At 62.6% G+C, this 68,252-nt stretch overlaps 5 protein-coding genes and 1 long non-coding RNA gene across 32 annotated transcripts in view; 5 read left to right on the top strand and 1 right to left on the bottom strand.

Moving 5' to 3' along the window:
* SYNGAP1 (synaptic Ras GTPase activating protein 1) overlaps window positions 1-21,943 on the top strand; it is a 29,157-nt gene extending 7,214 nt beyond the window's left edge. The window contains 14 exon segments of the mRNA XM_075080200.1: window positions 469-622; window positions 701-799; window positions 2,026-2,580; window positions 3,724-3,868; window positions 4,631-4,775; window positions 4,864-5,100; window positions 8,315-8,516; window positions 9,072-9,247; window positions 9,536-9,577; window positions 10,066-10,897; window positions 11,888-12,061; window positions 12,943-13,154; window positions 16,128-16,215; window positions 21,708-21,943. Of these exon segments, the coding sequence (XP_074936301.1) occupies window positions 469-622; window positions 701-799; window positions 2,026-2,580; window positions 3,724-3,868; window positions 4,631-4,775; window positions 4,864-5,100; window positions 8,315-8,516; window positions 9,072-9,247; window positions 9,536-9,577; window positions 10,066-10,897; window positions 11,888-12,061; window positions 12,943-13,154; window positions 16,128-16,215; window positions 21,708-21,842 (3,196 nt within the window). The 3' untranslated portion in view covers window positions 21,843-21,943.
* A 3,460-nt stretch (window positions 21,944-25,403) lies between these two features.
* On the top strand, window positions 25,404-31,007 carry ZBTB9 (zinc finger and BTB domain containing 9). Its single transcript, XM_075080228.1, has 2 exons — window positions 25,404-25,481; window positions 29,235-31,007. The coding sequence occupies exons 1-2, from the start codon at window positions 25,444-25,446 to the stop codon at window positions 30,985-30,987; spliced, it is 1,791 nt and encodes a 596-aa protein (XP_074936329.1). The 5' UTR covers window positions 25,404-25,443; the 3' UTR covers window positions 30,988-31,007.
* A 2-nt stretch (window positions 31,008-31,009) lies between these two features.
* Window positions 31,010-32,304, top strand: LOC142051013 (uncharacterized). The gene is made up of 2 exons (XR_012658253.1): window positions 31,010-31,230; window positions 31,425-32,304. It is a non-coding gene; the product is annotated as an uncharacterized LOC142051013 (long non-coding RNA).
* A 6,124-nt stretch (window positions 32,305-38,428) lies between these two features.
* Window positions 38,429-50,838, bottom strand: LOC142051011 (coiled-coil alpha-helical rod protein 1-like). Of its 27 annotated transcripts, none has more exons than XM_075080220.1 (15): window positions 50,781-50,837; window positions 48,729-48,766; window positions 47,985-48,045; window positions 47,362-47,614; window positions 46,582-46,665; window positions 45,581-45,718; window positions 44,175-44,285; window positions 43,507-43,592; window positions 42,982-43,094; window positions 42,312-42,375; window positions 41,975-42,042; window positions 40,116-40,201; window positions 39,890-39,932; window positions 39,482-39,601; window positions 38,429-39,394 (listed from the first exon to the last, which is right to left on the bottom strand). In XM_075080220.1, the coding sequence occupies exons 2-14, from the start codon at window positions 48,754-48,756 to the stop codon at window positions 39,516-39,518; spliced, it is 1,221 nt and encodes a 406-aa protein (XP_074936321.1). In that variant the 5' UTR covers window positions 48,757-48,766; window positions 50,781-50,837; the 3' UTR covers window positions 38,429-39,394; window positions 39,482-39,515. The 27 variants fall into 27 exon arrangements, 22 of the variants coding, with proteins under 22 accessions (XP_074936321.1, XP_074936322.1, XP_074936312.1 ...); XM_075080221.1 differs by having other exon boundaries at window positions 38,429-39,372; window positions 50,781-50,836; XR_012658250.1 differs by lacking the exon at window positions 50,781-50,837 and having other exon boundaries at window positions 41,975-42,068; window positions 42,312-42,444; window positions 48,723-49,369.
* Window positions 50,839-57,496: 6,658 nt separating this feature from the next.
* On the top strand, window positions 57,497-64,301 carry LOC142051010 (uncharacterized). The gene is made up of 3 exons (XM_075080201.1): window positions 57,497-57,531; window positions 58,055-58,449; window positions 62,650-64,301. The coding sequence occupies exons 2-3, from the start codon at window positions 58,056-58,058 to the stop codon at window positions 63,111-63,113; spliced, it is 858 nt and encodes a 285-aa protein (XP_074936302.1). The 5' UTR covers window positions 57,497-57,531; window position 58,055; the 3' UTR covers window positions 63,114-64,301.
* Window positions 64,302-65,221: 920 nt separating this feature from the next.
* LOC142051008 (uncharacterized) lies at window positions 65,222-68,083 on the top strand. Its single transcript, XM_075080199.1, has 2 exons — window positions 65,222-65,518; window positions 66,952-68,083. Exons 1-2 carry the CDS (start codon window positions 65,327-65,329, stop codon window positions 67,417-67,419), a joined length of 660 nt encoding a protein of 219 aa, XP_074936300.1. The 5' UTR covers window positions 65,222-65,326; the 3' UTR covers window positions 67,420-68,083.
* Window positions 68,084-68,252: the final 169 nt, after the last annotated feature.

Raw genomic sequence — 68,252 nt, 5'->3', positions numbered from 1 at the left:
GAGGGGGGCTTGGGGGACCCCAGATGCCTGGGTCCCCTCTGGCTTCGGGGTGGGGGTGGGGGCTCCCTGGATGCCTGGTTCCCTCAGGGATGTGACAGTGGGGGTTTTTTGGGGGTGGGTGTGGTGGGTGTCGCTCCTGGGTGCCCCCTCCATGTGTCCACCCCCCTCGCCCACCCCCCCCACCCCGCGCCCCCCTGCCCCTCCCCCCGCCCAGCCCTGACTCTGTCTCTCTCTGTCCGTCCCGACGCCGCGGACGCGTCCCCAGGTCCCGCGCGGATGCCCCAGGTACCCCCCACCCCACCCCCCCTCCCCCCCCCCCAAACCCCTCCCCCCCCCCCCACCGCCACCATCACCCCCCGCTCGCATGCCACCACCCCACCTCGGGCACCTTCCCCACTCCCCCCACCCCCGACCCCCCCCCACCCCGTCCCCCCACCCCGAGCGTCCCCTCCCCCCGTGTCCCCGCAGGGCCCGGCTGATGCAGAGCTTCAAGGAGTCGCATTCCCACGAGTCCCTGCTGAGCCCCAGCAGCGCGGCCGAGGCGCTGGAGCTCAACCTCGACGAAGACTCCATCATCAAGGCCGTCCACAGCAGCATCCTGGGCCAGGAGTTCTGCTTCGAGGTACGGTGAAAGATCACGGCGTCTCGCCGGCGGCGGCCGTCACCGGGGCGGCCGGTCACCGGTGGTCGTCACCCGCAGGTGACCACGGCCTCCGGGACCAAGTGCTTCGCCTGTCGTTCGGCCGCCGAGAGGGACAAGTGGATCGAGAATCTGCAGAGGGCGGTGAAGCCCAACAAGGTGAGGAGGGTGGTGGCGGTGGGGGGGGGGGTCAACTGGTGGGGGTGGTCAGTTGGTATGGATGGGGGTGGTCAATGGGTGGAGATGGTCAGGTGGTATGGATGGGGGTGGTCTGCGGGTGGAGATGGAGGTGGTCAGCTGGTGGGGATGGAGGTGGTCAACTGGCGGGGATGGTCAGGTGGTATGGATGGGTGTGGTCAGCCGGTGGAGATGGTCAGGTGGTATGGATGGGTGTGGTCAGCTGGTGGAGATGGTCGGGTGGTATGGATGGGGGTGGTCAACTGGTGGGGGTGAGGGTGGTGAACTGTTGGGGATGGAGGTGGTCAGCTGGTGGAGATGGTCGGGTGGTATGGATGGGGGTGGTCAGCTGGTGGAGATGGTCGGGTGGTATGGATGGGGGTGGTCAACAGGTGGAGACGGAGGTGGTCAGCTGGTGGGGATGGAGGTGGTCAAGTGGTCGGGATAGGAGTGGTCAACTAGTGGGGATGGGGACAGTCAACTGATGGGGGTGGCCAGCTGGTAGGGGTGGGGATAGTCAACTGGTATGGTCAACTGGTGGAGGTCAGCTGGTATGGATATGGGTGGTCAAATGGTTGAGATGGAGATGGTCAGCTGGTGGGGGTGGGGGTGGTCAACTGGTGGGGATGGAGATCGTCCACTGGTGGGGATGGAGATCGTCCACTGGTGGGGATGGGGATGGTCAGGTCAACTGGTGGGGTGGAGATGGTCAACTGGTGGAGGTGGTCAGCTGGTATGGATGGGGGTGGTCAACTGGTGGAGATAGAGATGGCCAACTGATTGAGATGAAGATGGTCAGCTGGTGGAGGTGGTCAGTTGGTGTGGGTGGGGATGGTCAGGTCAACTGGTGGGGATGGACACGGTCAATTGGTGGAGATGGTCAGCTGGTGGGGATGGGGATGGTCAGCTGGTGGGAGTGGCCAACTGGTGGGGATGGGGATGGTCACCTGGTGCGGCTGTCCCCTGGGGTCACCCTGGCCCTTGGGCTCACACTTCCCTGGGGTTGCTGGTCCTGGTGGCCACTCAGCTGGGGTCACCCCTGTACTGGGGTCACCATCCCCGTCCGTCCCCACCCCCAGCTCTCACTGCTCGTGTCCCTCCCACCGCCCTGGGCGCCGCCGCGCCCCACATCCCAGATGTCCTCCCCCGCCCCGCCCCCCCCCGCGAGCTGTCCCCACGTCCCCCGCTCACCTCCCACCCCTCCTCAGGACAACAGCCGGCGGGTGGACAACGTCCTGAAGCTGTGGGTGATCGAGGCGCGAGACCTTCCCCCCAAGAAACGCTACTACTGCGAGCTGTGCCTGGACGACATGCTCTACGCCCGCACCACCAGCAAGGCGCGCACCGACAACGTCTTCTGGGGAGAACATTTTGAGTTCAACAACCTGCCGGCTGTGCGAACCATCCGCCTACACCTCTACAAGGACACCGACAAGAAACGCAAGAAGGACAAGAGTAATTACGTAGGGATGGTGAGCATCCCCATCGCCAGCGTCACCGGTCGGCACTTCGCCGAGCAGTGGTACCCGCTCAGCCAACCCAGCGGCAGCAAGAGCAAGGCGGGTTGTCCGGCTCTACGCGTCAAAAGCCGCTTCCAGACCATGAGCATCCTCCCCATGGAGCTCTACAAGGAGTTCGCCGAGTACGTCACCAACAATTACCGGATGCTCTGCGCCGTCTTGGAACCCGTGCTCAGCGTCAAGAGCAAGGAGGAGGTGGCCTGCGCCTTGGTGCACATCCTGCAGAGCACCGGCAAGGCTAAGGTGGGGGGCTGGGGGGCAGGGGAAGGGCGCGGGGGGGGGGGGAGGGAGGGAGGGAGGATGGGTGGATGGATGGATGGAAGGAAGGATGGATGGATGGAGGGATGGATGGAGGGATGGAGGGATGGAGGGATGGATGGATGGATGGATGCAGGATGGATGGATGGATGGATGGATGGATGGATGGATGGATGGATGCAGGATGGATGGATGGAAGGAAGGATGGATGGATGGAGGGATGGATGGAGGGATGGAGGGATGGATGGAGGGATGGATGGAGGGATGGAGGGATGGATGGATGGATGGATGGATGGATGGATGGATGGATGGATGGATGGATGGATGCAGGATGGATGGATGGATGGAAGGATGGAAGGAAGGATGGATGGATGGATGGATGGATGGAGGGATGGAGGGATGGAGGGATGGATGGATGGATGGATGGATGGATGGATGCAGGATGGATGGATGGATGGATGGATGGAAGGATGGAAGGAAGGATGGATGGATGGATGGATGAATGGATGGAGGCTGGCTGAAAGATGGATGGATGGATGGATGGATGGATGGATGGATGGATGGAAGGATGGATGGAGGCTGGCTGGAAGATGGATGGATGCAGGATGGATGGATGGATGGAAGGAGGATGGATGGATGGATGCAGGATGGATGGATGGATGGATGGATGCTGGAGTGGTGGAGGAGGGATGGATGGATGGAGGGTGGAAAGGAGGGAGGAAGGCTGGATGGAGCAGGATGGCCAGACAGATGGGAGACAGGTAGAAGATGGAGAATGGATGGAGGGTTGGAGAGGGGGTTGGGTGGAGGATTGGCTGGGTGGAGGACAGACACATGGAGGACGGATGGATGAAGGGAAGGAGGATGGATGGAGAAGGACGGACAGACAGAAGGGGGCAGATGGATGGAGGGCTGGGTGGATGGCGAACAGAGGGAGGAGGGTTGGAGGACAGGTGGAGCATGCCTGGATGGGTGGAGGATGGATGGATGGAGGATGGATGGATGGATGGACGGACAGACAGAAGATGGAGGCAGGACACAAGGATGCACGGAGGGTGGGCTGGGCCAGCGTGGCCGGGCTGCTGGGGCGCAGGCAAGGCATTGGGCTGCCCTGACGGCCGTGGGCAGGACTTCCTGTCGGACATGGCCATGACGGAGGTGGATCGCTTCATGGACCGGGAGCACCTGATCTTCCGGGAAAACACCCTCGCCACGAAAGCCATAGAGGAGTACCTGAAACTCATCGGCCAGAAATACCTCAAGGATGCCATTGGTGAGCTCCACCGGCACCGGGGGGTCCCCGTCATGGCCAGGGGACCCCATCGCGGCCAGGACCCCCGTGGCGTGGCTGTGGGACAGTGGGTGGTCCCCACACGTGGTTGTGTCCCCGTTGGCGTGGCTGTGGGATGGTGGGTGGTGTCCTCACATGGATGTGTCCATGTTGGTATGGCCATGGGATGTTGGGTGGTCCCTTCTTGTGGCCGTGGGACAGTTAGGTGGTCCCCCTCATGGCTGTACCCACATTGTTATGGCCATGGGACGGTTGGGTGGTCCCTTCTCATGGCCATGTCCCCATTAGGGTACAATTGGGTGGTTCCCAGTCCCTGCTCATAGCCAGGCCCTCATGGTCATGGCCATGGGATGTTGGATGGTACCTTCTCGTGGCCGTGGGACAGTTAGGTGGTCCCCCTCATGGCTGTCCCCACATTGTTATGGCCATGGGATGGTTGGGTGGTCCCTTCTCATGGCCATGGCCCCCTTTGGGTACAACTGGGTGGTCTCCAATAGCCAGCTCCTCGTGGGCATGGCCACGGGATGTTGGGTGGTCCCTTCTCATGGCCATGTCCCCACAGAGGTGGCCTGGCTATGGGACAGTTGGGTTGTCCCCAGCCCCGGTTGACTTCCAGGTCCCCATTGGCATGGTCATGAGGTGGTTGGGTGGTCCCTTCTCATGGCCACGTCCCCATCGTGTTGGCCTGGCCTTGGGACAGGGGGGTGGTCCTTGGTGCCCTCTGACGACCCTGTCCCCACGCAGGCGAGTTCATCCGGGCGCTGTACGAGTCGGAGGAGAACTGCGAGGTCGACCCCATGAAGTGCTCGGCCTCCACCTTGGCTGATCACCAGGCCAACCTCCGCATGTGCTGCGAGCTCGCCCTCTGCAAGGTGGTCAACTCGCACTGGTGAGTCCTCGGGGCTGGGGACATCCCCCGGCGTCCCCACCGTGGGTCCCTGACCATGTGCGTGTGTCCCCACCACCACCACACGCAGCGTGTTCCCACGGGAGCTGAAGGAGGTCTTCGCCTCGTGGCGGCTGCGATGCGCCGAGCGGGGCCGCGAGGACATCGCCGACCGGTTGATCAGCGCCTCGCTCTTCCTGCGGTTCCTCTGCCCCGCCGTGATGTCCCCCAGCCTCTTCGGCCTCATGCAGGAGTACCCCGACGAGCAGACCGCCCGCACCCTCACCCTCATCGCCAAGGTCATCCAGAACCTGGCCAACTTCACCAAGTGAGCGCCCGGCCTGGAGGAGGGGGGTGGGGGTGGTGGACGACGGTGGTTGGACGGAGGGATGGTGGGGGCCGGGGAGGAGAACGGGGGGATGGTGGAGGGAAGGCGGATCTGTAGGTGCATGGGCGGATGGAGCTTGGATGGATGGGTGGATTCACGTGAGGGTAGTTGGATGGGTGAGTTGATGGGTGGACAGAAGATGGAAGGATGGAGAGAAAATGGATGAGTTGATGGGTGGAAGATGGAAGGACGGAGAGAAAATGGATGAGTTGATGGGCAGAAGATGGAAGGATGGACAGAAAATGGATGAGTTGATGGGCAGAAGATGGAAGGATGGACAGAAGGTGGAAGGATGAGTTGATGGGCAGAAGATGGAAGAATGGACAGAAGATGGATGGATGGACAGAAAATGGATGAGTTGATGGGCAGAAGATGGAAGGACAGACAGAAGGTAGAAGGATGAGTTGATGGGCAGAAGATGGATAGATGACCAGAAGGCAGGTGGATGATGGGTGGAAGATAGATGAATAAGTTGACATGGACATCCCCGCAAAGGTGATGGAGCAGTTCGTCCTGGAGGGCATCTCCAGGCACGGAGAGGACAAGAAGGTTACCAGAAGTAGCCAACATGGAGTCACCAAGGGGAGACTGGGCTTGACCAACCTGAGAGCCTTCCGTGGTGGCGTGACTGGCTGGGGAGATGAAGGGAGAGCGGTGGGTGTTGTTTACCTCGACTTCAGGAAGGCTTTTGACGCTGTCTCCCATAAGACCCTCACGGACAAGCCAAGGAAGCGTGGGGTGGATGAGAGGACCATGGCGTGACTTGAGAACTGGCCAACAACAGAGCTCAGAGGGTCGTGATCGGTGCATCCCCAGGAGGGAGAAGGTAGGCAGAGGAGCCAGGAGACCCACGTGGATGAGCAAAGAGCTTCTAGAGGAACTCAAGTGGAAGAGGGAGGTTCACAGTACGTGGAAAAAGGGACTGGCCACGTGGGAGGAATACAGGAGCGTTGTCAGGGTGTGCGGAGACGCGACGGGGAAGGCCAAGGCCCACTTGGAATTGAATCTGGTGAGGGATGTCAACAAGAAGGGCTTCTTCAAACGCATCAGCAGTAAAAGGAAGAGTGGGGATGCGGTGAGCCCGCTGCTGAACGAGGTGGGTGCCCTGGTGACGCAGAGCACAGAGAAGGCGGAGTTACTGAATGCCTTCTTCGTCCCAGTCTTAACTGCTCAGGCTGGCCCTCAGGCGTCTCAGCACCCACAGAAAAGAGGACAAATTGCGACAAAGGAAGACTTATTGGCTGGGAAAGACTGGGTCAGAGATCACCTGGGCAAGCTGGACCCTCGCAAATCCATGGGCCCCGATGGGGTGGACCCGCGAGTGCTGAGGGAGCTGGCGGATGTTCTTGCTGAGCCACTCGCCATCATCTCTGAAAGGTTGTGGGGGACAGGAGAGGTGCCCGAGGGCTGGAGGACAGCAAATGTCACTCCAGTCTTCAAAAATGGCAAGAAGGAGGAGCTGGGGAACTGTAGGCTAATCAGCCTCACCTCCATCCCCGGAAAGGTGATGGAGCAGTTCGTCCTGGAGGTCATCTCCAGGCATGGAGAGGACAAGAAGGTTAGAAGTAGTCAACATGGAGTCACCAAGGGGAGATCATGCTTCACCAACCTGAGAGCCTTCTGCGGTGGTGTGACTGGCTGGGTCGACGAAGGGAGAGCAGGGGCTGTTGTTGCCCTCGACTTCAGGAAGGCGTTGGACACCGTCCCCCGTAACGCCCTCACGGACAAGCCGAGGAAGCGTGGGGTGGACGAGAGGAGGGTGACGTGGACAGAGAAGTGGCTCAACAACAGGGCTCAGAGGGTCGGGAGCAGCGGGGCAGGGCCTGGCGGAGCCCGTCCCTCGCGGTGCTCCCCAAGGGGGCTGCGCTGGGGCCAGCCCGGGCCAACAGCGTCACCGGAGCCCGGGGCGATGGGACGGTGAGGCCACGGCCGGGGGGCTGCGGCCGGTTCTGGGCCCCCCCCCTCCCCAGTTCCAGAAGGGCGGGGAGGTGCGGAGCTGGTCGGGGGCTGGAGCATCGCCCGTGGGAGGAGCGGCCGGGAGACCTGGGCTTGTTCAGCCGGGAGCGGAGAAGCCTGAGGGCGGGTCCCAGCAGCGCTCATGTTGTCAGTGTGAAAACCCATATTTATATCCAAATGTCACTGTCCGAAGGGCGGGTGTCGGGAGGGCGGGGCCGGGCTCTCTCCAGCGGCGCCCAACGCCAGGCCAAGGGGCACCGGGCACACGCTGGGACACGGGAGGGTCCAGCTGGACACGAGGACAAACCCCTTCCCTGCGCGGGTGCCAGAGCAGGGGCACAGGCTGCCCAGAGGGGCTGGGGGGGTCCCTTCCCTGGAGACATTCACCCCCCGCCTGGACGCGGCCCTGTGCCCCTGCTCTGGGGGTGCCTGCTCCAGCAGGGGGTGGGACGGGGTGAGCTCCAGAGGGCCCTTCCAACCCCCCCCCATTCCATGACTCTGGGATTCTGTGGATGAGTTGGGAGGAAGACAGGCAGATGGAGATAAGATGGATGGGTGAGTCGATAGGTGATGGGTGCAAGATGGACAGATGAGTTGATGGGTGAGGGGCAGAAGATGGATGGATGAGTTGGTGGGTAGGTGGAAGATGGCTAGACGGACAGAAGATGGATGGATGAGTGGGTGGATGGGCAGAAGATAGGAAATGGATGGGTGAGTTGATGGATAGATGAGTGTAGAAGATGAACAGAAGATGGACGAGTTGATGGATGACGAGTGGAAGATGAGTGAGTTGATGGGTGGGTGAGGTGGTGGATGAAGATGGAGGAACAGATGGATGGAAGCTGGGGGGATGAGTTGACAGGTATAAGATGGATGGATGAGTTGGATGGACAGAAGCTGGACGGAGAAGTTGGTGGGTGGATGAGTTGGGCAGAAGGATGGGTGGATGGATGGAAGGAAGGAAGGAAGATGGGTGGAAGGAAGGAAGATGGATGGATGAGTTGGCGGGTGGATGGATGGATGGAGAACGAATGTGTGGCAGAGCTGGATGAAGGCCAGAAGTGGCTTTATGAAGACACACCTGGAAGCTTGAGGAACAGAAGGTTCAAAGGGTGGCAGACGAGGCCCAGTGGGGTGGGGGGGGGCACAACAGCCAGTCGGGGGCCCAGTGGGGACCCCGCTGAGCACCCGCCCTCAGGTTTGGCAGCAAGGAGGAGTACATGGCCTTCATGAACGAGTTCCTGGAGCTGGAGTGGACCAGCATGCAGCAGTTCCTCTACGAGATCTCCAACCTGGACACCCTCACCAACAGCACCAGCTTCGAGGGCTACATCGACCTGGGCCGCGAGCTCTCCACCCTCCACGCCCTCCTCTGGGAGGTCATGTCCCAGCTCAGCAAGGTACCCCCCGTCTCCTGGGACCCCCAGGGTGGGGGTGGGGTCACCTGGACCCCTGGGTCCTCTCCCAGGTGGTGATCAGAGGCCTGGATGTTCTCCCTGGGGGAGGTTTTGGCATCCTGGACATCTGGGTGCCCCTGGAGGGGCATTTTTGGGGTCCCGTCCACCCCAGTCCCCCAAGGGGAGGTCATTGGGGTCCCAGCCCCACCATGTCTCACCGTAGGAGGTCATTGGGGTCCTGTCTACCCCTGACCCCTATGGGGGGGTCATTGGGGTCCCATCCACCCATATCCCATCAGGGGAGGTCATTGGGGTCCTGTCTACCCCTGACCCCTATGGGGGGGTCATTGGGGTCCCATCCACCCATATCCCACCAGGGAAGGTCACTGGGGTCCCATCCACCCCTGACCTTCACGGGGCGGTCATTGGGGTCCCAGCCCCTTGTGTCACACCATGGGTGGTCATTGGGTCCCATCCACTCATGCGCCTCCAGGAGAGGTTACTGGGGTGCCAGGGGGGTGGTGGGGACACATGGCTGACCCACCCCGCCCCCTTCAGGAGGCCCTGCTGAAGCTGGGCCCACTGCCCCGGCTGCTGACAGACATCAGCGTGGCCCTGCGCAACCCCCACCTGCAGCGGCAGCCGAGCCAGGGGGAGCGGCTGCCCCCCAAGGGGCTGGTGCTGCGGGGACCCTCGGCCGACCTCCAGCCCTACCTCGTCCGCGACCTCAACAGGTGGGGACCCCCGAGAACCCCCCTGTGTCACCCCCACGTCCCCATGGTACCCCCTCATCCCCGTGGTACCCTCTCAACCCCGTGGTACCCCCTCATCCCCGTGGTACTTCCAACCCTGTGGTACCTCCTGATGGTTTCCTACATCCCACCCCCATGTCTCCCCCACTGTATGTCCCCCCCCATGTCACCGTGGTGCCCCCCTGTGTCACCCCGGTGGCCCTCGGTCTCACCTGGGGGCTCCCCCCGGGCCGCGGATCGCTGTGGTCACCCCCTTTTTCACCCCCGCAGCTCCGTTGACCTCCAGTCCTACATGGTGCGGGGCCTCAACAGGTGGGTGATGGGGACGGGATGAGGATGAGGATGGGTGGGATGGGGATGGGGATGGGACTGGTTTGGGGATGGAGATTGGGATGGGATGAGGATGAGGATGGAGACAGGACTGGGATGGAGGTGGAGGTTGGGATGGGATGGGGACACAGATGGGGATGGAGATTGGGATGAGGAGGAGGATGAGGAGGAGGATGAGGATGGGGAGGAGGATAAAGACAGGGACAGAGATGGGGATGGGATGGGAATGAGGATGGGGATGGGACTGGGATGGAGACAGAGACAGGGATGGGGATGGAGATTGGGATGAGGATGGGGATGGGGATGGGACTGGGATGGAGACGGGGGTCGGGATGGGATGGGGATGGAGACCGGGGCGGGGATGGAGATGGGAATGGGATGAAGATGGGGCCGAGGCCAGCGTGGAGTCCAATCTCCAGCATCACCCTGCCGGAGATCCCCCACCCCACCCTGACCCCCACCCCCCGCAGCTCCATGGAGGTGCCCCGCCTGCCCTCCCCGCCGCAGGAGAAGGGGCCGCAGGAGGTGCTGGTGCTGAGCCGTCCCCCCCTGGCCCGCTCCTCCCCCGCCTACTGCACCAGCAGCTCCGACCTGACGGAGCCCGAGGGGGGCCGGGGGGCTCTGGGGGTGGGCAAGAGCGTCTCCATGCTGGACCTTCAAGACGGCCGTGTTGACAGCGTCCCTAGTTTGCCCGCCGAGCTGCTCGCCGCCGGTGGTCCAGCCCCGGGGGGGGCTGGAGGGGGGCTGCGTCCCGGCCGCCTCTCGCAGGGCAGCGCCTCCAGCCTGGCCCCCCCTCGCCTGGGGGTACCCGAGCCAGGGGGGCCGCAGTTGCGGGTCCCCCTCTCCTTCCAGAACCCCCTTTTTCATTTGGCGGCCGACGGACCCTTGCGGGGACCCGAGCCGGGGGGTGAGGGGCCCTTCGCCCCCCCCCTGCACGGGTACAGCAAGAGCGAGGAGCTGGCGGCGCCCCCCCCCAAGCACATCACCCACAGCCACAGCTACAGCGACGAGTTCGCCCGGCCGGGGGGGGACTTCGGCCGGCGGCAGCTCTCCCTGCAGGACACCCTGGCCCCCCCCCAGATCACCATCGGGGCCCCCCCTCCCCCCACCCCTCGGGGGGCTCGGGCGGGGAAAGGTGGGGGGCCAGGGCCGTCGGCCTTGGGGGTGCCCCCCAAACCGCGGCCGGCCAGCGGGAACCTGCTGGCGTCCCCCGAACCGTCTTATGGACCCCCCCGCTCCCGGCAACCCTCCCTGGCCAAGGAGGCGTCGGTGGCCGGGATGAAGCCGCCGGTCACCAAGCAGGTGGGGGGACACGTGGGGGTGGGGGACATGGGGGGGTTGGTGGAGGTGGGGGACAGGGCGGGGACACGGGGCCTATGTGGGGGATGGAGGATATGGGGGACATGGGGCGTGGCGGGGGGCGGAGGGGCATGGTAGGGATGGAGGACGGGGTGGAGACGGAGAACTGGTGGAGATGGAGGATGTCGTAGGATGGAGGATGTGGTGGTAGGAGGATGTGGTGGAGATGGAGGACGTGGTGGAGATGGAGGACGTCGTAGGGCTGGAGGATGTAGAGATGGAGGACGTGGTGGAGATGGAGGACTTGGTGGAGTTGGAGGACATGGTAGGGCTGGAGAATGTGGAGATGGAGGACGTGGTGGAGATGGAGGATGTGGTGGCGATGGAGGACTTGGTGGAGTTGGAGGACATGGTAGGGCTGGAGGACATAGAGATGGAGGATGTGATAGGGCTGGAGGACGTGGTGGAGATGGAGGATGTGGTGGAGATGGAGGACTTGGTGGAGTTGGAGGACATGGTAGGGCTGGAGGACATAGAGATGGAGGATGTGATAGGGCTGAAGGACATGGTGGGGATGGGGGACATGGTAGAGATGGAGGATGTGGTGGAGGTGGAGAATGTGGGTGGAATGGAGATTGTGTTGGAGATGGAGGCTGTTGTAGGGATGGAGGGCATGGGAGGGCTGGAGGACACAGTAGAAGGAGAACGTGGTAGGGCTGGAGAATGTGGTAGGGCTGGAGGGCATGGGAGGGCTGGAGGATATGGGGACGTGGTGGGGACGGAGGACGTGGGGGATATGGGGAGGCATGGTGGGGATGGGGACACAGAGGGCCATGGGTGACGGGACACGGTGGAGATTGAAGGTCATGGCTTGACATGGTGGGGATGAGGGGACATGGGAACACGGGACACAGCAGGGCTGATGTGGGGACAACCTGTGGGGACGAGAGGGACCAAACCTGGCCCTGTGCCCCTCCCCCCCCATCCCCGCAGGCCTCGCAGACGCCATCGACGCTGAACCCGGTGATGCCGGCGGCGGAGCGCACAGTGGCCTGGGTGTCCAACATGCCGCACCTCTCGGCCGACATCGAGAGCTCCCACATCGAGCGCGAGGAGTACAAGCTCAAGGAGTACTCCAAGTCCATGGACGAGAGCCGGCTGGACCGGGTAGGGACCACCGTCGGACCCAGATGTCTAGGGCTGGGGGGGACAGGGGTCCTCGGGACCCAGACCCCAGGAGATGACCCTGATGGAGCCCAGGTCCCACTGTCTCAGGTGTCCAGATCCCAGGAGGTGACCCTGATGGACTCCAGGTCCCAGGGTCTTGGGTGTCTAGGCCCAAGGAGATGACCATGATGGATGCAGCTCCTGGGGACCCAGGTGTCCAGACCCCAGCAGATGACCCTGATGGACCCAGGTGTCCAGACCCCAGGAGATGACCCTGATGAACCCCAGGTCCCAGGGTTTCAGGTGTCCAGGCTCCAGCAGATGACCCTGATGGAGCCCAGGTCCCAGGGTTTCAGGTGTCCAGGTTCCAGCAGATGACCCTGATGGACCCCAGGTCCCAGGGTTTCAGGTGTCCAGGCTCCAGCAGATGACCCTGATGGAGCCCAGGTCCCAGGGTTTCAGGTGTCCAGGCTCCAGCAGATGACCCTGATGGAGCCCAGGTCCCAGGGTTTCAGGTGTCCAGGTTCCAGCAGATGACCCTGATGGACCCCAGGTCCCAGGGTTTCAGGTGTCCAGGCTCCAGCAGATGACCCTGATGGAGCCCAGGTCCCAAGGTTTCAGGTGTCCAGGCTCCAGCAGATGACCCTGATGGACCCAGGTGTCCAGACCCCAGCAGATGACCCTGATGGACCCAGGTGTCCAGGCATCACTATGGTGGGAACCCAGGTGTTTGGGCATCACCATGGCAGACATCCAGGTCTCTGGGTGTCACCACGGTGGGGTCCCAGGTCTCTGGGCGCCACCATCGGGGGAACCGCGGCGTCCGGTCGTGGTGGGGCCGGGGCGATGCCTCCGGCGCCCTGCAGTGTGGGCTGTGGCAGGTGAAGGAGTACGAGGAGGAGATCCACTCGCTGAAGGAGCGGCTGCACATGTCCAACCGCAAGCTGGAGGAGTACGAGCGGCGCCTGGTGTCGCAGGAGGAGCAGACGAGCCGCATCCTGCTGCAGTACCAGCACCGCCTGGAGCAGAGCGAGAAGCGCCTGCGGCAGCAGCAGGCGGAGAAGGACTCCCAGATCAAGAGCATCATCGGCAGGTGAGGGAGGGACCCGGCCCCGGGGACAGCGAGGGGACACCGGGGACGCTGGGGGAGGGGTTAGGGAGGGAGGGGGGATGGAGGGGGGGGGTGAGGGGACTTGGGGGTGGGGGGCCTGGAGGGATGTGGGGACAAGAAGGACATGAGGGGACGTAGTGGGATGTGGGGACACGGAAGGACATGGGGCCATAGAGGGACGTGGAGGACATGGGGACGTGGAAGGACATGGGGCCATAGAGGGACATGGAGGACATGGGGACATGGCAGGACATGGGGACATAGAGGGACATGGCAGGACATAGAGGGACATGGAGGACATGGGGACATGGCAGGACATGGGGCCATAGAGGGACATGGAGGACATGGGGACATGGCAGGACATGGGGACATGGCAGGACATGGGGCCATAGAGGGACATGGAGGACATGGGGACGCGGAGGGACATGGGGACATAGAGGGACATGGGGACATAGAGGGACATGGAGGACATGGGGACATGGCAGGACATGGGGACATGGCAGGACATGGGGCCATAGAGGGACATGGAGGACATGGGGACGCGGCAGGACATGGGGACACGGCAGGACATGGGGCCATAGAGGGACATGGAGGACATGGGGACGCGGAGGGACATGGGGACATAGAGTGACATGGGGACATAGAGGGACATGGAGGACATGGGGATGCGGCAGGACATGGGGACACGGCAGGACATGGGGCCATAGAGGGACATGGAGGACATGGGGACGCGGAGGGACATGGGGACATAGAGGGACATGGGGACATAGAGGGACATGGAGGACATGGGGACATGGCAGGACATGGGGCCATAGAGGGACATGGAGGACATGGGGACGCGGAGGGACATGGGGACATAGAGTGACATGGGGACATAGAGGGACATGGAGGACATGGGGACGCGGCAGGACACGGGGCCATAGAGGGACATGGAGGACATGGGGACATGGCAGGACATGGGGACATAGAGGGACATGGCAGGACATAGAGGGACATGGAGGACATGGGGACATGGCAGGACATGGGGACATGGCAGGACATGGGGCCATAGAGGGACATGGAGGACATGGGGACGCGGAGGGACATGGGGCCATAGAGGGACATGGGGACATAGAGGGACATGGAGGACATGGGGACATGGCAGGACATGGGGACATGGCAGGACATGGGGCCATAGAGGGACATGGAGGACATGGGGACGCGGAGGGACATGGGGACATAGAGGGACATGGGGACATAGAGGGACATGGAGGACATGGGGACATGGCAGGACATGGGGCCATAGAGGGACATGGAGGACATGGGGACGCGGCAGGACATGGGGACACGGCAGGACATGGGGCCATAGAGGGACATGGAGGACATGGGGACGCGGAGGGACATGGGGACATAGAGTGACATGGGGACATAGAGGGACATGGAGGACATGGGGATGCGGCAGGACATGGGGACACGGCAGGACATGGGGCCATAGAGGGACATGGAGGACATGGGGACGCGGAGGGACATGGGGACGCGGAGGGACATGGGGACATAGAGGGACATGGAGGACATGGGGACGCGGCAGGACACGGGGCCATAGAGGGACATGGAGGACATGGGATTGCGGAGGGACATGGGGACATGGCAGGACATGGGGACATAGATGGACATGGGGACACGGAAGGACATGAGGATGCAGAGGAACATGGAGGACATGGGGACATAGTGGGTCATGGGGACAGAAGCACATGGGGACATGGAGGAACACAGAGGACATGGGGCCATAGAGGGACATGGAGGACATAAAAGGACATGGAAGATATGGGGATGGAGAAGGACATGGGGACATGGAGGGACATGGGGACATAAAGGGAGAGGGAGGACCTGGGGACGTGAGGGACTTGGGGACACAGAGGGACATGGAGGATAGAGGGACACAAAGGGGCACGTGGGACATGGGGACGCAGAGGGACATGGGGACACGGGGACACGGGGACGTAGAGGGACATGGGGTACCTGGGCATGGTGGGAGGTGGGGGTGTCCCCAGGGAAGGTGTCCCCATGACCTTCGGGTGTCCCCAAGGCACCCCTGCCAGTGGCAGTTTGTCCCTGTGGAGTGTCCCCATGTCTGTGGGTGTCCCCAGGGGTGTCCGTGTGTCCCTGGGGGGTGTCCCTAGGGGTGTTCCCATGACCCAGGATGTCCCAGGGGTGTCCCTGTGGGTGTCCCCCTGTCCCTGGGTGTCCCCGGGATGTCCTGGGGTGTCCCCAGGGCTGGCCTCGTGACCTGGGGTGTCCCTGGGGGTTGTCTCCATGTCCTGGGGGTGTCCCTGGGGGTCCCTGGGAGTGGCAGCATGTGCCTGAGTAACATCCCAGGGGGTGTCCCCATGACCTGGGGTGTCCCCATGACCCCAGTGAAATCTGGCCCCATGACCCGAGGTGTCCCTAGGGGTGTCAGGGTGTCCCTGGGGGCCATCTTCAGGGGTGTCCCCATGACCTGGGGTGATCCTGGGTCCCTGAGGTGTCCCCAGGGTGTCCCCATGACCCAGGGTGTCCCTAGGGGCATCAGGGTGACCCTGGGGACCATCTTCAGGGGTGTCCTCATCACCTGGGGTGTCTCTGGAGGTGTCCCCTTGACCTGGGGTGTCCTTGGGGGGGTGTCCCCATAAGCTGGGGTTGTCCCTGGGGTGCCCCTAGGGGTGTCCCCATACCCAGGGTGTCCCTAGGGTGTCCCTAGGGGTGTCAGGGTGACCCTGGGGACCATCTTCAGGGGTGTCCCCATGACCTGGAGTGCCCTTGGGAGGGTGTCCCCATAAGCCGGGGTTGTCCCTGGGGCGTCCCCATACCCCCGGTGAAGCCTGGCCCCGGGATGGGGTGTCCCCGTGGGTGGCAGCGGGACCCCGGGGGGTGTCCCCGTGTCCCCGGGGTGCCCCCCCGGGGGTGGCAGCGTGACCCCGGTGAAGCCTGGCCCCGCAGGCTGATGCTGGTGGAGCAGGAGCTGCGCAGGGATCACTTGGGCGCCCACGACCCCCCCGAGGGCCGGCGGCGGCTGCTCGACGCTCAGGTGGAAATTACAATGTCATTGCTCTGCTCCGTGTGACATCGGCCATCCCACGCCGCGCTGGGGGCGGGGCCCGGGGAGGGGAGGGGGCACCCTCTTGGGGGGGGGGGGGGGGGTCACCCATGGGTGGGGGTGTGGGAGGGTATGGGCACCCATGGGTGGGGGTATGGGCGCCCCTTGGGGGGGATATGGGCACCCTAGGGGAGCTATGGGCACTCTGGGGGGGTGGGTATGGGCACCCATGGGGGGTTATTGCACCCCTGGGGGGGGGGGGTGGGCACCCATGGGTTGGGGTGTGGGCGCCCACTGGCGGGGGGGCTGGGCATCCCTGGAGGGGGGGTATGGGTGCCCTGGGGGGGCTTATGGGCATCCATGGCGGGGAGGGGAATGGGGGACCCTTTGGGGGGGTCTATGGGCATCCCTAAGGAGGGGTACGGGCACCCATGGGTGGGATATGGGCACTCTCGGGGGGGGGGGTATGGGCCCCTTAGGCGTGTACTGGGGGGAGGTCTACAGGCACCCCTGGGGGGCTATTGGGAGTACTGGCACCCCTGGGGGGCTATGGGGGGGGGCTATGGGCACCCCTTGGGGGGTTTATTGGCACCTGGGGGGGGCAGTGGCACTGCTGGAGGGGGTTGGTGACCTACTGGGGGGGGTCTGGTGACCTATGGGGGGTGTAGGGGGGACAGGGCCATCCCTAGAGGGGACATGGGGGTGCCTGGCGGGGGAGGGACATGGTGCCCGATGGGGGGGGGGGGGGGAGGTGTGTGTCTATGGTCATGCTTGGGGGGTGGGGGCACAAGGGGACAGAGCCATCCCTAGGTGGGACAAGGGGACCTTGGGGGGAGGGGGGGAACATGGGGAGCCATAGGGGGATGTGAGGGGGAGAGGGCCACCCCTGGGGGGGACATAGGGACCCCAGGGGGGACACAGCCACCCCTGGGGGGGGACAGAGCCACGCCCAGTGGGGACCTGGTGACCCCCAGGGGGACGTGGGGGCGACAGGGCCACCCCAAGGTGGACACGGTCACCCCTGGAGGGGGACAGGGCCACCCCCAGTGGGGACGAGGCCACCTCTGGGGGGGACATGGGGACCCCTCTGGGGGACAGAGCCACCCCTGGGGGGACATTGTCACCCCTGCGGTGGGGTCAAGGCCACCCCTGGGGGGACAAAGTGACCCCCCCCGGGGGAACAGGGCCACTTCTGGGGGGACATGGTCACCCCCAGGGGGGACAGGGCCACCTCTAGGGAGGACACTAGAGGGACATTGGGGGGGTGACAGAACCTCACCCCCCCCTAGTCTAAGGACAGGGCCACCAGCGTGTCCCCAAGGCCACCTTCCCCCTCCCCAAGTGACGGAGACGGTGACGGACCCCCTCCTTGGGTTGGGGTCACACCCAGCCATCTCAGGGCCAACCCCCCTCACCCTCAAAATGCCACCACAGGGACACAACGTGTCCTCAAGTCCCCTCCCCGCGACCCAGACCCCCCCCACCCCGCCGCGGGGACGAGCGTGTCCCCCCGCGGTGGCCCTGACCCCCGTGTCTCTCTTCGTCCTAGCTGTCCGTCAGGTAGCGCGGGCCAGCCCTGCCTTTGTCACGGGACCCTCGGCCTCCGGTGACACGCCAGGTGGGTCCTCCCATCCCCGTCCCCGTCCCCATCCCCCTCCCCATAGGTAGAGCCCAGGGGACATCGGGGAACCCTTGGGGACACGGTGCTGAGGTGTCCCCGTGTCCTTCAGGGTCAAGGGGAACCCTTGGGGACATGGAACAGGGGTGTCCCTGAGACCCTCCTGTGTCCCCATGTCCCTCAGGGACAGTGGGAACCCTTGGGGACATGGATCCGGGTGTCCCCAAGACCCTCCTGTGTCCCCATGTCCCTCAGGGACAGTGGGAACCCTTGGGGACATGGATCTGGGTGTCCCCGAGACCCTCCTGTGTCCCCATGTCCCTCAGGGACAGTGGGAACCCTTGGGGACATGGATCCAGGTGTCCCCAAGACCCTCCTGTGTCCCCATGTCCCCCAGGGACAGTGGGAACCCTTGGGGACATGGATCCGGGTGTCCCCAAGACCCTCCTGTGTCCCCATGTCCCCCAGGGACAGTGGGAACCCTTGGGGACATGGATCCGGGTGTCCCCAAGACCCTCCTGTGTCCCCATGTCCCTCAGGGACAGTGGGAACCCTTGGGGACATGGATCCAGGTGTCCCCAAGACCCTCCTGTGTCCCCATGTCCCCCAGGGACAGTGGGAATCGTTGGGGACATGGATCCAGGTGTCCCCAAAACCCTCCTGTGTCCCCATGTCCCTCAGGGACAGTGGGAACCCTTGGGGACATGGATCCGGGTGTCCCCGAGACCCTCCTGTGTCCCCATGTCCCTCAGGGACAGTGGGAACCCTTGGGGACATGGATCCAGGTGTCCCCAAGACCCTCCTGTGTCCCCATGTCCCTCAGGGACAGTGGGAATCCTTGGGGACATGGATCCAGGTGTCCCCGAGACCCTCCTGTGTCCCCATGTCCCTCAGGGACAGTGGGAACCCTTGGGGACATGGATCCAGGTGTCCCCGAGACCCTCCTGTGTCCCCATGTCCCTCAGGGACAGTGGGAATCCTTGGGGACATGGATCCGGGTGTCCCCAAGACCCTCCTGTGTCCCCATGTCCCTCAGGGACAGTGGGAACCCTTGGGGACATGGATCCGGGTGTCCCCAAGACCCTCCTGTGTCCCCATGTCTCCCAGGGACAGTGGGAACCCTTGGGGACATGGATCCAGGTGTCCCCAAGACCCTCCTGTGTCCCCATGTCCCTCAGGGACAGTGGGAACCCTTGGGGACATGGATCCAGGTGTCCCCAAGACCCTCCTGTGTCCCCATGTCCCCCAGGGACAGTGGGAACCCTTGGGGACATGGATCCAGGTGTCCCCAAGACCCTCCTGTGTCCCCATGTCCCTCAGGGACAGTGGGAACCCTTGGGGACATGGATCCGGGTGTCCCCAAGACCCTCCTGTGTCCCCATGTCTCCCAGGGACAGTGGGAATCCTTGGGGACATGGATCTGGGTGTCCCCAAGACCCTCCTGTGTCCCCATGTCTCCCAGGGACAGTGGGAATCCTTGGGGACATGGATCTGGGTGTCCCCGAGACCCTCCTGTGTCCCCATGTCCCTCAGGGACAGTGGGAACCCTTGGGGACATGGATCCAGGTGTCCCCAAGACCCTCCTGTGTCCCCATGTCCCTCAGGGACAGTGGGAATCCTTGGGGACATGGATCCAGGTGTCCCCAAGACCCTCCTGTGTCCCCATGTCCCTCAGGGACAGTGGGAACCCTTGGGGACATGGATCCGGGTGTCCCCGAGACCTTCCTGTGTCCCCATGTCCCTCAGGGACAGTGGGAACCCTTGGGGACATGGATCCAGGTGTCCCCGAGACCTTCCTGTGTCCCCATGTCCCTCAGGGACAGTGGGAACCCTTGGGGACATGGATCCAGGTGTCCCCGAGACCTTCCTGTGTCCCCATGTCCCTCAGGGACAGTGGGAACCCTTGGGGACATGGATCCGGGTGTCCCCAAGACCCTCCTGTGTCCCCATGTCCCCCAGGGACACTGGGAACCTTTGTGGACATGGATCCAGGTGTCCCCATGTCCCTCCTGTGCCCTGGCAGGACCTTGTCCCCTCCCTGCCACTCCCATCCCGATCCGCCCCAGGGACACGGACTCGGGATGTCCCCGTGTCCCTTCCTGTCCCACATTCCCCCAGCAGCTGGTGACACGGATCCGGGTGTCCCTGTGCCTCCCGTGCCATGACCAGGACATGCCACGGGGACATCCTTGTCCCCTCCTGGTGTCCTTTGTCTCTTGCCCATCTCAGAGGACATGGATCTGGGTGTCCCCATGTCCCCCAGGGACACTGGAACCCCCTGGGGACATGGATCCGGGTGTCCCCATGTCCATCCTGTGTCCCCATGTCCCTCAGGTACACTGGGGATCCTTGGGGACATGGATCTGGGTGTCCTCATGTCCCTTCTGGGTCCCCATGTCCCTCGGGGACACTGGAACCACTTGGGGACATGGATCCAGGTGTCCCCAAGACCCTCCTGTGTCCCCATGTCCCCCAGGGACACTGGGAACCCTTGGGGACATGGATCTGGGTATCCCCAAGACTCTTCTGTGTCCCCCTGGGACACTGGGATCCCTTGGGGACATGGATCCAGGTGCCCCTGTGTCCCTTCTGCACCTCCATGTCCCTCTTGTGTCCCATGTCCCCCTGGGGATATGGATCCTCCTGTGTCCCCATGTCCCTCAGGGACACTGGGAACCCCTTGTGGACATGGATCCAGGTGTCCCCATGTCCCTCCCATGTCCCCATGTCCCTCGGGACTGCTGGGAGCTGTTGGAGACCTAAACTGGGATGTCCCCAAGACCCTCCTGTGTCCCTCGGGGACAGTGGGAACCCTTGGGGACATGGATCCGGGTGTCCCCAAGACCCTCCTGTGTCCCCATGTCCCCCAGGGACAGTGGAAACCCTTGGGGACATGGATCCGGGTGTCCCCAAGACCCTCCTGTGTCCCCATGTCCCCCAGGGACACTGGGAACCTTGTGGCATGGATCCGGGATGTCCCCAAGACCCTCCTGTGTCCCCATGTCCCCCAGGGACACTGGGAACCTTGTGGCATGGATCCGGGATGTCCCCAAGACCCTCCTGTGTCCCCATGTCCCTCAGGGACAGTGGGAACCCTTGGGGACATGGATCCAGGTGTCCCCATGTCCCTCCTGTGTCCCCGTGTCCCTCAGGGACAGTGGGAACCCTTGGGGACATGGATCCAGGTGTCCCCAAGACCCTCCTGTGTCCCCATGTCCCTCAGGGACAGTGGGAACCCTTGGGGACATGGATCCAGGTGTCCCCATGTCCCTCCCATGTCCCCGTGTCCCCATGAGGGACATGGGTCTGGGGTGTCCCCATGTCCCCTTGGGGCCCACCAAGGAGCCCTTGGGTGGGTGACACAGCTCTGGGCTGTCCCTGTTCCCCCTCCCCTGACGTCCCCCATGGAGGGGTGACAACGGTGTCACCGTCCCCTCTGGGGGTGGCTGGGTTTGGGGGGGGTGGGGGGCCACCCACCGTCCCCCAGCGCTGGTGCCCGCCGTCACCCGCCTCGTCTCCATCCTCGTGTCTCGTGTCCGTCCCCATCTCACCTCACCCGGGGGGGCGGGGGGGGGGGGGGGTGACACGCGCGTCCCTGTGCCATGTCCTGTCTTGGGGGGGGGGAGGGGTGGGAAACGGGACATGGGGGGGGGGGGGGAGGACTGGGGGGAGGGGTCCTGCCAGCACCGGAGGGTCCCACCGAGCCACCGCAGGTGAGTCCCGCGCCGCGTCGTGGGGGGGGTGGGGGTGGGGGGGGGTGGTGGAAAAAGGGGGGGGGTGGGGGGGGTGGCTTGGGGGGGGACACTTATTTGGGGGGGGGGAGGGGGGACGGGGGGGGTGAATGAGCCCCCTCGGTGCCTTGCAGGAGAGGCAGCTTTCCGCCGTGGGTGCAGCAGACCCGGGTGTGAGCTGGGCCGGGGGGGTCCCCGCGCGGCCCCCGCCTCCGCCCCCGCCACCCCCCGATCACGGCCAACGGCGAGCTGCGCGGCCCCGCTGCTGAGCACTAGCCCCCGCCCCGGGGGTCACCGGGACCCCCCAACCCCCCCGCCCCGGGGCTGGCGGCGGCCCCCGGCGACCCCCGGGGAAGAAAAAGGCACGGGGTGGGGGGGGGGTGGGGGTGAGGAAGGACACCCCTCCCTCCCTGGCCTCGTGCGACACGGGGAGGCCCTCGTGCGAGGGGAGAGGGGAGGCCTTGTGCGACGGCGCCTCGTGCAAGGGCTTCTCCTCGTGCAAGGGCTTCTCCTCGTGCAAGGGCTCCTCGTGCGAAAGGAGCAGGAAGGCCTCGTGCAAGGGCTCCTCGTGCGACGGGAGCAGGGAGGTGTCGTGCAAGGGCTCCTCATGCAACAGGAGCAAAGAGGCCTTGTGCAAGGGCTCCTCCTCGTGCAACATGAGCAAGAAGGCCTCATGCAAGGGCTCCTCCTCGTGCAACGGCTCCTCGTGCAGCGGCTCCGTGTGCAAGGGCTCCCCGTGCAACAGGAGCAGGGAGGCCTCGTGCAACAGTTCCTTGTGCCACGGCTCCTCGTGCAACAGGAGTGGGGAGGCCTTGTGGAAGGGCTCTTAACGCAACAGCTCCTCGTGCAACAGGAGCAGGGAGGCCTTGTGTGACGGCTCCTTGTGCAACGACTCCTCGTGCAATGGAATCTCAGGCAAGGGGAGCAGGGAGGTTTCGTGCAACAGCTCCTCGTGCACCAGGATTGGGGGAGGCCTCGTGCTACAGCTCCTCGTGTGATGGGAACAAGGAGGCCTCGTACAATGGCTCCTCGTGCACCGGGACAGGGGTGGCCTTGTGCAACGGCTCCTCGTGCATTGGGTCCTTGTGCAATGGGGGTGGGGAGGCCTCGTGCACCGGCTCCTCGTGCAACAGCTCCTCGTGCACCAGGACTGGGGCGACCTTGTGCACCGGGAGCGGGATGGCTTCGTGCACCAGGACTGGGTTGGCCTCGTGCATCGGCTCCTCGTGCACCAGCATCAGGCCAGCCCTTGTGCACTGGGACCGGGGCAGCCTCGTGCATCGACTCCTCGTGCAACGAGACTGGGGCGGGGCAGCGTGGGGTGGGGGGTGGGCCCCTTGTGCATCAGGATCACGGTGGCCTCGTGCAACGGGATTGGGGCGGCCTCGTGCAACGGCTTCTTGTGCTCCAGGACCGGGCATCCCTTGTGCAACACCTCCCTGTGCACCAGGACTGGAGCTCCCCGTGCATCACCTCCCCATGCACCAGGACCAGGCCAGCCCCCCCCCTCCCCCCCCTGCTGACCCCCACCCCCCCCCACTTTCTCCTTGTGCATCACCTTCCTTGCACCAGGACCGGACCTTCCCCTCGTGCATCACCTCCTCGTGCATCACCACACCTCGTGCACCACCACCCCTCGTGCACCAGCCTCCCAGCGCACCAGGCCCGGACCTTCTCCTCGTGCATCACATCACCTCGCACCGGGCGACCCTCGTGCGTCACCTCCTCGTGCACCAGGACCGGACCTTCTCCTCGTGCATCACGTTTCCCCCACCCCCGTGTGCACCAACATCCTCGTGCACCGGGATCAGACCTTCCCTCGTGCATCACCTTCGTGCACCAGCTTCTTTTTCTCGTGCACCAGGACCGGAGCGACCCGTGCAACACCTCCTCGTGCAACAGCACCACCCCCTTTTGCCCCGTGCACGATGCCGGGGATCCCCTGCCCCCCCCCTTTTTATTTTTTCCTCTCTCTTCCTCGTGCATCGTCTCTCGTGCATCGCACCCCGTCACCCCACCCTGTGCACCAGGAGCTGCAGGACCCTCCCCCACCCCCCCAAACCCTGCGCGTCCAGCTCCGTCGTGCAACAGCCTCGCCGGGCACCGCGATCGGGGCGTCACCGTGCACCAGGACTGGGGCGTCACCGTGCACCGTGACCGTCACCGTGCACCAGGATCGGGGTGTCACCGTGCACCAGGATTGGGGTGTCACCGTGCACCGTCACCGTGCGCCGCCATCGGGGTGTCACCGTGCACCAGGACTGGGGTGTCACCGTGCACCACGACCGGGGTGTCACCGTGCACCGTGACTGTCATCGTGCACCGCCATCGGGGTGTCACCGTGCATTGGGGTGGGTGGGGGGGGGTCCCTGTGCACCACCAGCCTCATGCACCAGGACCTGGGGGGGGGTGGGGGGGTCCCTGTGCACCGTCCTCTGCTCCCCCCCGCCCCCCCCCCTTTTGCATCCCGGGCTGGGGTCACCTCGTGCATTGCGTGTGTGTGTCCCCCCACCCGCGGCCCCGCCATGTGCCACCGGCCCCGGGGAGACGGGGAGGGGGGGACACCCCTCAAAATGCATTCGGACCCCCCCCCCCCAAAATGCACTGCGTTCCCCCCTCCCTGTGTACTGGGATTCCCCATTCACCGGGACCCCCCCAATGCACCGGGACCCCCCAAAGCACCACCGCTCCCCCCCCGTGCATTGGGACCCCCATTTACAGGCCCCCCACCCAGTGCACTGGGACACCTCCCCAGTGCACCAGGACACCCAACCCAATGCACCGGGACCCCCTCAATGCACCGGGACATCCCCCTCCCCGTGCACCATGACCCCCCCCGTTGCACAGGGACGCCCCCACCCCCCGCGTGCACTAGGACCCCCTCAATGCACCGGGACCCCCCCCCCCCCGTTGCACAGGGACACCCCCACCCACCCCCCCCCGTGCACCAGGACCCCCCCCCCAATGCACCGGGACCCCCCCCTCCCCCCGTGCACCGGGACACCCACCCCACCCACGGCGCCCCCCCCCTCCCCCGCTTCACGGCCCCCCCGTTGCGCGGCCCCCGGCGCCCCCCGCGCCCGCCGCAGCCCCGACAATCCGCCGCCCGCGGGCGGCCCCAGGGCGGGTCTGGGCTGGCTCCAACCCCCGCCGGGGCCGCCGCTGCCCGCGGAGCCTTTAATAAACTCGGATCGGTCTTGTAGCCCCGCCTACCGGGGGCGGGGCCTGGGGGGACGGGCCTATGGCGGGGCGAGCCGGGGGGGGAGGGCGGGGCGCCGGCGGAGGGAGGCGGGGGTATCCCGGGGTGGGGCGGGGCTTGGGGCGGGGTTTCCCCAAGGGTGGGGCGGGGGGGGGTCGTAAAGGCAAAGCTTGGGAAGGGGCGGGGTTTGGGAGGGGGCGGAGCTTCGCTGGGGTTGGAGGAGGTGGGGCTTGGAAGAGGCGGGGCTTCTGGGGGTTCAGAGGGGAGGAGCTTGGAGGGGTGGGGCTCCTGGGGGTTTAGAGGGGGCGGGGCTTCCAGGGGGCTAGGGGGAACATGGAAGGGGCGGGGCTCCTGGAGGTTCGGAGGGGCGGGGCCTGGGAGGGGCGGGGCTTCCCTGGGATTCAGGGGGAGTGGGGCTTGGGAAGGGCGGGGCCTCACGTGGCCCGGGGCGGGGCTTGGGATGGCGGGGTCTCCAGGGAGTTCAGAGGGGGTGGGGCTTCCATGGGGTTCAGAGGGGGTGGGGTTGGAAGGGGGCGGGGCTTCCAGGGGGGGTCGGGGTAACTCGGGAGGGAGCGCGAAGAAAGGCGCCTCGCGGAGGGGGTGGCGGGGTGGGCGGGGATTTCCCGGTGACGTCACCGCTCTGCCCGCTAGGCACGGGCGGGGCTTTGGCGATGACGTCATCGCTCGGAGGCGCCGGCGGCGGCCGGGGGTGAGCGCGGGGCGCGCGGTCACGTGATGGGAACGGAGAGCGGGGGGGTTCCCGGGGGTGCGGGGGGTTCTCGGGGGTGCGGGGGGAGGGTGGTCTTGTGGGGTTGGGGGGGGTCTTGTGGGGTTGGGGGGCAGCGATGGAGCGAACCGGGGGGAGGCGGGGGCGGGGCCGGTGGGGGACAGCGGGGCGGCCCCGGGGCGACAGGACCCTCCCGCCTCCCCCGGGGCAGCGGGGCACCCCAAGGGGCAACAGGGTGTCCTCGGAGAGGGGGTGGAACGGGGCACCCCATGGGGTGATGGAATGGTTCAGGGGGCAACCGGGCACCCAAGGGGGGGGGGGCCCGAAAGAACCCCATTGGGCAACCAGGCACCCAAGGAGGGCAACCAGGCACCCAAGGGGGGGAAACCGGGCACCCAAGGGGGTCGTAAAGAACCCCATGGGGCAACCGGGCACCCAAGGAGGGCAACCAGGCACCCAAGGGGGGGGAAACCGGGCACCCAAGGGGGGAAACCAGGCACCCAAGGGGAGCCTAAAGAACCCCAAGGGGCAACTGGACACCCCAGGGGGCAACTGGGCACCCAAGGAGGGCAACCAGGCACCCAAGGGGGTCGTAAGGAACCACAGGGGGCAACTGGACACCCAAGGAGGGCAACCAGGCACCCAAGGAGGGCAACTGGGCACCCAAGGGGGTCCTAAAGAACCCCATGGGGCAACTGGGCACCCAAGGAGGGCAACCAGGCACCCAAGGAGGGAAACCAGGCACCCAAGGGGGGAAACCAGGCACCCAAGGGGATCCTAAAGAACCCCACGGGGCAACTGGACACCCAAGGACGGCAACTGGGCACCCAAGGAGGGCAACCAGGCACCCAAGGAGATCCTAAAGAACACCATTGGGCAACCAGGCACCCAAGGGGGGCAACCAGGCACCCAAGGAGATCCTAAAGAACACCATTGGGCAACCAGGCACCCAAGGGGGGCAACCAGGCACCCAAGGAGATCCTAAAGAACACCATTGGGCAACCAGGCACCCAAGGGGGGCAACCAGGCACCCAAGGGGATCCTAAAGAACCCCACGGGGCAACTGGGCACCCAAGGAGGGCAACCAGGCACCGAAGGGGGTCGTAAAGAACCCCACGGGGCAACCAGGCACCCAAGGAGGGCAACCGGGCACCCAAGGGGGGGGGAAACCAGGCACCCAAGGGGAGCCTAAAGAACCCCATGGGGCAACTGGACACCCCACGGGGCAACTGGGCACCCAAGGAGGGCAACCAGGCACCCAAGGGGGGCAACCAGGACCCAAGGGGGTCCTAAAGAACACCATGGGGCAACCAGGCACCCAAGGAGGGCAACCGGGCACCCAAGGGGGGGGAAACCGGGCACCCAAGGGGGGAAACCAGGCACCCAAGGGGAGCCTAAAGAACCCCACGGGGCAACTGGACACCCCAGGGGGCAACCGGGCACCCAGGGAGGGCAACCGCGCACCCAAGGGGGGCAACCAGGCACCCAAGGGGGTCCTAAAGAACCCCATTGGGCAACTGGGCACCCAAGGGGGGCAACCAGGTGGGATCCTAAAGAACCCCACGGGGCAACTGGGCACCCAAGGAGGGCAACCAGGCACCCAAGGGGGTCGTAAAGAACCCCACGGGGCAACCAGGCACCCAAGGAGGGCAACCGGGCACCCAAGGGGGGGGAAACCAGGCACCCAAGGGGAGCCTAAAGAACCCCACGGGGCAACTGGACACCCCACGGGGCAACTGGGCACCCAAGGAGGGCAACCAGGCACCCAAGGGGGGCAACCAGGACCCAAGGGGGTCCTAAAGAACACCATGGGGCAACCAGGCACCCAAGGGGGTCATAAAGAACCCCACGGGGCAACCAGGCACCCAAGGAGGGCAACCGGGCACCCAAGGGGGGGGAAACCGGGCACCCAAGGGGGGAAACCAGGCACCCAAGGGGAGCCTAAAGAACCCCACGGGGCAACTGGACACCCCAGGGGGCAACCGGGCACCCAGGGAGGGCAACCGCGCACCCAAGGGGGGCAACCAGGCACCCAAGGGGGTCCTAAAGAACCCCATTGGGCAACTGGGCACCCAAGGAGGGCAACCAGGCACCCAAGGAGGTCAACTGGGCACCCAAGGGGGGCAACCAGGCACCCAAGGAGAAACTGGGCACCCAAGAGTGTCCTAAAGAACCCCACGGGGCAACTGGGCACCCAAGGAGGGCAACTGGGCAACCAGGCACCCAAGGAGGGCAACCAGGCATCCAAGGGGGGCAACCAGGCACCCAAGGGGGGAAACCAGGCACCCAAGGGGATCCTAAAGAACCCCACGGGGCAACTGGGCACCCAAGGAGGGCAACCAGGCACCCAAGGGGGTCGTAAGGAACCGCAGGGGGCAACTGGACACCCAAGGAGGACAACCAGGCACCCAAGGAGGGCAACTGGGCACCCCAGGGGGGGCAACCCGGCACCCAAGGGGGTCGTAAAGAACCCCATGGGGCAACCGGGCACCCAAGGAGGGCAACCAGGCACCCAAGGAGGGCAACCGGGCACCCAAGGGGGGGAAACCGGGCACTCAAGGGGTCATAAAGAACCCCACGGGGCAACCGGGCACCCAAGGAGGGCAACTGGGCACCCAAGGTGGGCAACTGGGCACCCAAGGGGATCCTAAAGAACCCCATTGGGCAACCAGGCACCCAAGGAGGGCAACCAGGCACCCAAGGGGGTCCTAAAGAACCCCACGGGGCAACTGGACACCCAAGGAGGGCAACCAGGCACCCAAGGGGGGGGAAACCGGGCACCCAAGGGGGGAAACCATGCACCCAAGGGGATCCTAAAGAACCCCACGGGGCAACTGGACACCCAAGGAGGGGCAACCAGGCACCCAAGGGGATCCTAAAGTACCCCATGGGGCAACTGGACACCCCAGGGGGCAACCGGGCACCCAAGGGGGTCCTAAAGAACCCCACGGGGCAACAGGGCACCCCCATAGCTCAGTAGAACATTTATTTGGGCAACTGGGTGTCTGAGGGGGCAACAGGCTCCCCGAGGGGTCAGTAGAGCAGTTCATGGGGCAACTGGGCACGCAGGGGGGCAACAGGGCACCAGTGGGTCAGTAGACTGTTTATTGGGCAACTGGGCACCCATTGGGGCAACTGGGTGCCCCCAGAGCTCAGTAGAACATTCAGCTGGGCAACTGGGTGTCCGAGGGGGGCAACAGGGTGTCTGAGGGGTCAGTAGAGCAGTTCAAGGGGCAGCTGGGCACCCAAGGGGGTCCTAAAATATCCTGTGGGGCAACAGGGCACCTTATAGGGCAACCAGTCACCCAGGGGGGCAACTGGGCACCCCCATGGGTCAGTAGAGCAGTTCATGGGGCAACTGCATGTCCAAGGGGGCTTAAAGCATCCCACGGATCAGTAGAACAGTTCATGGGGCAACTGGACACCCAAGGGGGCAACAGAATGTTCATTGGACAACTGGGCACACGAGGGAGCAACTGGGCACCCAGTGGGTCAGTAGAACATTCATTGGGCAACTGGGCACCCAAGGGGGCAACAGGGTGCCCAAGGGGTCAGTAGAGCAGTTTATGGGGCAACTGATTGCCCTCAGGGTCAAGAGTGTGCCTAAGGGGGCAACTGGGCACCCAAGGGGGCAACAGACTTTTCATTGGGCCACTGGGCAACTGAGGGGTCAACTGGGAACCCAAGCGGGCAACCAGTTGCCCCCTGTCCCATGTGACAGACCTGTCCCCGCAGACTCGTCGCGGGGAGGATGGCGGCGGAGGGGGGCCGGGTGCAGATCTCCTTCCCCCAGCACGCAGCGGCGCTGCTGGAATCCCTCAACCGCCTACGGTTGGAAGGGAAGTTCTGCGACGTGGCTGTCCACGTGGGCGGCCGGATCTTCCCAGCCCACAAGAGCGTCCTGGCCGCCGCGTCACCGTTCTTCCACGACAAGCTGCTGCTGCAGGATGGGGGGCGCTTGCTGCTGCCCCCCGCCATCGACCCCGATGCCTTTGAGGGGCTCCTTCATCTCATCTACTCGGGACGCTTGTCGTTGCTGTTGGAGGCCCTGCCTGGTCATCTCTTGGTGGCCAGCGGTCTCCAGATGTGGCACGTGGTGGATCAGTGCTCGGAGATCCTGAGGGAATTGGAGGGTGGGGTGTGTCGGTGGGCTGGGCGGGGCAGCGAAGTGACGTCAGCATCATCGATTGGCCGCGGCGGTGAGGCTTCATCATCATGGACCACCCGTGGTGGAGATGGGTCTTCATCATCATCCTGGACCATCCGCGGTGGAGACGGGTCTACGTGTACCACTCATGGTGGAGATGGAGGGTCGTCATGGACCAACCGTGGGGATGGATCTTCGTGTAGCACCCACGGTGGAGACGGAGCGTCGTCGTGGCCCACCCGCGGTGGAGATGGGTCATCATGTCCCACCCGCGGTGGTGACGGAGCGTCATCGTGGCCCACCCGCAGTGGCGATGGGTCTTCGTCATCCTCGTGGACCGCGCGCGGTGGCGACGGCTCGTTGTGTCCCACCCGCGCTGGTGATGGAGGATCCTCGTGGTCCACCCGTGGTGGTGACGGCTCTTCGTCGTCCTCATCATCGTGGCCTGCGCGCGGTGGTGACGGCTCTTCGTGGGTCACCCGTGGTGGCGACGCAGCGACGCCATCTTTCGCCAAGGAGGGGGGTGAGGAGGTCCTCAAAATCCGCGTGGCCGCTGACATGACGCCAGCGGCGACGTCGTCCCTCAGCTCCCTCCTGAAGGATGCCGGTGAGGAGGTCCTCAAAATCTGCGTGGAGGAGGAGGAAGAAGAAGAAGAAGAAGAGGAAGAAGAGGGTGGGCACCAACGCCGTCACCGCCCCACCGACGCCCTCCAAATCGTGCTGGAGGAAGAGGAAGAGGAAGACGGGGCACCCGGAGACGCCCATGAGCCACCCAAAATCTTCTACATCAAGCAGGAGGCGGGTGACGCCGCCGCCGCCGTTGAGGGCCTCCTGCCGGCGGCGGAGTTGGCGGGCGGCTTCGTGCCGGCGGAGGTGAGCTACGTCATCCCGTCAGGCGGCAGCGGGACGACGGTGACGACCAGCGGTACGATGATGACAACCGGCGGGTCGGCCGTCTTCCCGCAACCATCTTGGAAGCCGGTGGACCTTCACGGGAATGAGATCCTGGGCCGAGGTCAAGCCCTCCACGCCCCGGTGAAGTTAGGAGCGGCTCCGGACGGTAAACGTTTCGGTTGCCTGTGTGGTAAACGGTTCGCCGTCAAACCCAAGCGGGATCGACACATCATGTTGACCTTCAGCTTGCGTCCCTTCGCCTGCGCCGCCTGTCACAAGCGGTTTAAGCTGAAACATCATTTGACGGAGCACATGAAGACCCACGACGGCGCCGGGCGGGCCTGCGAGCGCTGCGGCCGGCGCTTCCGCCTGCGGAGTGGTTTGGCTAAACATCGGCCGCTCTGTCAGGGGGCTCGTTGGGGAGGGGGGTGCTGGGCCTGCGAGTGAGGGGGGGGAGGGTAGAGGGGTGTGGGAGGGGCAGGGAATGATTTAGGGTCTGGCCCAGATGAAGCTCTGGTCTCAGTTCAGGGCCCTAGGCCCCAGTTCACCTCCCAGCTGAGCTCAGGGCTCTGGCCCCAGTTCAGGGCTCTAGGCGCAGCTCAAGTCCCAGCCCAGCTTAGGCTCTGGCCCAGATCAGGGCTCTGGCCTGTTTAGAGCTCTAGGTGCAGCTCAGCTCCCAGCCCAGATCAGGTCCTGGCCCCAGTTCAGGGCTCTAGGCACAGTTAAAGTCCCAGTCCAACTTAGGCTCTGGCCCAGATCAGGTCCTGGCCCAGTTCAGGGCCCTTGGCCCTCTTAAGGTTCTGGCCCATTTCAGCTCTTGGCCCATATCAGGGCTCTAGGTGCAGCTCAGCTCCCAGCTCAGATCAGGTCCTGGCCCAGTTCAGGGCTCTTGGCCCAGCTCCAGGGCTCTGGCCCAATTCAGGGCTCTTGGCCCCTTTTAAGGTCCTGGCCCAGTTCAGGCTCTGGCCCAGCTCAGGGCTCTAGGCCCACCTCAGGCTCTGGCCCTCTTAACACTGGCCAAGCTCAGTTCCTGACCCAGTTCAGCTCCCAGGCCAGGTGACAACTCTGTTCCAGCTCAGGGCCCTAGGCCTGGCTCAGGGCTCTGGACCCGGCTCAGGGCTCTGTTCTAGTGTAAGGTACTTTCCCAGTTTGGGCCCAGCTCCCAGTTAAGAGCATCGACTCCCCCTCCGCCCCCCGCCCAAATTTGGGCTCCAGTCCCCGCCCTACTCTCACTTCCGCTTCCGGTGCAAGACGGGCCAATCAGCACACACGGGGATGAGGGCGGCAGCCAATAGCGGTGCGTGGGGCGGGGCAGGCGTTGCCCTGCGTCACCCTGGCAACGGGAGCGGCCGCCCCCGGGTCCCTCTGCCTGCCCGCAGCCACCCCTGGGAACACCCTGTCCCCTTGGGGGGCCCCAGTGTCCCCCCCCAGCCCCTCCTGGGGACACCCCCATCCCCTTGGGGTCCCCAGTGTCTGTCCCCCCTCTCCTGGGGAGCCCCCTGTCCCCTTGGGGGGCCCTAGTGTCCCCCCCCAGCCCCTCCTGGGGACACTCCTATCCCCTTGGGGGGACCCTGTGTACCCCCAGGACCCTCCTGTCCTTGGGGACATCCCCCTCCCCAATAGCAGGGACACTGGTGTCCCAAAGTGCCACCCCCCAGACAGGACACGCTGCCACCGGTGATGTCACCGCACGAGATTTAATGGGCTGAAATGGGGCGGAAAAGGGGCAAAGCTGTAAAAAGAAATAAAGCGTTGGGTCACTGGGATGGGGAGAACCAGTAAGTGACTGGGCTAAACTGGGATGGCTCTGCCACCTGGCAGGTGACACGGGAGGGCCCCACCAGTGTGGGACTGGTCCATACTGGGATGGTCCTGTCACCTATGGGGTGACACGGGGGGAAGTGGGGTCCCACCAGGGCCAAACTGGGATGGCACTGCCCCCTGGGAAGTGACACAGGGTGATGTGGGGTCCCACCAGTGTGGTACTGGGCCAAACTGGGGTGGTACTGTCACCTATATGGTGCCACGGGGGTACACCAGTGCCAAACTGGGCCAAACTGGGACAGCACTGCCATCGACGGGGTGACACATGGAGACATGGCCTCCCACCAGTGCCAAACTGGGCCAGCACTGTCATCCACGGGGTGACACATGGAGACATGAGGTCCCACCAGGGCCAAACTGGGCCAAACTGGGCTGGCACTGTCATTTACAGGGTGACACATGGAGACATGAGGTCCCACCAGGGCCAAACTGGGCTGGCACTGTCATTTACAGGGTGACACATGGAGACATGGGGTCCCACCAGGGCCAAACTGGGCCAAACTGGGCTGGCACTGTCATCTACATGGTGACACATGGAGACATGGGGTCCCACCAGGGCCAAACTGGGCCGGCACTGTCATCTACGGGGTAACACATGGAGACATGAGGTCCCACCAGGGCCAAACTGGGCTGGCACTGTCATCTACATGGTGACACATGGAGACATGAGGTCCCACCAGGGCCAAACTGGGCCGGCACTGTCATCTACATGGTGACACATGGAGACATGAGGTCCCACCAGGGCCAAACTGGGCCGGCACTGTCATCTACTAGGTGACACATGGAGACATGAGGTCCCACCAGGGCCAAACTGGGCTGGCACTGTCATCTACATGGTGACACATGGAGATATGGGGTCCAACCAGTGCCAAACTGGGCCAGCACTGTCATCCACGGGGTGACACATGGAGACATGAGGTCCCACCAGGGCCAAACTGGGCCGGCACTGTCATCGACGGGGTAACACATGGAGACATGGGGTCCCAGCAGGGCCAAACTGGGCCGGCACTGTCACCTACATGGTGACACATGGAGACATGGCCTCCCACTAGGGCCAAACTGGGCCGGCACTGTCATCTACATGGTGACACATGGAGACATGGGGTCCCAGCAGGGCCAAACTGGGCCAGCACTGTCATCTACATGGTGACACATGGAGATATGGGGTCCAACCAGTGCCAAACTGGGCCAGCACTGTCATCCACGGGGTGACACATGGAGACATGAGGTCCCACCAGGGCCAAACTGGGCCGGCACTGTCATCTACTAGGTGACACATGGAGACATGGGGTCCCACCAGGGCCAAACTGGGCCGGCACTGTCATCTACATGGTGACACATGGAGACATGGGGTCCCAGCAGGGCCAAACTGGGCCGGCACTGTCATCTACATGGTGACACATGGAGACATGGGGTCCCACCAGGGCCAAACTGGGCCGGCACTGTCATCTACATGGTGACACATGGAGACATGGGGTCCCAGCAGGGCCGAACTGGGCCGGCACTGTCATCTACTAGGTGACACATGGAGACATGAGGTCCCACCAGGGCCAAACTGGGCCAGCACTGTCATCTACATGGTGACACATGGAGACATGAGGTCCCACCAGGGCCAAACTGGGCTGGCACTGTCATCTACATGGTGACACATGGAGACATGAGGTCCCACCAGGGCCAAACTGGGCCGGCACTGTCATCTACTAGGTGACACATGGAGACATGAGGTCCCACCAGGGCCAAACTGGGCTGGCACTGTCATCTACGAGGTGACACATGGAGACATGGGGTCCCACCAGGGCCAAACTGGGCCGGCACTGTCATCTACGAGGTGACACATGGAGACATGGGGTCCCAGCAGGGCCAAACTGGGCCGGCACTGTCATCTACTAGGTGACACATGGAGACATGAGGTCCCACCAGGGCCAAACTGGGCTGGCACTGTCATCTACATGGTGACACATGGAGACATGAGGTCCCACCAGGGCCAAACTGGGCCGGCACTGTCATCTACATGGTGACACATGGAGACATGAGGTCCCACCAGGGCCGAACTGGGCCGGCACTGTCATCTACTAGGTGACACATGGAGACATGAGGTCCCACCAGGGCCAAACTGGGCTGGCACTGTCATCTACGAGGTGACACATGGAGACATGGGGTCCCACCAGGGCCAAACTGGGCCGGCACTGTCATCTACATGGTAACACATGGAGACATGAGGTCCCACCAGGGCCAAACTGGGCCGGCACTGTCATCTACTAGGTGACACATGGAGACATGAGGTCCCACCAGTGCCAAACTGGGCCGGCACTGTCATCTACATGGTGACACATGGAGACATGAGGTCCCACCAGGGCCAAACTGGGCCGGCACTGTCATCTACATGGTGTCACATGTCATCTACATGGTGGCACCCGCATGTTGACACCTCGGTTCCGACCACCCCACCGGTGGGTTCTGGGTACGTCGGGTCCCTGTATCGACGTCACTAACTGGGACACGATGGGTTAACTGGACTTCCTTGCTTATCCATCGAGATTTCTGTGAGGGAACGCCAGATTTCCCCACGGGAGCGTTAGGATTGTCCATCGCGTGAAGGTTCTTGCCTTTTTAGATGTCCTCCACATCTTCTCCGGTGGCAACACCTCAACAGGTGTTAACGAAGCGCTCGGGAAATGCTCGCTGCGATTCCGAGGTGGGCATTTTCCGTAGGATGAAGGTTCACGGACAGTTTTTCCGCTTGTTCATCTAGGAAATCAATGATTTTGAGGGAGGAAGACCTAGGTCTTGGGTCACGTGGAAGCCTCAGGAAGGAGCGATCTTGGTCCCGCCGTTCCCCGTGTTCCCCTCCCTCAAAAGTGCGTTTTCCCACCCGGCGTTTCCGGAGGGATGGGTTTTGATTCCTTGCCCGTTCTCCTGGTTGCCCGGAGGTGATCAAACCATCCTCCTGGTGTCAGGTCAGCTCACGGACCTCTCTCCGGTGGGACTACGCGTAGGAGCCTGCTGTGAGTTCAAGGCTTGTACGGTCACCTGTGAGTCCCTCCCCTCATTAGCATCGTTTTGCCGTTTAACACTGTTGTTTAATCAACACCTTCCGGCTTTCCGCCACGCTTCCACCTTCCTCAAAGCGCCGTAGGGTTTCGGAGTCCGTTTAAGTCCATGCTCAAGCCACCGTTGTTCTATTTTTAAAAGTTGAGCCATTATCTGTGGCGTCGGGTCCGCACCAAACCTGCCGCGGTGCCTGGAGGATAAAACGTTACCCAAACTCGTTACTCCCCCAACTCCAGTCACCATAAATCATCCGTCAGAGGTTGGTGTCATGAGCGGGGGGAGATAGACTCAATTTATCAAGCGTCCTAAAGGGCTTTCCCTTCCCGAAGCGGTTGACTTCTGATAACTCCTACCACTACCAAATCCACGGGTGGGGTCACTGGTGGGACTGCTTGTTGCGTAGAGCTTGGCCAACACGGTCTTGCTGCAGGGTGACGGCAGGTCCGCCTGTCCCCGCCATTCACGGAGCCGTTCAACCATCCGATACTCAGGGTAAAAGAAAACCCTGTCACGCTTCTACCACTGGTTGCCTGTATCTGTCCATCTGGCCACCCGATTGGTCCTTTTCCAGCCTGCGACTCCATGCCCTGTAGCAGTAGGACAGGATTTGGTCTTTTTGTTCCCAATATTTTCTTCACCGTACGTCTCCGTTCCCCAACCGCCCATTGAGTTTTGCCCAATTTCCTCACCGTTGCGTAGCACGTCCTAGAACGCTGCTGGTTGAGCAGAACCTTCTACTTGCTCCGTTACCGCGAGTCCATCAGCCACAGACCCAGCAGCAGCCGTTCCTTGCCTTCACCTGATGTTTTCTGAGCGCTCCTATCAGTAAGACACCATCTGGTTGGTGGGGATCGCGTTCAGGAGCAACCCAGGGAGGAGAATTTGGAGGTGGGGGAGTCACCAACCCTGGAGGGGTTCGAACAACGTGTAGATGTGGCACTTCAGGTCATGGAGACACGGTAGCGTTGGGTTGACGGTTGGACATGATGATCTTAGAGGTCTTTTCTAACCTTAATGATTATGATTCAGCAACTTTCTTCTCCTTAGCCAAGCCAACTGTGATGGACACACAGTCCCACTTCTGTACGGTGGTCTTAGGTGCTACACCTAAAGGCGGTGGTTTCCCACCAAGAAGAGGTTTAAGAGGAGATATTGGCATGTGGAACGTTAAGCTTCTTCCCTGAGTTGAGGCATCGGTTGTTCCCAACCCTCCGTAAGCTGCCAGAAGCTCTTCAAAGGTTGAGGAATTGTGCTGAGCATTGAACCGTGACTTGGAGCTCCTCAGAGGTCCTTGTTGCCGTAGTCCCACCAATCTCTCCCACCTGGCTCTGCAACAAGAGGGGCTGCATAGGGTGGAAGGGTCTCAAAGACTGATACACATTCATGGTGGCCTTTAGAAGCTCCAGGGCTGCTTCACGGGGTGGAGTCCATGCCCAGACTGCATTTTAATTGAGTCAAGTTATAGAATGGTTACGTTATTTTATGAAATATGGAACACGTGTGCCTCAAAATCCTCAAATCCCCGTCACATCACCTAACTCCTTTATTTGCAGGGCTGGATAACCCCTGGATTTCTTGTAGGACCTCAGCAGGAGCCATTTTCCTTCTACCTCTCCATCTGACTCCCCAGAATGTCACTTCTTGGCCAGGTCCTTATTTGTCTCCTTCCTCTACCTCAGTTAACTCTCGGTGCGTTATAATCACCTCCACAACCTGTTCCACAGCTTCTGCTGGGCGTCCACCTACTATAACATCTAGATGTTAAGTCTCCACTTGCCGTTAGGTTTCTTTACTGGTCATACTGGAGAGCTGGGGAGGGGGGGGATGAGACTTGAAAACCTTCTTCCAGCCCTTTTATCATCCCAGAAAGAGGACGATTAACATCAGAAGGTTAATTTGGATGGTGGAATATTAACTAGCTTGTTGTGGGGTAGAGGAGCAGCAGTTGGCAGCATATTTGTAACTCCGCAGGTGTCCTCATCTACCATCAATATTTGGTTGACTCCTGCGTCAACGAGGAACGTTGTACGGTGGCAATCATTAACCACGACTGTCACCTCAGGACTTGGATCCTCCGTGGTGGGAGCAGCGGCCGCGAGTGCTTCCGCTGAACCAAGCCCCGACCCTGGTTTCCTCTAGATTCCCGGTCTAGGTTTAGTCCTGATAGATTCGCGTCTATCTCCAAGCTCACATCCTCTGGCAGAAGAAACCAAGGGACTTCAGCCGCTCCTTGTATGGTTTCCCCTCTAAACCCTTCACCAGCTTCGTGGCCCTCCTCTAGACGCTTTCCGGTAGCTTTATACCCTTAATGAACTGTTGCGTCCAAAACTGCCCAGGGAACGCTGAGGCGAGGCCGCCCCAGCGCGGGGCAGAGCGGGACAATCCCCCCCCTCGCCCGGCTGCGATGCAGGGCTCGGTGCCCCCCCAGGGCACGATTGACCCTCTTGGCTACCAGGGCACGCTGGTGGCTCGTGTTCAACTTGCCGTTGACCAGAACCCCCAGATCCTTCTCCGCGGAGCCGCTCCCCAGCCCCTCGTTCCCCGGCCTGTCTGTACAGCCAGGGCTGCTGCGCCCCAGGGGCAAAACCCGGCTCTTGTCTTTCTTTAACTCCCTATGGTTGGCGATTTCCCGGCTCTCTTAATTTGTCCGGATCCCTCCGCAGGGCCTCTCTGCCCTCGGGAGTGTCAACAGCTCCTCCCAGTTTTGTGTTGCCAGCAAACTTCATTAGCGTTCCTTCCAGCCCTGCATCCAAGTCGTTAACAAAGAGACGAAAGAGCGCCGGCCCCACGATGGCTCCCTGTGGAACCCCGCTAGCGACCGGCCGCCAGCCCGACGTAACCCCGTGAGCCCGACCCACCAGCCAATGGCTCACCCAACGTAGCACAAACAAAACACAAGGGAACGAAGGGATCCGAATCCGAAAGGAATCCGAAGGGAAGAGAACAGTGGAACTGGTTATCAAATCTATTTCCTTCTATTCCCCCAACAGTGAGACAATTTATCAGTTTGATATTGAAAATATTAGGAGTTTTACTCGGTTTAGGGATCACATTCGGTTGGTTTACTCAAACCTACTCGACTTGGCTCGCTCAAATTCACGGACACAAACATTCTGCTCCAATTTAAAGTCCGCACAAAACAAAAGGAGGGAACGTTACACAAGAAAAAGCTCCGAGGTAAAGATGGCTTCAAAGAGCTGCCCAAAAGAGCTTGACCAAGAGCGATCTCGCCTCTACAAGAGGGTCTGCTGTCAAGAAGAAACCGAAACGGGCCGAAAGCAGCGAAGTTGCAACAAAATAGTGCAAATTCAGCTAAGAAACACGCATTAAGTGCCTTTTCACGAGGCGCGGGCGTGAACAAGTGCTCCAAAGTGGACGGCAACAAGCGACGTTGTGGAAAAACGAGTATCTGAGTGGTCTGAAAATTGGATATAAGGAATCGAGAGCGAAACATGGGGTCCTTCTCGGGGCTCCCAGTTGAGAGGCACCTTATTCCCAGCAATAAAAGGTATTTTAGCTCCCGCCTGCTTCTGCTGCCTCCCCTCCGCTGCCCGCGCAGGAATTACATGAGAAGAAAATAGGAGCCAGTCCTTTTCACGAACGCTGGGAGAGATCCCGCTTCCGCCGCCGCCAAAACATCACGGTCCGTTTGGATCGCTCAAAATTAAACTTTACGCGCTCGTTAAGAAATATAACGAACCAACAAGGGCTCAATCCCCCTTTGCACGGAGTAGTTTATCACCTGAATTTGCTCATTCACCGAATTTGTGAGGTTTCATCGATTATAACTCGTTAATTTGTGTATCTACGAGTAAAACGAGCTGCCCGGGTGATGACGCAAGCGCTTCTCCGTCCTCCGGCGTGGAACCGGTGCTCCCCGTGTCCCCTCGTGTCCCTCCGTATCCCGCCGCGTCCCCTCCCCTGGGACGCACGGCACGAGCTGCATTAGCCATAAACCTGAGCAGGAGCTGAATGACGTCTGGGAAGTGATGTGTGGGTCACACCAGTGCTGGACTGGGCCAAACTGGTCTCCTCCCCGCTGGCTGGGGTGGTGGGGGCGACTCACCCGGATGCCTGGATCCGCGGCAAGGTCGGAGGGGTCAGAAGGGGTCACCGTTGTCCCCATCGTCCCCGAGGATGGCGGCACCCAGGGCCTGCAGCTGCATCACAAGGGAGCCTAGTGCCGCTGCGGGGGGACACGGAGGGACATTGGGGGACACTGGGGGACACAAAGGGACATTGGGGACTGGGGTGGGGGGGAAACTGGGGAGACACTGGGGACATTGGAGGGCTGGGGGGACATGGGGGGAACATTAGGAAGACATGGGGGGGCCACTGGGGGACATTTGGGGGCTGGGGGGACACTGGGGGCACCCAGGGAGTCACAGGACACTGGGGGGGACACGGGGACATGGGGGGGGGACACCAGGGGGGACATGAGGACACCCAGAGGTGCCACATGGGCCACACCTACCTCTGCCTGGGGAAGGGCCGGTCCTGCCTCCGTGGGGGGTGACCTGGGGGTGACATGAGGGGTGACACAAGGACAGCAGCCACCCCTGTCCCCAAGTGCCCTCCCAGACCGGTGTCCCTCCCTTGTCACCCCCTCCCCATGCCCCTTGCCTCCTCGCATCTCCAGCCACCCCCCACCATGTCCCCTGTGTCCCCACGTCCGCACCCGTGTCCCCAAAACACCTCACCTTGCCCCGTGCCACCTCGTCCTGCATCACATCGTCCTTTGTCACCTGGCCGTGCCTCACCTCCGCATCCACCCGCAAGGGCACCACTGCGGGGACAGGGACAGGCCGTGGTGGGGACAGGGAAGCCACCACTCACCCACAGCGTGGCACTGGGTCTCCAACACGTCCCCTCGCGTCCCACCGGTGACGTCCGCTGCCCAGCGTCCTCCCCACGAAGGGTGGCCCTAAGGTGTTGTGTTAACAGAGGTGTGGCCAGCAGGAGCCGGGCAGGGATGGGGCCCCTGTGCTCGGCCCTGGGGAGGCCCCACCTCGAATGCTGGGCTCAGGTTTGGGCCCCTCGGGACAAGAAGGGCCTTGAGGGGCTGGAGCGTGTCCAGAGAAGGGCAGCGGGGCTGGGGCAGGGTCTGGAGCACAAGTGTGCTGGGGGGCGGCTGAGGGGGCTGGGGGGGTTTAGCCTGGAGAAGAGGGGGCTGAGGGGAGCCCTTCTCGCTCTCTGCAGCTGCCTGAGAGGGGCTGGAGTGAGGGGGGGGTCGGTCTCTGCTCCCAAGTCACCAGTGACAGGACGAGAGGGAACGGCCTCAAGCTGCGTCAGGGGAGGGTTAGGTTGGAGATTAGGAACAATGTCTTCCCTGCCAGAGCGGTCAGGCCCTGGCACAGGTGGCCCAGAGAGGTGGGGGAGTCACCAGCCCTGGGGGGGTTCAAACAACGTGTAGACGTGGCGCTTGGGGACATGGTTTGGGAGGGATGGTGGTGTTGCATCGGTGGTTGGACTCGATGATCTTCGAGGCCTTTTCCAACCTTAATAATTCTACAATTCTAGTCTATGTTGGGTTGATGGTTGGACTCAATGATCCTCGAGGCCTTTTCCAACCTTAATAATTCTACAATTCTAGTCTATGTTGGGTTGATGGTTGGACTCAATGATCCTCGAGGCCTTTTCCAACCTTAATAATTCTACAATTCCACTCTATGTTGTGTTGATGGTTGGACTCAATGGTCCTTGAGGTCTTTTCCAACCTTAACAATTCAATAATTCTACGATTCTAGTCTATGTTGGGTTGATGGTTGGACTCAATGGTCCTCGAGGCCTTTTCCAACCTTAATAATTCTACAGTTCCATTCTATGTTGTGTTGATGGTTGGACTCAATGATCCTTGAGGTCTTTTCCAACCTTAATGATTCTACGATTCTATTAGTCTAATGGTGCCCAATAACCCTTCACAACCAGATTCAACATCAGCGAAATACAGGTTCCTGTTAGTCCGCGAGGGATTCGCTAACAGGTCGATCACTTTTAGCCCCGCCGTGCCCAATGGCGGTTCACGGCCAGATTCACTTATCGAAGCAACAGAAACACAGGTTCGTGTCGGCACGCCGGCGACAAACACCGCCTGCAAAGCACGTGCAAATATAAAGCGCTAAAACACAAAATGACGAGCTGCTTCTCTAAATTTCCACTCGGAGGCGGGTAACTTTGGGAGGGAGGGGTGTATTTTAGTATTCTAATGAGGTGATAATGAGCAAAAGTTCACCCTCAGGGCACGATGGCCGGGCATGGTTCCATCCAGCCCCCAGATCTGCAGGGATTTATGGATGAGTTTGGCCACGAAGCCTTCGCTTCACTTCCCTCCCCCAGTTATCTCCCTTAGATCAGCACACCGGGCTCCCTCGGTGTTCCTCGCACCTACAAGCGCAGGTGGTGTCGCGTAGGTGACAACCGCTCCACCGATTTCCCACCCACCAACCGCATTCCACTCTGAAGTTAACTTTTATGAAATACGGATACAACTTTAGCCTCGATGACGTCAACCTCAATAATCTCACCCCCCAATAATCGTTCCCCGCATATCCCCACTCACCGCTTTGCCGGAGCCTGGCTGTCGTCCCTGCGAGAAGATGTGTGTTGCCTGTCACCTCGGCCACCGGGCTGGGGACAACGTCACCGTGTCACCCCTGGTCCCAGACGTGGGTCAGGCCCAGCAGGGTGGAGACAGTGCCACCGCGTTACAAGTCCCCAAAAGCAGGGATGGGGCGTCTCCTGCCACCCCTGCGGTCCCAAATTTACTCTTAGGGTCCCAATATCCCCCCCCCACAGTGTCCCCACCCCACCTTTGGGGTCCCAATGTCACCCTCACGGTCCCCCTCAACACCCCCCAAAGTGGACCCAGGTATCCGGGCCCTTCCCCCATCACTCACTCGTCCCCCGCCGCGTCCTGCTGCCACCGTGGCCAGTCCAAGGCCACCGCCGGAGCCACCAGCCCTGGAGACAGGGGACAGGGTGACACCGGGGTCACCAGCCTTGGGGACAGGGTGAGTCCAGGGCCACCCACTGCGGAGGAGGGGTGACGGTGGCATCGGGGCCATCCTGTTCCTGTCCTCACGCCTGGCCTGTCACCATGTCTGTCCCCACGTACCTGTCCCTGTGTCCCTGTCCCCATGTCCCCCTCCTTGACCTCATGTCCCACTCCCTGTGTCCCCTTTCTTGTGTCCTTGTGTCCCCATCCCTTCCCTGTCCCCCTCCCTGTCCCCATGCCCCCCCCTTGTCTCCTTGTTTCTGTGTCCCCCTCCCCTCCTCAACTCTGTGCCCTCTGTCCCCCTCCCTATCCCCATGTCCCCCTCCCTGTCCCCCATGTCCCCCTACTTGCCCCTATGTCCCCCTCCGTGCCCCCTGTCCTCCTCCCTGTCCCTGTGTCCCCATGTCCCCCTCTCCTGTCCCCATGTCCCCCTCCCTGTCCCCCATGTCCCCCTACTTGCCCCTATGTCTCCCCGACCCGTATGTCCCCCTCCGTGCCCCTGTCCCACTCCCTGTCCCTGTGTCCCCATGTCCCCCTCCCCTGTCCCCATGTCCCCCTCCCTGTCCCCATACCCTGGAGGACGCGGAGCCGCTGTCCCGCGCGGCGCAGGCGGGCGCTGAGGGTCACCATGGTCCCGGTGGCTGCCATCACCTCAGCCTCGCGTGCTGTCACCACCCCGGCCAGCCTGAGGGACACGGGGCATGTGGGGATGACACGGGGGACGTGGGGACGGGGACACACACGCAGGGACAGGAGCAGCAGGGATGGGACAATGGTGACACAGGGGGACAAGGACCCTGGTGACCTCTCAGTGTCCCCATCCCAGTCCCCTCCCACCCGCCAGAGGCCTCTCAGTTCCTTCCCAGTCCCCTTCCAGTGTCTCCAGTGCCTCCCAGTAACCCCCAGGCCCCTATCCCAGTCCCCCCCAGCTCTTCCCAGTGCCCCCCCCAGTCCCTTCCAGTTGCCCCCCTCCAGTTTCTTCCCCGTTCCCTCTCATCCCTCCCTGTGCCCAGTTCCCCCCCAGTCCTTCTTAGTGCTCCTCCAGTCCCCCCCCAGTCCCTCCCAGTGTCCCCTGTCCCTCCAGTTCCTCCCAGTACCTGGCAGCCGCCTGGGCCAGTCCCCCCAGTGCCTCCTCAGCCGCCTCTGCCCGTCCCCGCTGCCGCGTCACCTCCTGCGCCAGGCGCTGGGACAAGAGCCACCGTGTCCCCACCCTGTCCCCAAAACCTCCCGTGTCCCCAGCGTGTCCCTACTCTGGGCCACCTCCCCAGCCAGGTACTGGGACACAGCCCACTGGTCACCAGTGTCCCCAGCATGTCCCCAACACCTCCCCAAGTGGCCCCCCGTGATGTCCCCAGGGGGACCCCAACCCATCCCCATGGCCTGAACATGTCACTCTGTGTCCCTGTGTCCCCAGTGTGGCTCTCTGTGTCCTCAGTGTGTCCCCCCTTTTTCTGGGCATGCCCCCCCACAGATCCCCATGTCCCCAGCAGGTCCCCATATGTCCCATGTCCCCAGCACATCCCCATATGTCCCACGTGTGTCCCCATGTGGCCCCAGCAGGTCCCCATATGTCCCACATGTCCCCCCATGTCCCCAGTAGGTCCCTGTGTCCCCAGCAGGTCCCCAACATGTCCCATGTGTGTCTCCTGTGTCCACAGCAGGTCCCCATATGTCCCATGTGTCCCCCTTGTGTCCCCAGCAGGTCCCCATATGTCCCGCATGTGTCCCCACATGTACCACGTGTCCCTGCCGTGTCCCTGCTGACCTCGGTGTCCCGACGCTGCAGTTTGGCGGTGGCTGCCCTCTCACGCAGGCTCAGCTCCAGCCGCGTCACCCGGCGCGTCCCCGCTGCCACCGCCGCCCCCAGCGCCCCGACCTGAGGGACCCAGGCATCCGGGAGCCTCCCAGGAGGGAACCAGGCACCCAGGAGCCCCCCGAGAAGGAAACAGGTGACCCCTGGGAGGGACTCAGGCATCTGGGACCCACCCCCCCCACCCCCTAGAAGGGACTTGGGAACACCCCCAGGAGGGACCCAGGTGTCCATGCACCCCCCAACCCCCCTAGATGGGACCCAGGTGCCCCCCCCAGGAGGGACCCAGACATCCAGGAAGCCCCCCACCCCCCTAGAAGGGACTTGGGAACACCCCTAGGAGGGACCCAGGTGTCTGGGCACCCCTCAACCCCTTAGATGGGACCTAGGTGCCCCCCCAAGGAGGGTCCCAGGAGCCCCCCCAGAGGGAAACAGGTGACCCCCGGGAGGAAGCCAGGTCTCAAAGCACCCCCCAAGCCCCCCAGGAGGGACCCAGGTGTCTGGGCACCCCTTAAACCCCCCCAGATGGGACCCAGGTGCCCCCTCAGGAGAGACCCAGGCACCCAGGAACCCCCAAGAGGGACACAGGTGACACCTGGGAGGGACTCAGGCACCTGGGAGCCCCCCCCAGAGGGAAACAGGTGACCCCCAGGAGGGACTCAGGCATCCAGGCACACCCAACCCCCCTAGATGGGACCCAGGTGCCACCCCCAGGAGGGACCCAGGTGTCTAAGCACCCCCTAAACACCCCCCAGATGGGACCTGGGTGCCTGGACACCCCCTAACCCCCTCAATGGGACCCAGATGCCACCCCCAGGAGGGACCCAGGCATCGGAGCACCCCCCAACCCCACCAGTGAGGACCCAGGCACCCCCCCAGAAGGAACCCAGAGGTCTGGACACCCCCTAAATCCCCCCCAGATGGCACCCACGCATCCAGGCGCCCCCAAACCCCCAATGGGATGCAGATGCCACCCTCAGGAGGGACCCAGGTGTCTGAGCGCCCCCAAACTCCCCACCAGGAGGGACCCAGGCACCCCTCAGGAGGGACCCAGGCCTCTGGGTGCCCCCCAAGCCCCCAGGATGGGACCCAGGTACGCCCACCTACGAGTGACCCAGGACTCTGGGTGCCCCCGAGTCTCCCCAGATGGGACCCAGGTGCCACCCTGTGATGGGACCCAGGAATCCAGGTGTCCCCCAAGCCCCCCAGATGGGACCCAGGACACTGGGTGTCCCCCAAGCCTCCAAGATGGGACCCAGGCACCCTCTCGAGAGGGACCCAGAGGTTGGGGTGCCCCCTCAAGAGGGACCCAGGACCACCCCCTCACCCCCAAGATGGGACCCAGACATCCAAGCACCCACCTGCGCCTGCAGCACCCGCTGCGTCTCCTCCTGCACCCGCAGCTGCACCAGGAGGGCGAAGACCTTCTCCCGCCAGCGCCCCAAAAGTGCCTGCAGCCGGGGGGGGGCCACCGCCATGGGGACCTCGGGGGGGGGCAGCTGGGGGGGTAGGAGGGGAGTTGTGAGTGTCTCGGGGCACCCAAGACCCCCTCAGCACCCCAGAACCTCCCCGTTGCACATCAGCATCCCCCCAACACCCTAAAAGCCTCTGCCCAGTGGCACCTTATGGCACCGCAAGGGTGCTCCAACCCCTCCCCTCCCCAGTCCCCCCCAGCATCCTGTGCCTCCAGGACACCCCCGTGGCCCCTCAGGCTCCCCCGTGGCCCCCCAGGGCCCCCTGTGGCACCCCAGAGTCTGCCAGATGAACCCCCAAGCACCCCTGTGCCCCCCCAGCACTTCAGAAACCCCCGGACCCCCCCAGAGCACCCCTACAGCTTCCCCCCCCCATCTCCTCATGTTGACCAATTGCCCCCCAGGACCACTGTGGCACCCCAGGGCTCCCCCATTGCCCCCCAAGGGCACCTCACAACACCCTAGGGCTCCTCCAACACCCCCAAAAAAACACCAGCGGCACCCTATTGGAGCCCCAAACACCTCCAAAGCACCCCAGGCCCACCCCAGCCTCTCCCCAGAGTACCCCAGGACCCTCCCATTGCCACCCAGCACACAAGTGACCCCTCCCAGCACCGCAAAGGGCCCCTAGAGGCCTCTTATGTCCCCCTCTGCCCCCAAAAGCTCCCCCAAGAGCACCCTACTGGAGCCCCAAAGACCCCCACAGCACCCCAGCACCTCCTCAGCCCACCCCTGAGCACCCCAGGACCCTCCCATTGCCCTGCCCAGGGCAACCCCCAGCACTCATGTGACCCCTCCCAGGACCCCAAAGGGTCCCCAGGGGCACCCTATGTCCCTCCCTGCCCCCAAAAGCCCCCCCAGGGGCACCCTGGGGCCCTCCCCAGCCCCACCTCACGGCCCAGTTCACGCTCCTGCAGGGTCAGGATGTGGCCGAGGGCGCTGAGCCGGGCCTGGAGCAGTACTGTGGCCTGGCACTGCGGGAATGGGGACAGTGTGGGGACACTGCAGGGACAGGGGGACACCCTGGGGACACTGCAGGGACAGGGAGACACCCTGGAGACAGGGGGACGCCTCGGGAACACTGCGGGGATGGGGGACACCCTGGGGACAGGGGGATGCCTCAGGGACACTGCAGGGACAGGGGGACACCTTGGGGCCACCGCAGGGGCAGGAGGACGCCATGGGGACAGGGGGACGCCTCAGGAACACTACGGGGATGGGGGACACCCTGGGGACAGGGGGACGCCTCGGGAACACTACGGGGATGGGGGACACCCTGGGGACAGGGGGATGCCTCAGGGACACTGCAGGGACAGGGGGACACCTTGGGGCCACCGCAGGGGCAGGAGGACGCCATGGGGACAGGGGGACGCCTCGGGAACACTATGGGGACAGGGGGACACCCTGGGGACACTGAAGTAACAGGGGGACGCCTTGGAGACACTGTAGGGACACCTCAGGGACACTGCAGGGACACCTCGGGGATGCCATGGGGACAGGGGGACGCCCTAGGGACACTGTGGGGATGGGGGGATACCCTGGGAAGAGAGGGATGCCTCGGGGACACTGCAGGGACAGGGGGCCGCCTTGGGGACACCGCGGGGACAGGGGACAAGGCCATCATGTCCCCAAGGGGAGGGGACATGGACCCCAGGGGACCCAGGGCTCACCTCCTCTGGGGACTGACCCCCACCAGGCTCCGCCCCCTGGGCTTGACCACGCCTCCTCTCAGCCTCAAGCTCCACCTCCAGGGCCTGGCTCCGCCTCCTCTCAGCCTCAAGCTCTGCCTCCAAGGCCTGGCTCCGCCTCCTCTCAGCCTCAAGCTCCACCTCCAGTGCTTGGCCCCGCCTCTTCCCAGCCTCAAGCTCCACCTCCAAGGCTTGGCCCCTCCTCCTCTCAGCCTCAAGCTCCGCCTCCAGCATCCTGTCAAAGGGGACCAAGGTGTCCAGGCTCTGGGGGTTACTGGGAACACTGGGGGACTTACTGGGAGGGCTACTGGCAGCATTGGGATGTACTGGGAGGTTACGGGGAACACTGGAGAGGGAAACTGGGGGATTACAGAGAACACTGGGGATTACTGGGAGCCCTGGGGCAGGTATTAGGAGGTTACTGGGAGCACTGGGGGTTACTGGGCAGCTACTGGGAACATGAGAGCACAGCAGGAGTAATGAGGGAGGAGCTGAGGAGGAGCTGGGTGCACTGGGGGGTTACTGGGAGCACTGGTGAGGGTTACTGGGAGGATTGGTAACTGGGAGGTAACTGGGAGGTTACTGGGAGCACTGGGAGGCCTTACCTGGCACTGGGGCCGGGGGGGCGGAGCACGAAGTGTGATGGGGGGACGAGACCCTGCAGACCTGGGCGGGGCAGGAGGGACCCAGATGTCCGGGGGGCTGTCGGGGGGGGGGGGGTGGGTCAGGGAGAAGGGTGGGGGGAGGGGTGAGGGGACCCAGGCGTCCTGGGGGGTGTCAGGGGGGTTGGGGTGGGGGGACCCAAGTGTCCGGGGGGGGGTCGGGGGGGGGGGGAAGGGTGGGGGGACCCAAGTGTCCCGGGGGGGTGTCGGGGGGGGGGGGGGAAGGGTGGGGGGACCCAGGTGTCCGGGGGGTGTCAGGTGGGGTCAGGGTGGGGGGACCCAAGTGTCCGGAGGGGACCCAGGCATCCAGGGGGGTGTTGTGGGGAGACCCAGGTGTCCGGGGAGGGGGGGTGTCAGGGGCGGGGGGACCCAGGTGTCCGGGGGGGGGTGTCAGGGGCAGGGAGGGGTGGGGGGGACCCAGGTGTCCGGGGAGGGGGGTGTCAGGGGTGGGGGGACCCAGGTGTCCGGGGGGGGCGGTGTCAGGGGCAGGGAGGGGTGGGGGGGACCCAGGTGTCCGGGGGGGGGGGTGTCAGGGGCAGGGAGGGGTGGGGGGACCCAGGCGTCCAGGGTGGGTGTCGGGGGGGACACCCAGGTGTCCAGGGAGGGCCGGGAGGGTCAGGGTGGGGGGACCCACGTGTCCGGGGTGGGGGGGACACGACGACCCCGGCATCCAGGGCTCACCAGTACCTGGTGGCTCTGGGTGATTCTCGGCCATTGGTGGCACCCTGGGGTGGGACAACTCCCAGTAAGTCCCAGTAACCCCCCCTCCCCACTAACTCCCAGTGTCCCCTCTATCCCCCGTACCTCCCAGTAACCCCCACTGGGGGCCTGCTCCCCTCTACACACAGTCCCAGTACCCGTCCCCCAAGCCTCAGTGACTCCCAGTAACAACCAGTGACTACCAGTTCCTGTAACCCCCCAGTAATTCCCAGTTCCCCCTGCCATGGCTCCAGTAACTCCCAGTTACCATCCTCTCACATTCCCAGTGACTCCCACTTCCCCATCACATGCTCCCAGTGGCTCCCAGTATAGCCCAGTGGCTCCCCAGTCCCCCCAGAGACTCCCAGTAACAACCCCCTCACGTTCCCAGAGACTCCCACATCCACATCACATGCTCCCAGTGGCTCCCAGTATAGCCCAGTGGCTCCCCAGTCCCCCCAGTTACTCCCAGTAACAACCCCCTCATGTTCCCAGTGACTCCCACTTCCACATCACATACTCCCAGTGGCTCCCAGTATAGCCCAGTGGCTCCCCAGTCCCCCCAGTTACTCCCAGTAACAACCCCCTCATGTTCCCAGTGACTCCCACTTCCCCAAACCAAACTCCCAGTGGCTCCCAGTATCGCCCAGTGGCTCCCCAGTCCTCCCCTCATGGTCCCAGTGGCTCCCCAGTCCCCCCAGAGACTCCCAGTAACAGCCCCCTCATGTTCCCAGTGACTCCCACTTCCACATCACATACTCCCAGTGGCTCCCAGTATAGCCCAGTGGCTCCCCAGTCCCCCCAGAGACTCCCAGTAACAGCCCCCTCGTGTTCCCAGTGACTCCCACTTCCACATCACATACTCCCAGTGGCTCCCAGTATAGCCCAGTGGCTCCCCAGTCCCCCCAGTAACAACCCCCTCATGTTCCCAGTGACTCCCACTTCCCCAACCCATACTCCCAGTGGCTCCCAGTCCCCCCAGTGACTCCCAGTAACAACCCCCTAGTGTTCCCAGTGACTCCCACTTCCACATCACATTCTCCCAGTGGCTCCCAGTATCGCCCAGTGGCTCCCCAGTCCCCCCAGTTACTCCCAGTAACAACCCCCTCATGTTCCCAGTGACTCCCACTTCCACATCACATACTCCCAGTGGCTCCCAGTATAGCCCAGTGGCTCCCCAGTCCCCCCAGAGACTCCCAGTAACAGCCCCCTCGTGTTCCCAGTGACTCCCACTTCCACATCACATACTCCCAGTGGCTCCCAGTATAGCCCAGTGGCTCCCCAGTCCCCCCAGTAACAACCCCCTCATGTTCCCAGTGACTCCCACTTCCCCAAACCATACTCCCAGTGGCTCCCAGTATAGCCCAGTGGCTCCCCAGTCCCCCCAGTAACAACCCCCTCATGTTCCCAGTGACTCCCACTTCCACATCACATGCTCCCAGTGGCTCCCAGTATAGCCCAGTGGCTCCCAGTCCCCCCAGTAACAACCCCCTCATGTTCCCAGTGACTCCCACTTCCACATCACATACTCCCAGTGGCTCCCAGTATCGCCCAGTGGCTCCCCAGTCCCCCCAGTGACTCCCAGTAACAGCCCCCTCATGTTCCCAGTGACTCCCACTTCCACATCACATACTCCCAGTGGCTCCCAGTATCGCCCAGTGGCTCCCCAGTCCCCCCAGTGACTCCCAGTAACAGCCCCCTCATGTTCCAGTGACTCCCAGTTCAAGGCACAGACGACCCCAGTGACTCCCATTCCCCACCCCTCAAGGTCCCAGTGGGTCCCAGGACCCCCAGTTACCGTCCCCTCATATTCCCAGTGACTCCCAGTTCTCCCCACGCACTCCCAGTGGCTCATTTCCCCCTCCTCACGGCCCAGGGGCTCCCAGTAACTCCCAGTGCCTCCCCCCAGCTCCGGCACCCCCCGGTAACTCCCAGTCCCACCAACACTGGCGCTCCCAGTACCCCCCAGTGCCCCCCAGTGCCCCCCAGTACCTCCCAGTGCCCCCCAGTACCCCCAGCAACCCCCGGCCCCCTCACGACCGCGCGGTGCACGCCGGGAACGCGCCGCCGCCGCCACTCTCCCACTCCGCGCAGAACAACCAATCAGAGCGCGGAGCCCGGCGGAGAACCCGCCCCCTTTCCCCGGCGGCGGGAAAGCGACAACCAATGAGAGACGGAAACGCGAAGTCCCGCCTTCCCCCTGGCCAATGGGAGACGGTTCCTGGGCGTTGAGCCGCGGCGGAGACTGCAGCGGACCGTCCCGCCTCCACGCAGGGGCTCCGCCAATGAGGGCTCGAGGGGCGGGGCCTGAGCTAAAGCTGGGCCGGGGGGCTAAATCTGGGGTCTGAGGGGGTAAAGATGAGGTTGGGGTGGGGTAAATCAGGGTCCTGGCGGTGTAAATCAGGGCATGAGGGTGTAAATCTGGGCCCCAGGGGGTAAATATATTCCCTGAGGGGGTAAATCTGGGGCTTTTGGATATAAACCATGGCCCTAGAGGCATAAATTGGGGCTCTGGGGTGTAAATCTGGGACATGAGGGGGGAAATATAAGCCTTTAGGGGAACTCTGGGCCCTGAGGGAGGGTATCTGGGCTCAGCAGTGTAATTCAGGGCCCTAAGGGGGCAAATATAAGCCCTGAGGGGGTAAATCTGGGTTTAGGGATGTAAATCTGGGCCCTGAAGGGGCAAGTGTAACCCCTGAGGGAATAAACCTGGGGCCTGGGGTGTAAATCTGGGCCCTGGGGGAGTAAACCTGGGCTCTGGTGTGTAAATCTGGGCCCTGAGGGGGCAAATCTGGGATCTGGGGTGTAAATGAGGGCCCTGAGGGGAGCAAGTGTAAGCTCTGAGGGAGTAAAGCTGGGCACTGGGGTGTAAATCTGGGGCCTGAGGGGGTTAACACGCTCAGTATTAAGGAGTTTTATTCCCGGTTTTCGGTGACATCATGGTTGTGGCATCCCTCCATCTTCCTTGCCGGAGAATGTTTCTTTTTGTTATGGGTCCCTGACATTCCTCAGCCAGTGAACCTGAATTCCTTTCACAAGTCGGCTCATTGAGTTGTTTGGGCATCTCAGGATGTGGGTTGAGCTTAATAAGGGCTCAAGCCGCAACTTTAACCCTTTAGTTATTTACAACAAGAATTTGCCCCCTTTGGAAGTTGGACTTGATCCTTCCAAGTCAGGACATCCTATGATTCCATGATTCCATGCTTCTATGAAATATTTCATTTAAGACTCGCAGAATCTTTGACTTAGATTATGTTTCCGGCAAAGAGAGGCCTCAGTATCGCCTGTTCCATGCACTCAATTATCATTAAAATGATTCATCACAATCATTATTATCACCAAAGCCTGGTCTAAACTGGCTAACAGTCCTCTGAGGGACAATCCACCCACCCTTCTAAACCATACGTTTGTGGTTCTCCGTCCCAGGCAGAGAACGTCGTCCGTTCCCCGGAACCTGGCCAGCTTTTTATATTATAGGAATAACATGACGATAATCTAAATCCGCATAAGCGATGCCCTGACCCCAAGTACAACTCACGAATTGTCCCTGCTACCAGTGGGCAGACGCCTTGCACAATTGGATTTACTGCTCTCAAATCTTGCTATATATAAAATTTGATAGATAAAATTCTACTTATATTCATCTGAATGGGGTAACATTGGAGCGTTACACTCCGATTGGCATCCTCGTAGCAGTCCATGAGCCATAAACTTCTCTATTAGGGGTTCTAAACCCTTTCTTCCTTCTAGTTCAATAGGATATCGTTTTCATCTTACCGTTCGTGCTCCGGGTTTCAATGTGATGTTTGCCGGCTCAGCAGCGCGAGATCGTCCTGGGATCCCAGAGGTAACAAATCCGCACCCTTTATTGACTGCAGTTAAAGAAACAGATCAGTGGTTCACGGTATTAGATTTGAAGGATGCCTTCTTTTTCATCCCTTTGGAATTTGAAAGCCAAAAGCTATTTGCCTTCAAGTGGGAAAATCCAAAAACTGGCTGGAAGGCTCAACTGTGTTGGGCTGTTCTTCTGCGGGGGGTAAAAAATAGTCTTAGAAATCAACTAGCTAAGGAATTAGAGGATTGGCAAAAAGAAAATGCAGGAAGAACTTTGCTACAGTATGTGGATGATGTCCTTTAGGGAACAAGAATGTTAGAGGGCTCTATACCATTGGTCTCTTGAACTCGAGGAGCAGCAGGGTCTAGAGTGTCAAAGAAGACCAAGTTTTGGGGATATGGCCTAAGAAATATGAAGGCTTAAAGGGATTGCCGACCTCTAGCAAGGAGGATGATCAGTGAGCTGAACTGCTCAATGCAGGGAAGATCAAAGATGGATGGTGGATCACAGAAGGTGATCGAGTACCTTCAAGAGAATGAGGGAATTTATGGAACAAGAACACAGAGGAACACATTGTGGGGTAGAAGCTCTTATGGACAATTAAACTCCACCCTTTAACTGCAGGGATGGGAAACAGGGTATCTTAAAGAATATGTGATTCCTCTGGGGAAGGTTTTGTCTTCTCCTAACAGGAATCTACAATCTACAGGGTGGTGGTAAATAGCTCCTTTTCCAAGTGGCAACCTGTCACCGGTGGGGTCCCCCAGGGATCGATATTGGGCCCAATGTTATTCAACGTCTTTATAAGTGATCTGGATACCGGCATCAAGTGTGGCCTGATGGAGTTTGCTGATGACACCAAGTTGAGTGGGGAAGCAGACACTCCAGAAGGGAGAGCTGCTCTGCAGGGAGGTCTGGGTAGGCTGGAGGAGTGGGCCAGCAAGAGCCTTATGAAGGTCAACAAGGACAAGTGCAGGGTCCTGCACCTGGGAAAACATAATCCGGGAGTGCAGCACAGACTGGGATCCACCTGGCTGGAGAGCAGCTCTGTGGGGAGGGACCTGGGGGTCCTGGTGAGGGGAAGCTCAACGTGAGTGAACAGTGGCTGCTGCGGCCAAGAAGGCCAACAGGATGCTGGGTTGCATCAACAAGGGCATCGCCAGCAGAGATAAAGAAGTCATCATCCCGCTCTGCTCAGCGCTGGTCAGGCCACACCTGGAGCGCTGTGTGCAGTTCTGGTCCCCGCTATACAAAAAGGATGTGGCCAGGCTGGAAGGGGTCCAGAGAAGGGCCACCAGGATGATCAGAGGACTGGGAAGCTGCCATACGAGGATGGGCTGGGAGAGCTGGGTTTGTTCAGCCTTGAGAAAAGGAGGCTCAGAGGGGGTCTCATCCCCATGTACCAGGACTTAAGGGGCAGCTACAAAGAAGATGGAGACTCCTTTTTTACACAGAGTCACATGGAGAGGGCAAGGGGGATGGACACAAGTTGCCCTTGGGGAGATTCCGATTGGACACGAGAGGGAAATTTTTCCCAGTGAGGACAGTCACCGTTGGAATAATCTCCCCAGGGAAGGGGTCGACTCGGCCTCGTTGGACACCTTCAAGAGTCGTCTGGACAGGGAGGTGGGCCGTCTTGTCTAGGCTGTGCTCTTCCTCGAAAGGTTGGGCTAGATGGTCCCTGAGGTCCCTTCCAACCTGGGATTCTGGGATTCTGTGAACGAAGAACACTTTTAGGCCTGGATCCTGCAGTCCACGAATTGCAGCCAGGAGAATGGGTCGATCTAAGGGCTTGGAACAAGGAATCAATGAAAGAACGTTGGGAAGGACCCTTTCGAGTCCTCCTGCCTACTTCTACAGCAGCCAGGCTTGATGGAGAAGGGCCGTGGCTTCATCACACACGGATTAAGGAAGGACTCCCACCAGATACGTGGAGTGTGGAGAAACAGATCGAAAGCCCTTTACGGTTGAGATTTAGAAGGGAAATTGGTGAATTGTACTTGGGGTCAGGGCATCGCTCATGCGGATTTAGATTCTACGCAAGGCGTGTTCCCGTTTGTAATTATTGTAATTCTGTTTATGAGTTTGATAAAAGTACGGAGGCCAAAATTCTAATTATTGTACGGATGTTAGTGGAAACTGAAGGATCAGAGGACAATTTGGTCTTAAAACTAGTTCAGGGGTTCAGATATTACAAGATATATCAAGTATTACCTTATACTCATTGTAGAAATTTATTAGAATGGGGTATTTTGACTCTACAGGAGATGCCCCTAGTTAATGTTCCTACAATCAACCTTATCTTCCTCTCGTCTTCCCGATGGAACCACAATCCAGTGCGAAGCGAATAAAACAAACCGCACTCGGAATGCACTTACTACACCAACGGGAGGCTTCGCTTTGACGTTCCAACTCATCAAATTGCTTTAGGGGATGTTAACGTTACGTCCATCGTGGAGAAGAATCCCGTTACCCCTCAGTTACAGGGAAAACTCCAAAGAGAATTAAAGGTAGAGCCATGACTTGGCCTGTCAAGAGCTACAAAGGTTGGGTGGGCGATGGGATCTATGTCAGCCCCCGGAATAATGGCTTTTGGGGACTTAGTATTGTTCGCAAATTGAACACGGCAGATGGGTAGTTTGGCTAACGGCACCGAACGTGGTTCACTCATAAACAAGCAGGTGCATCAAACAGGGAAGTGACCTTACAAAATGGTGTAGAGCTGTTATTGGCCCAAGGAAGGGGACTATGTGGCTATTCGGACTTGGATAAGGAGCGTTGTTGTATTCACGTTCCCAGCGGGACTGAAGATCTAAATAAATAGATTAACCAAATTAGGAAAATGGCAAGGGGAACCTGGGAGTTACAGGAAAGCGCGGAAAACAATCCGATAGACAAAATTCCCTGGTCCCTCAGAGGACTGTTAGCCAGTTTAGACCAGGCTTTGATGATAATGATTGTGATGAGAGTCATTGTAATGATAACTGAGTGCATGGAACAGGCGATACTGAGGCCTCTCTTTGCCGGAAACATAATCTAAGTCAAAGATTCTGCGAGTCTCAAATATTTCATAGAAGCATGGAATCATGAAATCATAGGATGTCCTGACTTGGAAGGATCAAGTCCAGCTTCCAAAGGGGGCAAATTCTTGTTGTAAATAACTAAAGTTGCGGCTTGAGCCCTTATTAAGCTCAACCCACACCCTGAGATGCCCAAACAACTCAATGAGCCAACTTGTGACAGGGATTCAGGTTCACCGGCTGAGGAACGTCAGGGATTCGTAACAGAAAGAAACATTCTCCGGCAGGGAAGGTTGAGGGATGCCACAACCATGAAACGATGAAACCAGGGAGAGTCGCATTAACTGGGGGGAAAGTAATTCCGACAGGGGAGTTTGCGACCCCCCCCGACTCAACTGAGGGACAAAAGGCCTACCCGCCCCGTTCCTCTTGAGCATGTGCAGTGAATTCAAATCACGCTGTAGCTTTAAACTTAAGCGAAGACGATACAGGCCAATGGAAGATAAGGATGCTCGGACAGGCCGATGTTTATGCATTAGATGGGTGCGGTGTGTTAACTCTCATATATAAATGTCAAAAATAAACTCCAGTGGGTGTGCATGTTAGGTGGAAACATCTCCCGTGCATCCAGCGCCGAATAAAGTCACGCCTGCCCTTTAACCCGCCCCATGTCGAGGAGTTTTATTCCCGGTTTTCGGTGACATCATGGTTGTGGCATCCCTCCATCTTCCTTGCCGGAGCATGTTTCTTTCTGTTCCTCAGCTCCTGAACTTTGAATTCCTTTCACAAGTCGGCTCATTGAGTTGTGTTCCTCAGGATGTGGGTTGAGCTTAATAAGGGCTCAAGCCGCAAGTTTAACCCTTTAGTTATTTAAAACACTGAGGGGGTAAATATAGGCCTTGAGGGGGTAAATCTGGGGCTGGAGGGAGTAAATCTGGGCCCTGAGGGGCTAAAGCTGGGCCCTGAGGGATAATTCTGGGCTCAGGGGTATAAATCAGGGCCCTGAGGGGGCAACTGTAAGCCCTGAGGGAGTAAATCTGGGCTCAGGGCTGTAAATGTGGGGCCTGACGGTGTATGTCTGGGCTCAGGGCTGTAAATCTGGGGCCTGAGGGAGTAAGTCTGGGCTCAGGGCTGTAAATCTGGGGTCTGAGGGGGCAAATCTGGGCTCTGGGGTGTAAATCTGGGCCCTGAGGGGGCGAATATAAGCTCTGAGGAAGTAAATCTGCGCCCTGAGTGGGTAAAGCTGGCTCTAGGGTGTAGATCAGGGCTCTGAGGGGGCAAATCTGGGCCCTGAGGGGGTAAATCTGGGGTCTGAGGGAGTAAATCTGCGCTCAGGGCTGTAAATCTGAGCCCTGAGGGGGCAAACCTGGGCTCTGGGGTGTAAATCTAGGGCTTAAGGGGGTAAATCTGGGCTTTGGTGTGTAAATCAGGGCCTTGAGGGGGCAAGTGTAAGCCCTCAGGGAGTAAATCTGGGGCTTGAGGGTGTAAATCTGGGCTCAGGACTGTAAATTTGGGCCCTGAGGGAGTAAAGCTGGGCTCTGGGGTGTAAATCAGGGCCCTGAGGGGGCAAGTGAAAGCCCTGAGGGAGCAAATCTGGGCCCTGAAGGGGCTAAATCTTATCCCTGAGGGTTAAATGGGAGCTCTAAGGGGTTAGAACTGGTCCCCAGTGGGTAAATCTGGGCCTTGAGGGGCTAAGTCTGTGCCTAGAGGAAGTAAATCTGGGCTATGGGGAGTAAATCTGTCTCATAAGGGGGTAAATCTGGGGCCTAGAGGCTAAATGTGGGTGCTGGAGGGGAAAATGGGGGTCTGAGAGGTGTCAGGACCCAGACGCTGGGTCCCTTCCGTCACCCTGTACGCCTGGGACCCATAGGGGTGTGGGAGGGGCAGTGACGTCGGTGCCACCAGCTCTGGGGACGTTTCCGAGGGACACAAGGAAGTAGGTGCTGGAGGTGGGGGGGAGGGACGTAACCAAACACCTGGGTCCCTTCCAAAGGGGGGACCCTAGGAGTGGGAGGGGGAATTGGGGAGGTGCGGGGGTGGGGAGCCACACCCGGACGCCTGGGTCCCTTCCATGGCTGCGGAAAGGGAAGTAGAGGCATTGCCAGGACGTGCGGTTCCCCCGTAGCGGTGACGGGGACCCTGTCCAGGCATGTGGGTCCCTCTTGGATATTTGGGTCCCTCGGAGACGCCTGGGTCCCTTCCAAAGGTGTGACCCCATGAGTGGGAGGGCGAGTTGGGGAGGAGCCACACCCGGACACCTGGGTCCCTCCATGGCTATGGAAAGGGAAGTAGAGGCATTACCAGGACGTTGGGGTCCCCCATAGCGGTGACGGGGACCTTGCTCGGGTGCCTGGGTCCCTCCTGGACGCCTGGGTCCCTCTTATGTCCGTTATGGGGTTGGGGAGGGCTCCCCACCCGGACGCTTGGGTCCCCACCAAGAGACCCGGGTCACCCTGCAGGATGTCCTCTCCGCCGCTGTCGCTGGCGTCGGCGTCGGCCTCGTTGGCCTCGGAGCGGGCGCTGCGGGCGCTGGTGGGGCTGGCGGAGGCGTTGGGGACACCGGAGGCGGTGGCGGTGGCGTTGGCGGAGGCGAAGTGGAAGTTGGCGGAGGCGGAGGCGGCGCTGAAAGGGCTGGTGGCGGCGATAGAGGCGGCGATGGCGGCGGCGGCGGCGGCGGCGGAGTTGCCGGCGCCGGGGATCAATGCCGAAGGGCTCTACCGGGCACTGGGGGCGGCCGCTGAAGCCAGCGCTGCCGAACTGGAACGGGAGCTGAGCGCGAACCGCCGGCGCCGCTGGCGTCTGAAGGTGATCCGGACTGTTGCCCTCACGCTGATGCTTCTGTGTGCCCTCCCATGTGAGTATGGACCAGTATAGACCAGAGTGGACCAGTTCAGACCAGTAGGGAGCCCTACAGATCGGCTTGGACCAGTAACACTGGTAGAGAACCTCACAGACCAGTACAGACCAGCAGGGAGCCCTAGAGACCAGTACGGACCGGTTTAGACCAGCAAGAAACCACTGTAGAGCAGTAGAGACTTCATTTTGTCCTGACCAGTATAGGCCAAGATGGACCAGTAAAGACCAGTAGGGAGCCCTGCAGACCAGTAGAGACTTTCACCTGCTCAGACCAGTATGGACCAGTTTAGAGCAGTAGGAACCAGTTAAGACCAGTAGGGAGACCTACAGCTCTGCTTGGATCAGTAATGCCAGTAGAGAACCCTACAGACCAGTAGGAACCAGTAGGGAGCTGTACAGACCACTAGAGACTTCCCCCTGCCCTGACCAGTATAAACCAGTAAGGACCAGTAGAAAACCCTACAGATCTCTTTGGATTACTAATACCAGTAGAGGACCCTTCAGACCAGTAGGAACCAGTAGGAAACCCTACGGACCAGTAGAAACTTTCCCCGGCCCTGACCACTATAGACCAGTCTGGAGCTATATGGGCCAGTAAGGAGGTCTACAGACCAGTTCAGGCCAGTATATACCAGTAGGGTCTAGTAAAGACCAGTGGGATGGCCTACAGACCAGTGTAGAGCTTTCCCTGCCCCACCCGGTATGGGCTGGGGGACACTGGGGACAACAACTGGGGACACCCAGAGGGGATGGGGTGACTGGGATGGGACTGGGGACACTGGGATGGGCTGGAGGCACTGGGGACACTGGGAGGGGCTGGGGTCAGTGGGAGGGTCTGGGGACACTGGGATGACACTAGGGACACTGGGAGAGGACTGGGGACACCAGGAGGGACTGGGGACACTGGGATGGGTCTGGGGACACTGGGATGGGACTGGTGACACTGGGAGGGTCTGGGGACACTGGGAGGGACTGGGGATACTGGGAGGGGGCTGAGGACACTGGGAGGGGCCAGGGGACACCAGGAGGGGCTGGGGTCAGTGGGAGGGGACTGGGGACACTGGGATGGGACTGGGGACACTGGGATGGGACTGGTGACACTGGGAGGGCCTGGGGACACTGGGAGGGGCTGGGGTCAGTGGGATGACACTGGGGACACTGGGATGGGACTGGGGAGCCTGGGATGGGACTGGGGACACTGGGATGACACTGGGGACACTGGGAGGGGCTGGGGTCAGTAGGATGGGACTAGGGACCCTGGGAGGGGTCTGGGGACACTGGGAGGGTCTGGGGACACTGGGATGGCACTGGGGACGCTGGGAGGGACTGGGGACACTGAGAGGGGCTGGGGTCAGTGGGATGACACTGGGGACACTGGGATGGGACTGGGAACACTAGGATAGCACTGGGGACACTGGGATGATACTGGGGACACTGGGATGATACTGGGGACACTGGGAGGGGCTGGGGACACCAGGAGGGTCTGGGGTCAGTGGGATGACACTGGTGACACTGGGATGGGACTGGTGACACTGGGTTGGGACTGGGGACACTGGGATGGGACTGGGGACATTGCAAGGGCCTGGGGTCAGTGGGATGGCACTGGGGACACTAGGAAGGACTGGTGAAACTGGGAGGGGATTGAGGACACTGGGAGGGGCTGGGGACACCAGGAGGGTCTGGGGTCAGTGGGCTGACACTGGTGACACTGGGATGGGACTGGGGACACTAGGAAGGACTGGTGAAAGTGGGAGGGGATTGAGGACACTGGGAGGGGCTGGGGTCAGTGGGAGGGGACTGGGGACACTGGGAGGGTACTGGGGACACTGGGATGGGACTGGGGACATTGCAAGGGCCTGGGGTCAGTGGGATGGCACTGGGGACGCTGGGAGGGACTGGGGACACTGGGAGGGGCTGGGGGCAGTGGGATGACACTGGGGACACTGGGAGGGGATTGAGGACATTGCAAGGGCCTGGGGTCAGTGGGATGGCACTGGGGACGCTGGGAGGGACTGGGGACACTGAGAGGGTCTGGGGACACTGGGATGGCACTGGGGACGCTGGGAGGGACTGGGGACACTGAGAGGGGCTGGGGGCAGTGGGATGACACTGGGGACACTGGGATGGGACTGGGGACACTGGGATAGCACTGGGGACACTGGGATGATACTGGGGACACTGGGATGATACTGGGGACACTGGGAGGGGCTGGGGACACCAGGAGGGTCTGGGGTCAGTGGGCTGACACTGGTGACACTGGGATGGGACTGGGGACACTAGGAAGGACTGGTGAAACTGGGAGGGGATTGAGGACATTGCAAGGGCCTGGGGTCAGTGGGATGGCACTGGGGACGCTGGGAGGGACTGGGGACACTGGGAGGGGCTGGGGTCAATGGGATGACACTGGGGACACTGGGAGGGGACTGGGGACACTGGGATGACACTGGGGACACTGGGAGGGTACTGGGGACACTGGGATGGGACTGGGGACATTGCAAGGGCCTGGGGTCAGTGGGATGGCATTGGGGACGCTGGGAGGGACTGGGGACACTGGGAGGGGCTGGGGACACCAGGAGGGTCTGGGGTCAGTGGGATGACACTGGTGACACTGGGAGGGGACTGGTGACACTGTGATGGGACTGGGGACACTGGGATGGGACTGGGGAGCCTGGGATGGGACTGGGGACACTGGGATGACACTGGTGACACTGGGAGGGGACTAGTGACACTGTGATGGGACTGGGGACACTGGGATGGGACTGGTGACACTGGGATGGGACTGGGGACACTGGGAGGGACTGGGGACACTGGGAGGGACTGGGGTCAGTGGGATGACACTGGGGACACTGGGAGGGACTGGGGACACTGGGATGGGACTGGGGACACTGGGATGGGACTGGGGACACTGGGAGGGACTGGGGTCAGTGGGATGACACCGGGGTCAGTGGGATGGGACTGGGGACACTGGGATGGGCTGGGGACACTGGGATGGGACTGGTGATACTGGAAGGGTCTGGGGTCAGTGGGATGACACTGGGGACACTGGGAGGGGACTGGGGACACTGGGATGGACTGGGGACACTCAGAGGGACTGGGGACACTGGGAGGGTCTGGGGACACTGGGATGGGACTGGGGACATTGCAAGGGGCTGGGGTCAGTGGGAGGGGACTGGTGACACTGGGAGGCACTGGGGACACTAGGAGGGTACTCGGGACACTGGGAGGGTCTGGGGTCAGTGGGATGACACTGGTGACACTGGGAGGGTACTGGGGACACTGGGAGGGGACTGGTGACACTGGGAGGGTCTGGTGACACTGGGAGGGATTGGGGACACTGGGAGGGGCTGGTGAAACTGGGAGGGACTGGGGACACTGGGAGGGACTGGGGACACAGGGAGGGATGGGGACACTGGGAGGGGGCTGAGGACACTGGGAGGGTACTGGGGACACTGGGAGGGGCTGGGGTCAGTGGGATGACACTGGGGACACTGGGATGGGACTGAGGACACTGGGATGACACTGGGGACACTGGGAGAGACTGGTGACACTGGGATGGGACTGGGGACACTGGGAGGGTCTGGGGACACTGGGAGGGGCCTGGGGACACTGGGAGGGACTGGGGACACTGGGATGGGACTGGGGACACTGGGATGGACTGGGGACACTGGGATGGACTGGGGACACTCGGAGGGACTGGGGACACTGGGAGGGGCCTGGGGACACTGGGAGGGACTGGTGACACTGGGATGGGACTGGGGACACTGGGAGGGTCTGGGGACACTGGGAGGGGCCTGGGGACACTGGGAGGGACTGGTGACACTGGGATGGGACTGGGGACACTGGGAGGGACTGGGGACACTGGGATGGGACTGGGGACACTGGGAGGGACTGGGGTCAGTAGGATGGCACTGGGGATACCAGGAGGGTCTGGGGACACTGCGATGGGACTGGGGACAGTGGGAGGGGCTGGGGACACTAGGATGGGACTGGGGACAGTGGGAGGGGCTGGGGACACCAGGAGGGTACTCGGGACACTGGGAGGGGCTGGGGTCACTGGGATGACACTGGGGACACTGGGATGGAACTGGGGACACTGGGATGGGCTGGGGTCAGTGGGATGACACTGGGAGGGGACTGGGGACACCGGGAGAGCATGACACCACTGGGTGATGTCCCACCCCGCCCACTGTCCCCGCAGTGTCCCTGGACGTGGTGCGGGAGGCGCTGGGGGTGACACAGGAGAGCCACCTCATCCCCTGCCTGGCCACCGTCACCTTGGCCAGCCAGGTGGCCCTGTGGGGCGCGGGGACCTCCAAGCATCACCTGGCCGTCGCCGCCAGCCGCCAGCATCACCAAGCCCTCCGCTACCACCGCCTGGCCCGCAACGCCGCCGCCGCCGCCGCCGCCGCCGCCGCCGCCACCACCGAGGCGGCCAAGGCCGTCGCCACCGCTAACGTCACCTTGGGGACGCTGGAGGAGGTGTCCGGTCACCTGAAGTCCTTGGTGGACGCTGTCACCCAAGACCTGGAGATGGCTCAAGGCTTCCCCGCCAGCGCCCGGGCCCTGGGGGACGCCGTGGTGGCCTTGGGGACGGGGATGGGGGACGGGGAGGGGATGCAGAGGTTGGCCCACGTGTTGGAGACTCTGCCGGGAGATGAGTAGGGACAGGGACGGGGACACCGGGAGGGTCCTGCTTGTCCTGGCGTCACCAGGAGGTCCCTTCTCCCACCTGGGGTCACCAGGATGTCCCCTGTCCCACCTGGGGACACCGGGAGGGTCCTCCTCATCCTGGGGGCACCAGGATGTCCCCTGCCCCACCTGGGGACACCACAAGGGTCCTCCTCATCCTGGGGGCACCAGGATGTCCCTTCTCCATCCTGGGGTCACCAGGATGTCCCCTGTCCCACCTGGGGACACCACAAGGGTCCTCCTCATCCTGGGGTCACCAGGATGTCCCCTGCCCCACCTGGGGACACCACAAGGGTCCTCCTCGTCCTGAGGACACCAGGATGTCCCTTCTCCATCCTGGGGACACCAGGAGGTCCCTTGTCCCACCTGGGGACACCACAAGGGTCCTCCTCGTCCTGAGGACACCAGGATGTCCCTTCTCCATCCTGGGGACACCAGGAGGTCCCTTGTCCCACCTGGGGACACCACAAGGGTCCTCCTCGTCCTGAGGACACCAGGATGTCCCTTCTCCATCCTTGGGACACCAGGATGTCCCCTGTCCCACCTGGGGACACCACAAGGGTCCTCCTCATCCTGGGGGCACCAGGATGTCCCTTCTCCATCCTGGGGACACCAGGAGGTCCCTTGTCCCACCTGGGGACACCACAAGGGTCCTCCTCGTCCTGAGGACACCAGGATGTCCCTTCTCCATCCTGGGGACACCAGGAGGGTCCTCCTTGTCCCACCTGGGGACACCAGGATGTTCCTTCTGCAACCTGGGGACACCACGAGGTCCCTCATGTTCTGGGGTCACCAGGATGTCCCCAGCCCCACCTGGGGACACCACGAGGGTCCTCCTCATCCTGGGGACACCAGGATGTCCCTTCTCCATCCTGGGGACACCCTGACGTCCCCTGTCCCACCTGGGGACAACAGGAGGTCCCTCATGTTCTGGGGACACCAAAATGTCCCCTGTCCCATCGGGGGACACCAGAGGGTCCTCCTTGTTCTGAGGACACCAGGATGTCCCCTGTCCCACTTGGGGACACTAGGAAGGTCCCTCCTTCTCCTGGGTACACCAGCATGTCCCCAATCCCATCTGGGGACGTCAAGGACATCGCCTTTGTGGTCCAGGGACACCAGGGATGGGTTGGTGACACCGTCCCCTGTCCCCCCAATAAACCTCAGGGACATTCTGAGCCCCCGACCAGTCACTGGGGGTTGGGGACATGGCAGGGACATGGGGACGCCAGGGGACAGGGGGACACACCCACACCCCCCGTTCAGAGGACACCAGGAGGGGGGACGTCCCCAAACCATCCCCATCAGAGGGCTTGGGATTCTCCCCAGTGTCCCCAGGGACACCTGGCTGGACGTTCCCAAGCCATGGGGGACATGGTGGGGACACAGGGGCCTGGTGGGGACACTCTGGGGACAAGCCATGGCCGCACTGGGGACATCATGGTGGCCACGTTGGGGACACGCTGGAGGCCAGCACTGGGGACACCCTGGGGACATCATGGTGCCACGTTGGGGACACGCTGGAGGCCAGCACTGGGGACACACTGGGGACACTGTGGGGACATCATGGTGCCACGTTGGGGACACGCTGGAGGCCAGCACTGGGGACACCCTGGGGACATCATGGTGCCACATTGGGGACACGCTGGAGGCCAGCACTGGGGACACCCTGGGGACATCGTGGTGCCACGTTGGGGACACGCTGGAGGCCAGCACTGGGGACACCCTGGGGACACCCTGGGGACATCATGGTGCCACGTTGGGGACACGCTGGAGGCCAGCACTGGGGACACCCTGGGGACAAGCCCTGGCCACACTGGTGGCTTTACGACCCTGTTGGGGCCACATTGGGGACATCGGGGGGGGACATCAGGGACCGTACGGCTGCCTTGGGGACATGGGGGGACACTGGTGGCTCTGTGACCCTGTTGGGGACACTTTTGGGGACGTTGGGGGACACTGAGGGACACCGGGGGCTGTAGGACCCTGTTGGGGACATGGGGGGACATTGGGGGACCCCGAGGGCTGTGTGTGGCCATGCTGGGGCCACATTGGGGCCATCGGGGGGGGGGGACGATGATGGGACATCAGAGTCCGTGGGGTCCCGTTGGGGACACCGGGGGGGGACACCGAGGGACGTAGGTGGCCATACTGGGGTCACCGGGCGGGTGACGGGCCCGCCGGTGATGGCCCCGGTGGCGGCGTCCCCTTGCCCAGCCCCCGTGGGCCGAGCCCGGCCCAGCTCCGGGGCCATGTACAGCCGCCGCCGCCACTCCCCGGGCCTCCGGTGTCCCCACGGCGTCCCCACAGCGTCCCCACCGCCGCCACCGCCACCCATGGAGACCCCGGAGGCCAGCGGGGCCATCGTCCCCCTCGAGGTGGGACAAATCACAGCCCTCCCCCCCTCCCCGCCCCCCGGTGGTGGGGGTGGGGAGGTGGGGGGACACGGACGGGTGGCAGGGGGTGGCAGAGGGGACACGGGGACGGTGGGGACGAGGAGCGGGGCGGCAGGGGGGTTATGGGGGGTGGCAGAGGGGGGCGGGGGGACAAAGGATGGGGTGGCAGAGGGGATGGGTGTGGCAGAGGGGACAGGGGGACGGGGTGGCAGGGGGGTGGCAGAGGGGTTGGGGGCGGCAGGGGGGGACAAGGAGACGGGGACGGGGGGACAGGGCAGTGGCAGAGGGGATGGAGGTGGCAGAGGGGATGGGGGGACAGAGGGGACAGAGGATGGGGGTGGCAGAGGGGATGGGGTGACGGGGGGGTGACAATGATGGGGGCAGGGGGGTGGCAGAGGGGTTGGGGGGTGGCAGGGGGGGGACAGTGTGATGGGGACAGGGGGACAGGGCTGTGGCAGAGGGGAGGGGGGACAGGGGTGGCAGGGGGGTGGCAGAGGGGTGGAGGAGGCAGGAGGGTGGCAGAAGGAATGGGGGTGACGGGGGGGGTGACAATGTTGGGGGCAGGGGGGTGGCAGAGGGGAGGGGGGACAGAGGTGGCAGGGGGGGTGGCAGAGGGGACGGGGTGGCAGAAGGGATGGGGGGACAGAGGGGACAGAGGATGGGGGTGGCAGGGGGGTGGCAGAGGGGTGGAGGTGGCAGGAGGTGGCAGAAGGAATGGGGTGACAGGGGGGTGACAACGATGGGGGCAGGGGGGTGACAGAGGGGTTGGGGGTGGCAGGGGGGGACAGTGTGATGGGGACAGGGGGACAGGGGCTGTGGCAGAGGGGAGGGGGGACAGGGGTGGCAGGGGGGTGGCAGAGGGGACAGGGGTGGAGGGTGGTGGCAGAAGGAATGGGGTGACGGGGGGGTGACAATGACGGGGACAGGGCCGTGGCAGAGGGGAGGGGGTGACAAGGTGATGGGGACAGGGGACAGGGCCGTGGCAGTGAGGTGACAGGGGGATGGTGGTGATGTGGAAGGGGGTGGCAGGGGGGTGACGGGGACAAGGGGGGTGGCAGGGGGACAGGGGATGGTGGGGACAGAGGACGGGTGGCAGAGGGAATTGGGATGGCAGGAGGTGACAAGTGCCATGGGGGACCCCAGGGTGACCTCTGGGCACCCTGAAGGTGACAAGGGCCTTTGGGGGACACTGAGGAAGGGACGAGTGCTACGGGGGACCCCAAGGTGGCATTGGGAGACCCCCGAAGGGGACATCAGGGGACTACGGAGGACATGGGCAACCCCGAGGAGGGGACATGGGAGAAGCCCAGGGTGACACGGGGACCCCAGAGGGGACTAGAACCATAGGGGACCCCTGGGACAGGGACAAGGGACACGGGGGGGGACCCTGCCACCGGCCGTGTCCCTCTCCCCAGGTGTCCCCAGAGCTGCTAGAACCGCTGGTGACTGTGGTGGCCGTCCTGGGCGAGCTGGGGGCCGCTGCAGGGGACGTCCCCCTGACGGGGACACAGGCCTCGCTGCGGGGCAAGCTGGTGGTCCTCGTTACCACCATCAAGCAGGCCATGGGCCACCGTCACGGCGAGGCCACCCGCCTCCGTCACGCCCTGGCCGCTGCTGGGACCACCAGGGCCGCCATCGGGACCACCGTCGGGACCACCCCCGAGCCCGCTGTCCCCAGGGCCACCACGGGGGACGCCTGGGCTAACGTGGCAGCCGTCGTCCGTGAGTGGCGGAAGGCGGTGGCCTCGGCGAGGAGCACCTGGGACGGGGTGACACAGGATGCCACATGCCTGAGGGACGCATGTGGGGCTGTGGCCACCGCCGGGGCCACCGCCGGGACCACCGCGGGGCCACCTGGCAGCGGCGGTGGCCCGGGAGGATAGGGCACGCCGGCAGCTGCTGTTGTTCACCCAGGAACTACCGGTGGCCACAGACGTGGCCACGGCGGTCTCGGAGGTGGCAGCCCACGGGAATCGGGTGGCCGAGGCCTGCGCGGGGTTGTGCGCGGCCACCGAGGCCACCGAGAGGACGGCGGTGGCAATGGTGGGGACGGCGGTGGCTGCGGAGCGGAGACGGCGAGCGGCGGCGGCCGGCGAAACCCTGGAACGCTTGGTGGCCGCCTGTCACGGCGTCACCCGCTTCTACTTGTCACCTCCAGCACCTCCTCAAGGCCATCGAGGCCAGCGTGGCCGTTACGGCTGCTGGATGTGGTGGCCCTGAGGGGGGACGCGGTGGCCCTCAGGCTCTGGGGTGGCCCGGGAGGCTCCTGGGGGTCCCCGAGGACCTGATGCCAGCGGTGGCGGGCGGCCGAGATGCTGTGGGACGCCAGCGCCCACCTGGCCCAAGGTCACCTCCTGAAGACACTGGGATGGCCCGGGGACTGCTGGTCACCTCCGGTGTCCCCGATGCCACCGCGGCCGCCACCGTGGCCCAGAACTGCCGGGATGCCACCGCCGCGCTGCCGGGGCTGCTGCGGCGGGGACGGCGGTAGGTGACCACGGTGGCTTTGCTGGAGGGGACCGGTGGCATTAACACATCACCCGCCGCAGCCCTGGTTTTGTGTCACTTTGTGTCCCCAATTCGCGTCCCGTCCACGCGCTGACGTGTCACCTCTCGCGTGTCCCTCCCCATCCCCTTTAAATGTCCCCACGGGGGTTCCCGGTGTCCCCAAAAGCCACCACGACCGTGCAAGTGGATCCCGGTGTCCCCACGGGGA

This window comes from Phalacrocorax aristotelis, unplaced genomic scaffold (genome assembly GCF_949628215.1).
Source record: "Phalacrocorax aristotelis unplaced genomic scaffold, bGulAri2.1 scaffold_209, whole genome shotgun sequence".
Classification (NCBI taxonomy): Eukaryota; Metazoa; Chordata; class Aves; order Suliformes; family Phalacrocoracidae; genus Phalacrocorax; species Phalacrocorax aristotelis.
The sequence above is the reverse complement of the archived record's forward strand: the minus strand, read 5'-3'. Positions and strand labels throughout refer to the sequence as shown.

What these genes read in the sequence shown, in the direction of transcription:
- ZBTB9 (XM_075080228.1), top strand. Translation starts at nt 25,444, where the DNA reads ATGACGTCATCGCTCGGAGGCGCCGGCGGCGGCCGGGG. An exon ending in GGCGCCGGCGGCGGCCGGGG is followed by an intron (nt 25,482 to 29,234) that starts GTGAGCGCGGGG and finishes CTGTCCCCGCAG; the next exon opens with ACTCGTCGCGGGGAGGATGG.
- LOC142051011 (XM_075080205.1), bottom strand. Translation starts at nt 48,756, where the DNA reads ATGGCCGAGAATCACCCAGAGCCACCAGGTACTG. An exon ending in AGCGGGTGCTGCAGGCGCAG is followed by an intron (nt 44,286 to 45,580) that starts GTGGGTGCTTGG and finishes TGGGTCCCTCAG; the next exon opens with GTCGGGGCGCTGGGGGCGGC. An exon ending in CTGGCCCAGGCGGCTGCCAG is followed by an intron (nt 43,095 to 43,506) that starts GTACTGGGAGGA and finishes CGTGTCCCTCAG; the next exon opens with GCTGGCCGGGGTGGTGACAG.
- LOC142051010 (XM_075080201.1), top strand. Translation starts at nt 58,056, where the DNA reads ATGTCCTCTCCGCCGCTGTCGCTGGCGTCGGCGTCGGCCTCGTTGGCC. An exon ending in GCTTCTGTGTGCCCTCCCAT is followed by an intron (nt 58,450 to 62,649) that starts GTGAGTATGGAC and finishes CTGTCCCCGCAG; the next exon opens with TGTCCCTGGACGTGGTGCGG.
- LOC142051008 (XM_075080199.1), top strand. Translation starts at nt 65,327, where the DNA reads ATGGCCCCGGTGGCGGCGTCCCCTTGCCCAGCCCCCGTGGGCCGAGCC. An exon ending in GGGCCATCGTCCCCCTCGAG is followed by an intron (nt 65,519 to 66,951) that starts GTGGGACAAATC and finishes CCCTCTCCCCAG; the next exon opens with GTGTCCCCAGAGCTGCTAGA.